The following is a 72,089-nucleotide window of genomic DNA, read 5'->3' on the forward strand; positions in this document are numbered from 1 at the left end:
TGAACCCCCCCATAGGGCCGACAGCTGAAAGTGTTCATGGTCTGAAACCCTAGAGCAAGTCCTTTTCCATGAAATGATGTCTTTGGAACCTTAAAAGCTACATTTCTGTTCAGCCCCTTGGGACTTTTCCATCAGGGGCAGAGGAGAGCCTGTGCTGACTGATTAGCAAACACCAGCAGCTGTAGATCACTATCGTGCAGTGTGAGCCACATCCCTTGAGGTTACCAAACTAGCAGAGAGAGCATAAGGATGCAGGTCTATCACCTGTCTCATCTGTCAGTGGTGACTTAATTATCTGGCACCTGGAATCCTCTTACTTGCAGGAGTAAGAGGTAGGAATGACTGATTTAAAACCTCCTCTCTCCAAGTAGATGCCAATCTTATGTTGCCAGATAGTTTTGCTGGTGCCTTCTGACCTTAAGAGAGATGGATTTAAGTTAAATATCAGGCGTTTGGATCTTGGCAAAGTTCAGATTGCCAAAATGAAGAAATACAAATAGCTAGAAAGGCGATGCTGCGCCTTCCCTGGATGGCTGAACAAGTGCCATTAGCGCTTGAGTATATTCCCAACTAGATATAAAAGGAATCGGGAGTGTTAAGGAAAAAACAGAGTAAAGTGAATGCCTCTTACAGCTGTCGCAATAGGAAATTTGCAACATTTGCTTGTAGGAAAAGATGCAGAAGCACACAGAGTACCTGTTAGTGCGAGCGGAGCCAGACTTGGGCAGGATTTCAAGTGTTACAGACACAATCCTGAAGGCTATATGCAGAGCAGCATGACTTTTCCATGATGCTGGTTAAGAAGACGTGCCATTGCAAAAATTTTTTTTTTTTTTAAGGCTGCTTAAGTTTTCTTGGGCCTTTATAGAGCAGATGTAGCTTAGGAGTGTTGAGTGTGCCGGGGGACTGAGCCGAGGGATCGGCATCCTTGGCTGTGTTATAAACACGACTTGTCCCTTGGCCCCCCTTGCTGCAGATCAGATTTCTAGCTGGAGAAACAAAGTTCTCAGAGGGAAAAAATCTGTCCTTGGTCCCTTTGTTCTGTTTTTCTGTGGCAGACTGTACAGTCCTGTAGTACTCCCTCTTTTGTCTTTAATATTAGGAGCTCTCTATGTCATACTTCCCGTGCCTACAAAACACTGGTTGTGATGGGGACATTGCACTTAAGGGGGTTTTATTCCATCAGAGATACTGGAGTTTGAGTTAAAACACTGATTCAGATAGGTTTTAGGAAGTGGAAAAACTCATGTAGAAGGATTGGCAAAGAAAATTTTTTCTGGAAAAAAATGAAAGGTTTCAGTTCTAGTTCTCACTTTATATTTTAATGAAATGGAACAGAGGTTTGATCTGCATCTCCAGGACTTCCCAGGATCTCAGGCAAGGCCCTGGTCATTCCTCTTTCTCTGGACTGCCAAAGCCCTCCAGGGAAATGAGCAGTTGCCAACACTACCTTGTCCATGACGCTGCAAGATTTACTTTAGCAAGTGATCCCTCTGTCACGAACAATTGTTTCACTGGAAAATTTCTCCTCAGCCTTAGATGGGATAATTATACAGCTTCTAAGGGTATTAACAAATAATGTTGATTCTGGCTTTGTCTTAAGAAGGTTTCTACCACAATTAATCTTTGCCTACTCTCCATCCTTTCTTGTTTCTTGGAACACAGAGACATTGCTATAGATATCTGAGAGTCTAAACGTGGATTTCTATGCACACATATAGACCCAAGTGCACAAATGGACATTTTATCGTATCATACCATGCTGTGTCATAGTATTAAATATAATATTGTCTGTCTGTAATGAGAAGACACATTTTTCTGTCCTGATTAGTCAAAGTGAAGCGTCAAAGGTTAATTTCTTTCTGTCTGAAATTTGTATGAAGCAAGTTAGATCTGACTTTACTGTGCCATGATAAACTTTGCATAGTATATCTTGTATAAAGGTAAAATACATTTTCAATGACTTAAACTTTTGTGGATCAGTGCTATGCTAAGGGCAATTTGATTTAACATCCCTGGAAGCTCCAAAGGCATTTTAAAGGACTCGCTCTTTTGTTCCAACTTTAGCACTCAGAGAGACTGAGACATTTTTGGAATAGGTTTTGATGGACTTATATGAAAATTTATATGACAAAGAATTGGATTTGTTCCTCTGGAATATTATGGATTATTTTTATGTTGGAATTACATAAGTGTGCAGAGCTGCATGCAGTTGGCTTAATGTAGCTAAAAATACATATTCTGAGTTTCATTTGGAAAGGTAGCTGGATTTTTCCAGCTTCCCCTTTCAGCGATGACTTTATGGTGTGTACAGGTTATAGATTACAGGAAAAATTGAAATGCATAGTAAAATCAAGGGGTTTAAATGGATTAATATTTGATTATATCTTTGAGAAGATGAATACTGATGTGCATCCTTCTCCACTCCTGATTTTGAACTGCGGTGAAATCCCTTACAAATGAAACTTCTATCAGAGAGACCATCTGGATGTAAACGAGGACAGGAGTGGGCAGTGAGCGAGGAAACAGAAACCTCCAGGAGCTGGGGCAAAGGCTCATCCTGCTTTCGTCCCATGGCTCATTTTCCTCTGGCGCAGGAGAAATCACAAAAATTACCCCGACAGGAGAAAACTGTTCCTTGGAACAATCACAGATGACAATCTAGGAACAATTGCTATCAGTTACATTACCCAAAGCTACCTCACCTCTTTCTGCTTCTTAATCTTTTACCTCTCTCTTTCTCTCTCTCTCTCTATATATATATGCAGTAGACCTAGTTCGACATGGTACTATCCAAAAAATGCTTCTTGGAGAAAGATTTTTCCAGCTATATTTTTGATGAAAAGTCTCATGAAGTGGAGGCTGAGCTCTCCCATTCCAAAAGAGAACAGATTAGAAAACCTGATACTTTTATTTTAAACAATTGACTGTCCCATTTAACACCAACCTTTGGTACACTTCGTTTCACTCTCTCTGTAATGTGTCTTACGTTACAACACCCCAAAGGTTTTTAGGAGGTGGAATTGTGGTTCTGTGGGCAGCTCTGCTGTTTCAGTAAAGAGTTTGTGATGACTGCATCAAGTGATACAGCACATTGACTCTCTGAGGGGATGAATGATGCAAATATACTGCAATAAAGATGAACGAAGGGTGTTGTTCTAAATTATCTGCACATCTGTGACTTACCTAGGACAAGTACAGTATAAAATTGAGGAGCTGACAGGATGCTTCCATCAGGTTTTTAAATGCCGTTAATGTGGAATGTGTCTTACAGCATAAACCCAAAATTCTACTTTTGTTTTGCTTCTTCTGTATGTTTTATAAAACAGACATGTCAGTTTGGCTGTATAGTCTTATAATATTTAGGTTTGATTTAAATCCTGTCTTTTCTCAGCTGTGCTTGCTAATGAAATCATTCATGCTTTTTATACAGTTGATCTAATAATATTTTCTTCACTGCTCTCTGGCATTATTTTTTACTTTATAGAAATCATGGCAAAACTGGCAATATAAATTGAGTCTGCATTTTAATGATATTGATGGTGATTTTCTTGTGTATTTGTATAAAGCAGGATTTTTTCCTCTCTTTGTACTGTGGTCACTTCAATATACTGTGGTATGAGCATGTGGATGACTTTGATTTGTAAGATTCTTTAATAAGGCTTTTCCAATATTACTTTGTTACTTAAACTGCTTTGCTCAGGAAGGCCATCAACCAAATATCCATGAGATAACTTCATTTTTCTCTTTTCTTTTTATAAGCAAGATTGTCAATTAACTTGAGAACTGGTTTGTTGGAAGTCCCTGTTCCATACTAGAGGAAGAGTGGCTTACCATTGGAAAGCACTGGGAGATGGTAAGTCAGTGACTTCCAGCATTTTCTGATTTGTAGATTTCTCAGATTTCAAATGAGGTTTCTTTTAGTGGCAACGTATTTTTTTCTGGATACACTCAGAAAGAGGACAAATTATGTACTGTGACAATGACCATCTCTGTTCCATTTTATATTTGCACAACCTTCATGACGACTTTAATGAGTGTGGGGGGAAGAGGCATCAGTGTGAGCCTTAGAGTGAATTTTGTCCTTATTTATACAGAGGATCCAAGATGCCAACTGCTGCCTCAGGAGAGTGAAGCCCTTTACAGAGGCAACAGATGTAGTTCAGCATTGCTCTTTCTGTTGTGCTTCAACTCTGACCACAGAAGAGTGAGCTCTTGGGACAGAAAGTGCTCTGTTTACACTCAGACCTTGGCATTTTTCCTAAGGGAACCAATTATAATGGTGTTTTTTGTGATATGGGCACACCTCCATTATGAACTGGCTTGCACCCACCAACACGTTTTGCACAGGCCACGGAACATCCATCAGATGGCAATGATTCCCATTTGTGTGCAATGTTAAGGAAATCTAGATCATTACCAGTAGAATAATGAATTCCATAGAATTGTTCCATTGTGCAATTATATGAACTATGCTAAGACAAAGTGCAGTTTCTCAATAATTCCCTCCTTTTTTTTTTTTAAGCCGCAGGAATGATAGATTATTAATCATGATTAATACTCAGTTACAGTGAATTATAGTGGAGCAGTGCCTGGAAATCCCAGTCTGCTTGGTAAACTCATTTTCTTGCATAATAGAAAACTTACCTTGCATTTAAGAGAATCCAAATAGAAGAAGATGAAAGCAATGGAATCACCCATTTCATGTAATTAAAAGAGAAATTTAATAGATACATACATTCTTAGTCCAACATTATTGAACTTTTTTTGATACTGTACAAGCATAGTAGGAGAAATACAATTGCAAACATTTTGATTGTTCTTGTACTTTGCTTTCTTCCTGAGAACCAAAGTCTTCTAGAGCTCAGCTGTAGTAGCCATCCTGAATCCCTAAGCAGCACTGGAGTTAAGGCAGAGTTGTGCATTGTCTTGACATTTGGAAGATGTTGATTGTTCTAGTTGATGATTGCTTGAGAGAGTATGGATCATTAAAATGCTTTAGGAAGCAGAGGAAAGTTAAATGAGGTAATATAATATGCTCCAGCCCTATATTTGGGGGTGTACATAAAATAATTTTTTTCAGCCCCTCATTTAGTGTGCATGAAGAGTAAGGCACCAGAACGACATTTTAGAATGGCTCACGGTCAGTCAGAGAATTTAATTTCCTTAGAGATAACTCATCTTTAATCTTTTGGAAGCACCCTGAGGCCTTTCCCACATTTAGCAAATGTCAGTTTCCCTAAAGTTTACATCCCAATCTGTGTTGTGTTCTGAGAACACAGGGAAAGGAGGTGAAAAGACATGTTCCCCTCAAGGGTGAGACTGCTGGGTCATTTCCAAGAGGAGATCCTTAGAGAGCATCCCATGGGCCCCTCCTGTAGAAGGCAGCAGTACAGCTCTTCGTTATTATCTCTGTCTCTCTCTTCCCCCAGCCAATCTGTCGGCGCATTCCTGGTGCTGAGGAGGGAGAGGCGTCGTGTCGGAGCGATGTTCCCGTTCGCAAAATGGTAACTTCTATTTGTTGTTCTGAGGAGCTGGTTTCACACACTGACATCTCCTGGGAGCACAGCTGAGTCCAACATGTTCCGAACAGCCATCCACCCAAACGCCTCCTACTCAGGCGCTCAGACCTTCCTTCCCAGTAAACAGAAAATACAGAGACAGCCTTGAATTGTTCCAAACATTTCTGTTTCACTGGAATGTCTACCCATGTTCAAATCTGATAAATGGGTATTTTTCTGCCCTAGGAATTCAGCTTAGTGTGGGAATAGGATGGCTTTTCAAAGAGGAAACCCAGTTTCTGGAATAGTTAATGGAAAAGACGGACTGACTTTCTCTGGTGTCAATATATTAAAATGTTCCTATATGTCATGAAAACACAATGTTGCAATTAACAATTCTATGACAGAAAAGAAAGTCATCATAAGCTGCTACTTCTGCTGCATTGTATGAAATAATACATTTTTCAAGGTTTCATCGTTCATACAGAAGGTCTCTAAAAATCTACTTCCTACAGCAGGAAACTGAGCAATGTGCCATTGTGCATTTTAGGCAAGGAGATATTACTGCATTATTTAAAATACCACCATTCACTACAACAGCAGCCCTCAATATATCCCACAGTGTGATTCCATTCGTGTTGTTAGGACATCCTGTCTAGCCATGGATATGGCTATGACCCCTGTAATTCTGTCTTTGACCTTACCCATGCCCTATAGTAGACATGACCTCAGTATCCCATCCTGTGGGTTAAAACATGATAAAAAAAGATCTTTTGAAGAATAATTCCTAGGAAAACAGTTGAAAAAAACTCCATATTTGCGCCAGTAGTCCTTAATTCAGCTCCACAGCAGAATGGAGACCTCAGTTGCTATGGGTGATGCCTGTGTGGTCAATGCTTATTGCCTTGCAGGTTCAAAACTGAAACAAGACATCCTGGCTTGCAAGACAAGCTCTCCATCTCTAGGTCCCACACTGATATTTTGGGGTATGCTACCCCCTGGTTTCCACTCTTGGGTTCCTTCCAGCCATTGCACATGAAATCTTCCCTTTTGGGCAGCTGCATCAAGAGCAAGGATTGACAACGGGCATCTCTATTGGTACTTCTCTAAGAAATGGTATGTGGGCCAAATTTTCCCTTTTTCTGACTCTTAAGTGCCTTGGGTCAGTGTTTTTATTCATACACACCCACATGCCACTTTGCCAAGGATAACCTGTGATAGAAAGGATAGAATGATCCAAGGCTCTGTGGCCTGATACGTTGCACTGAGAGTTTAGTTATGAGGCTCAGTATTGGAAAATTTAAGACCAAAAATCTGTGGGAGAATGGAAACTGGACCATTAAAACTCAACATTGCTCAGCCCAGGGTGGGTGTCCCAAACCAGTGCCTCCTAAATGGCAGTGGGCAGTTCTTTGGGGTTTGGATCCAGACCCAGCCAGCAGGCTGGCACTGGTGTGGCAGTGAAGGATGATCTTGTTCCTTCAGGCAGCTGCAACTCATAATGTGACGTCACAATTAAAATAAACAAAACTTTTCTACTCCCCACCAAAGTCCTGGAAGGAGCACAGAAACAAGGTGTCCTGGGCTGCTCCATGCATTGCTGAGGTTTGTTGTCCTCTGGTCACTAAGCTTTGTAAGACACCTCTACCAAGATTGTTAGTGATTCTAATTATTACTTTTTGATGGTTTGAAGACATAAATTTTCCAGAAGTGGGGGGAAGAAAAGGTGATTCACATGAATTTTTTTTTCCCATTAAATATTTGTCTATCAGGATTACTCTGATTAATAAATAAGAGGCTTCAATGATTTCAGGCATGCTCAGCATCCCAGACTCTTGTTCAGGGTCTTTCCTTTGGATTCTCCAGGCACTTCTGCACTGGGATCAGTGGGGTTTAGGGGAGAAATTTTAGTACCTGTGCAAAGCAAACACTGTTTCTGGTGTTAGTCTATAAATATCTAATATGAGCAAGCAACTCTGTGTTTTCCTCTGTGCTTAATACCTGTGTTCTGCACCCTCAGGCAGCTGAATTTTTGTGCTTTTGTTGTCATACGTGTAATGTGCAATATGTATTTCCTTTTTATTAATCAGACCTGCCATCAGAAAAGAGATAGAGGGAGTTTGAAAGCACAGCCAGGATAGATACTGTCATTTTGTAATCCTTTGTGCACAGGTGGAGATGTCTGTTTGCACTAAAATAGGTGGCAATATTCTGCTGCTTGCAGAAATCTCAAAATGAAAATAAAGCAGAGGAGTTTACTGGCTATCCACGGTGTAATTCTCCTCTGGAAGCATGCAGTCAATTCCCATTTAGGCTAATTACACTTAAGGAGCCCTTTCCTATAACTAATGAACAATAGGCATAACCTGTTATTACATAACCATAGGCACACACATTAATACACTGTCGAATGGCACTACCCTGTGAAAATGCTTCCTCCACAAAATTCACTGGAGATTTTAGCAACATTTGCTGTAATTACCACTAGCATGGTTTCTAATTCATTTAATTTTCTTTTCTATCTAAACTGAGCATATAAGCATGTTCTAAGAGATTGAATAAATAAATTTTTAATTATAAAATGATGCTATATCATAAATTATTTATAATAACCAACAATGTGTAGTAGATATTTAGGTATGAATCCATTAGGAAGATGAAGTAATATATATATCAGTCCTAAAATAATGTCCTAATTTGTCCTGTGTTTATGAATGGGGAAACGTGTGATTAAAGGAATTACAGGTTTATAAAAGCCTTGGATTGACAGTGAGTAAAGCATGTGGCACACTTGGCACTTAGGAATTCTGTAGTCATCTATGGCAAAGGAGAAGACCCTTTTTGTCCTTTATTGGTTTCAGCAGTTTGTGAAATCACACAACCAGAACGGTACAGACATACTGACCTCCAGGGAGGGAGCAGCAAGATGCTCACAGTCCTCATTGGCAAAATCTCTGGTTATTATTAATATCTTTAAAAAAAAAAAATCTCCTTTGTAATCTGTCAGTTCACTTTCAGGTAGTTTTGAGGAATTTTGTCAATTGTTTTCCTATTAGCGATAGCAGACTTCAGAAATTTCCATGGCAAGTTCCAGGCATTCCCCAGTCTCATGGCAGGACTCTAAAAGGCTGCAATCAATGTCACAGTCACAGTTGCAGTCGTTGTTGCCGTGGTCTTCGTCAGAGGTCTGGTAATATCTATTGGATGGACAACAGGTATCTGTCAGCCAATGTTCACAGGTATCAGGCAGCATTACAAGAAAGTCCCAAAATTGGCAGAACAAGCAGGCCAGGATAAGAGTTGCACATTCATCTAAGAGAGAGGAAAAGCAGGGAGACATGAGAACAAGGGCATGCTGGATTACCCAGATTTAGGCTTGTGTGGCTTCACAGAAATGAGATGCAAAAGAGCACACAGGGTGGGCTAACAATACACTGATGATAACTACTTCCACAGAGACAAATGAAAAGTTTATTTTCTATGATATTTGTGCCTGGAAAAACAACAGCTGCATGAAAATAATTTGAATGGAAACATTCTATGGCAGTGAAGTTCAGAGGAATAAGCACTTTGAACCAAATTTATGGTTGGACTTGATGATCTTAAAGGTCGTTTTTAACCTAAACGATTCCATGATTCTATACTCTTTAAGTGTTTGGGCTGTAAGCTTCAGGCATCAGGGATGCTCTGAGCGGGGTTTGCAGCCTTGCAGGAGTTTGGAAATGCTGCTGGTTGGTGACGCCGCATGTTCTGCCTGACCAACTGTCCTGGTTTCAGCTGGGATAGAGTTAATTTTAGCTGGTACAATGCTGTGTTTTGGTTTTAGGATGAGAAAAATGTTGATATAGAACACTAATTTTTTAGGTGTTGCTAAGCAGAGTTTACACCAAGTCAAGGACTTTTCAGCTTTGCATGCCCAGGCAGCAAGGAGGCTGGAGAGGCACAAGAAGCTGGGAGGGGACACAGCTGGGACAGCTGACTCCAACTGGCCAGAGGGAAGTTCCAGTCCATATGGCATCATACTCAGTATATAAATCAGGGAGAAAATGACCAGGAGTTGCTGCTCAGGAACTGACTGGACATTGGTCGGCAAGTGGTGAGCAACTGCCATGTGTATCACTTGCTTTGTATATTCTACTTCTTTTTTCATTATTATTTTTCTTCTTTTTCTGTCCCATTAAACTGTATAATAAGCTCTCTCACTTGTACCCTTCTAATTCCCCTCATTCTGCAGCAGGGCAGTGAATGAGCTGCTGTGTGGGGCTGAGTTCCAGCCTGGGACAAAACCATGACACCAGCACATGTGACACTGGAGTTTATTTTCATGTTCACAAGAATTTGCACTAAAAATGCTTAATGACTAGCCAAGGACAGGGAGGTAGAGCAGGTCTGGAGAAGAGCATTCACTGAGGGCAGCGTGATCATCAAGTCTCAGCCCAGGGTCCTTCTACCTCCCCACCAAAATGGGGTTCTCACCTTTTCATTCACAAATGTCAATTTTTCAAAGGAGGAAAAAGTTTGGAAAATAGGTCATCTAGGTTGTGTGTCTGTAGCTAGTGAATATTCCTGAAAACTTGGTCACCATGAGTAAAAGCTTTGTGTTTTGTTTGTTCCCTTCAAAAATCAATGAATTGACTCCCCACTGCTCAGCCTCCAGCATCTGGGGAGGCTGCTCGGGTGCAGCAGGTGTGAGATTCCGACTGTGTGAATCCAGTTGGAGCGCAAAGACCCAGACCTTTCCTTTTTTTTTTTTTCTTTTTTCCCCCCCCCTTCTTGTTTTTGGAAGGGAAAAATGCCTTCAACAATATGAATGTCTTTTCATTGGTTCTTTCAGGAAAGCATATGGTTATAACCACATTTCTTGCCCTAGGATGACTAACTGTGAACTCATTCAACTGCATTGGTTCTGTTGTGGCATTTTCTCTCTCACGTAACATTAAGTTCACTGCCAGGAAGTTTCCGGAATTATGCTCTTTTTTTTTTTTTTTAAAAAAAAAAAGCTTTCTTGCTGAAAAACAAAATTTAAAAAAATCCAGCTTCTTTATTTAAAAAAATAAGCAGTTAAGGTAGGTATCAAGAATAAATAGCATATGATTGAACTTCTTTCTGAGTGTCATATCATCACCAATGTTATCAATTTTAATACTTATTTAAATATGTCAAGATCTATTTATGTTCAGACAAGCACAACTAACTTCTAAGTCAGTTCTGTCGAATAAGAATGACTAGATTTCGGTGATACTTGGTAAATTCATGCTTATGTTTTTTTTCAAACTAAATGAACTGAAATAATTATAAAATTGAAACATTTAATAAGATGACACCGCTGCATTTAATTGTATGAAATTTACACTGTAGAAAATGTAATGATTTTATTCAGCAGTCTTTGGTGTAATTAAGACTATTCTTTTTAGTTCTTTATGTTTATGAAATTTCCTTCCTATACATAGATGTGAGAGACAGAATTCAAAATTATGTATTAATTAAGGATTTTTAATTTTTTTTTCCCTCTCCAAAGATCTGTTTTCTAATAACAGGTTTTTTCCCTTGAATGTGTTAGCCATAATGGTGCTTATGTAATCTGGAGAGAATAGATATGATTCTTAGGGCTTCATCCAGGAAAGAGAGCACAAAAAAAGCACGAAATTTTAATAATAAAGTAATGTTTCAGCACAGACTCTGTGATGTGCAGTAAAGATGCTTTTAAATTCCCATCAGAGCACACACCATGAACTGTGATAATGGATGTAACACATTTCGAAAAACCTGCATGTGTGAGGCTTTTTGGTCCTGTTTTAAGTGGGGTAATGTATATAAATAATAGATATTAGCAATTAAACATCCATTCCTATGCATTCATTTATATATTTGAAAATAAATTAGCCACAAACTGCATAAAAGAAGATGCAATCTCCTGTTTTCCCCTCTGTTTTCCCTGCTGTTTGCCAAACAGCGTTACTGCGTTTATCTCAGTGAATACAATGACCTCAGCTCTCATTCTCTACATTAGTAGATTAATTAGCACAAAAGAAGAATTTCTAATAATTTTTCTAGCATGCCTCATCTCTAATTTTTCCTGCTCTTGTTTGGTGGCATCTGCTTATAGAGATGATGCTCTGAACAGCCATGGTCCAACGCTCACTGAAGCCACGCTGGCCACACTTAGTGACACTAATGTGGATCTGCTCCTCCCTGAGTGCACAGAACAACATAATCATCAATTTCCTCATCTATTCCTCTGCTTTCAGGGGTTCTCCATGCACCACAAAACAGGATTTGGCCTCATGTATGTAGAATAAACAGTAAGTTGTCAGAGTAGAGTGAGCTGAGTATGCAGTGACAACCACAAATCTGGCTTCCTTTGGTTTTCTTGGCTTCCATCCAGCCCTTAACATTATTAATTGAGCACAGATTGGAGGGGTTTTTTGTTGTTAATTTCCTTCACTTTTAGCTTTCTTAAGGAGTATGAAATCTGTTATTTGCATCACATGGTACACACCTGTGTGCCAGTAATGGTTGAGATAGTCAGGAAACTCAGAAAATTGGGAGTGTCTGGACTAGAGGACAAGTCCCCTAAATAAAATAAATACTTCAGATCCTTCATTAAAATTAAGTACATTCTAATAGATGTATCAGATACATCCCTTTTATACAGGATCTTATATAAAGATGTTAATGATTCCTGGAGAGCATGGCATTTTTTTGTGCTGATCTATATTTAGACATTCTTAATTTAGGAATTGTTAAATGATATACAGGATATAACACACTAATCCATTATTGCAAAAGGCACACATAAGAAACTTCTAAAATACTTCACAGAGCCTTTTTTCACATCCACTGGAGTAATCAGAAATAGCATTTATTTGATACTGATGCTGGTATCTCTGTGCAAACACTCATTACTGAAGTACAAATGCTCTGTGGCACAATAAGCTCTACACTCCTCTCGTATGACTTTAATATCACTGACAATTTAAGATCATCTTCTAGAGAATCTCATCTACCACACAAATGTCTGCAGGGCAACTTAACATTGCTTTTGGCGATGTTCTTGAACCTCCTGTTCAACATGTAATTTCAAGTCGGATACACATAGTTCTTTTGCAATGGGCACTATTTAGAAATCAAATGTAATCTGTTTTATAAAACGTACCGTCACTGTCCCTCTGATGTACTGATGCGTCATCTTCAATGTAAGTGAATTCTCTGCATTTCTCCAGGGAAGCAATGGATGATCTGCTCGCATCTGACAATTTCTTCTCATTTTTGGTGCCCTTTGATGAAGCGTCTGTGATGCTGAATTCTGCGACAGAACTCATAACAATACCTTTCATAGGCTTTTCATCTGTGTGTTTTTCATTTGTAAGCTGGTTGTCTGGTGGGATTAGGAAAAAAAAAAATAGACTGTGATACTAAGACAGAGATCTGAAAGAATAACATATGCAGAATTTCCAAGCCTACAGTTGTTTACTTCCAAGGCCTAACCCTTCTTACCTAATGATTTCAGTCTCCTTACAGAGGTCTATTCTTAGTATAGGTATTTGTGAACTTGCCTTCTAAGGTTTTGTCTTAAACCCAGTGGACTTAGAGGCTAAGTAATAATTTACTTCCACTGGGTGGGATTGGATTTTGAGAGAGAACAGAACTATTGCCTCAGTTATCATCTATTTTGAGTATCCTATCCTAACTTCAATTTATGATATAAAAGAATGTAAAACAATTAACTTGTTATTTTTCAATAGGAAATGTAAAACAATTAACTTGTTATTTTTCAATAGGAAAGTTTCTCTTTCCCTAAATTTACAGCCAACAATGTACACGTAGGGGGTACCTTGATGCAGATGTGCCAGCTCACCATGGCTCATAATCTTGTAGCAAAGAAAGCCAGATGGTCTCTGTTTAACATCCAGATTCCTTATTTCATAACTTCATCCCCACTTGTGGTGTTGGCCTGGAAGTCAGCTAGGAGATGGGATACTTCACATGCTGTCAGCGTGCCAGAGAGGCAGCTCAAAAACCAGAGGGAGAGCTTAATTTTAAGCCCCAACTAGGGGAAAGGTTAAGAAGAGTTCTGAGTTCAATTTATTCTTGAAGAACTTCTCAGGCACAGATAAACATGGGTTGATATATAGTTTCACTCACTCTCTGAAGTGATCAAGAGGCCAAGAAACACAGTCATTCTCTCTATGGCGGGGATGATAAAACCTCATCAGTTCTTATCTACAGCTGATTAACTCCTGCACCTCACATCAAGCACAGCGTCACTTCTTATCTTACTTAAATCTTGTGATATGCTTGCTCTTGAGCTACATACAGAAAATCAATCTTTACAAACAACTCAGTTTTGCAAATACTACTTTCTGAGAGGAACAGTAAGTGCTCTAAAGTGGTTAGTTTGCACTTGACTGCAAGGACCCCGAAGAGAGACCCTGCATATCTCTTGTTTTTCAGATACCTTTGACCTCTGACATATAGTGAAGAAAAGCCAAGGAAAGGCTGGCAGAGAGTGAAACCTTGATGAGACTGCAGTTGTTCCACCAGTGTCCTTGCAGCCAAGAGGAGGAAATGTGGATGGAATGGATGAATTACAAGGTAAGTGAAAAACCACTAGGTCCTAAGGCTTGAAGTGGGGACAAGCAAGGATTTGAGGTCTAAGTGGAACCTCGAGCAAGTCCAGTGAAGGCCACTGAAGATGTGAAGAGTCTGGAAGCACTTCTGTATGAGCAGAGGCTGAGGGAGCTGGGCTTTGTTGTCCTGGAGAAGAGAAGGCAAAGAACGGTGCTGGATGCTGTGTTCTACTTCATAGCCAGAGTAATGGAGAAACCAGACCTCAGCTCCTCCCAGCAGCGCACAGAGGCAAAAGGACAAGAGGCCACTGTCACAAGCTGCAGTAAGGGCAATTAGGATTGCACAGGGAACAAAATCCTCATCATAGGAGGTGTAAAGCACCAGAGCAGTCCCCAGAAAAGATAGGGAAGTGTATAGAGCTCAGCTGGGCATGGACCCCAGTAACCTATTCTTACTGCAGTTAATACTGGTTTGTGGCACAAGCAGATGAGCTGACTTCTAGAAACCCCTTCTGAACTCGTTCTTCTGGGATTTCTATGATTCTATTTATGCATAGAATGAGTGAGCAATTCATTTAAATTTCTGCTCACTGTCTCATTGTAAATTTCATGCCATTTTAGGTCATTTTTACGTGGTGAAATAAGTAGAAAGGTAAAGGTTAGTAGAGTAAGATCTTGGGAGAGGATATGCAGAAATACTAAGCTATCATTTTAATTTTCATTTTACCTTTAAATCACTGCTTTAAAATTGTGTGTTGGCAGATGTATTGGCTTGATTTTGAACTTGTAATGATGACGTCTACTATGAAGAAAATGTGGAATTACCCTGTCCTGGAGGGCTTACAGGTTGGCCTTAGACAGGGAGAGAACGATGAGATGGAGAGAAATAGAGGAAAAGAGACAGTAAGACAGCAATGGCACAGAGAGGAGTCTCAGAAACCTATAACTGTCAGGTTTTATGAGTGTTATGATGAAGGAAAGCCACAGGCAAGACTTAGGAAGGGCAGGAGAGATGGTGGCTTCACTGGGTGTGACCCAGCAGTGCAAAGCATAGCACTTCTCCCCTGCAGGCTGTGCCCTCGGTTGTAGGAAACCAGCATGCCAGGCTGTGCATATCTGGTTTTGCCCATCTGTGGTGATTTGTTGATGGTCTTCCCACCAGAGAAAATAAATATAGCTCTCTTTTTTTCCCCTCTCTGTCTTCTTGGCCAGCCTCTTCAGTCCAAAATGTGAAAACTCATGCATTTTGGATGTACTTACATGTGCAGTAATCGCTATTTTCCAGTGTTTATAAATCAGTGACACACCACAAGTTTTCCTGCACTTTCATTCAATAACAAACCATCTCCAGGAAAAGTTGTGCTAATTGAAGCAGCAGAGCTCTAGAGGAAGCAAAGTCCTGCTTTTGCATTGGATTTATTGGATAATAATTGATTTGTGAGTCCAAAAGACACATGCCCCACCTGCTATTCAGGTGCCAATCTTACACATGGATCCTGTTTGTCCAGACTGAGAGCTGAGCCATTGAGCACTCACGGATCAGATCCAAAGGCGTAGGCAAGAATGACTATAATTTTCCACTTTCATAACTGGTCCAAAAATCCAAACTAGATATGTTTTGCTTCACAATATATCTGTTGACTTCCCCAGTTCTGCAACAACACAATGGTCCATGGAATGCATTTAAGCATTCAACAAGCGAGACAGAAAAAAAATCAGACAGAAGTAATCAGTAAATGCCAGACTAACATTTACTGTATCCACCGACTTCTACTATTCATACTTCGAGTCAATTTTTATTCTTGAAGTGCTGTTGAAGAGAAATCAAAACCAGAAATAGAAAGACATAGACATAACCTGAATTTTTCGATACAGCACCATCAAACAAAAGGATAACAAAAGCTGTCACTCAAGGACTCTTCTGTTTGTTAAAGCATACTACATCCTGGAAAATACAGTACATTTTAGTGTCAGACTCTTAGTTTGAAAAGCTCCCTTTCAGTAATGTTATACTTGTCTTGTACAGCTAGATCAAGTCTTCATGCAATCACCGTAACAAGCAACTTGCTATGACAAGTGAGATCCTTGCTTCCAGAAAACACTGCGGGAGAGGCTAAAGCACTGTACAATTATAGGTCTCCATTTCATTTGTATGCAATTACCTTCAGTTCAGCTGTGGGTCCATCTACATTATGTCTTTTATCAATTTAATGTTTGCACAAAGTGTCTGAAGAAATAAAGATTATGCTAGACCAGCATAAAAAAAAAAGGTGGTTAGCACTTTTCCCCCCCCTATTATAGTTTGTTGCTGGATAGAACAGTAGTAGATTGAGAGTTTGGAACAAATAAATGCAGCAAAAATAAACTTTAAAAATATATACAACTGATATTATTTATTATTACTGCTAATTGAGAATATAAAATATTAAATTACAATGAAAGATGGGCAGAGGGTCAAGCTTTGCTGCTTCTTTTATGAGCTTGTGTTCAGCTTCAGCTGTCTGCAAATTTCTGTGTTTTTAACATGTAGAAATCAACCACTGAAGTGAATTTAAAAGAAAAATAAATGCATCACGATGAAGAAATCTCAGACTATTCAGTGTTAGACTGTTAGGCAGAGGCAGCTAAAGGTACACCCCCACAATGTGCCATTTTTAAATAGTATCATGAAGTAGCAACTTTCTTCCTCATATGGGGAAGCTGGGACTCGCCTTGGCTCTTGCAGTAGAAGACTGGGATTGTTCACCCATGTTTGTATTAAAGATACAGCCTCAATACTCGCCAGTGTCTAAATTCATGAAAGCACAAAGTAAATCACTTATTTTCCACTGAAGCCAGTCCCAGATCCCTCTGGTTAACAGGGAGGAGCAGTGATACCAAGACTGGCATTTGCAGGAGGTCCCCTCACTTCTATTTTTCTTCATAGGCTTTGGACACAAACCAGTGTCTTGCAGTCCTGGAGAACAGAAGGCTGGGGTTTCCTAGCATGCTTTTGAAATTAGATTTTCTATAGAGACATATAAAGAGTCTGGTTTTGATAACAGACAGGGGGAATAAGGGGTGCTCTGTTCTGCTGGATAGGGACTGTAGCAATGTGTCTAATCCAAATAGCTCTTGGAGAAACTGGTTAGGGGGAGATGCCACTGAAAGAGAAGGAGAATTGATCTGTCACCATCGTGGGGCTCCTCCACATCTTACAAGAAAAGGACAAGGGAGCCTGTGGCTCTACTGGCCAGTGGGATTTGCTCCCAATCCACCTTGGCAGTGGCCCTTTGCCTCACACCCCTGTGGCAAGGAGTCCCAAGGGTTAATGCTAAACTGTGTGGAAAACTCTAGCAGTTTAGGACATGCAGCTTTTTAATTTCACCATGAGGCATCTTGGTGTATCAGTGCAGCAAAAGAACCAAAGGAATGCCTGGCTGCTCCCCCTGCCATTTGTTATCCCATGCACTGCTGTCACTACCTGTCTGTTTAATATACCACATGCTCATCACTGGAAGAGCTGTGTGCCATGTCCACTCAGTCCCGAGATGAAGCAGGCAGAGCTACGTCAGACCTGATGGATGATAACTTGTAAGTATAATGGCTTGATCTGAACTCACTGGGTTTGAAAAGACTCATAGTAAAATGAAACCCAAACCTCAGGTTTCGATGGGCACGTTTAAAAAAAGAAAAAGTAAAAAGAAAAACAAAATACTTTTTCTTGCTAGTTTAAAGGACATAATTGTCTTCCAGCAGCAATGGGAGGGAATGCCAGGGGTATCTCTGCACAATGTGACACATGCACGGGGCCAGCAGCTTACCTGGATGGTCCTCGCTGCTCGGCGTCAGCCCAGGGAGTGCCAGGAGAGGCAGGGAGCTGGTACGGCTGTCTTGGGGGGAGAAAAAACCAAGATTGCAGAGGGATAAATGTAAGTAAATGTGTTTTGGCACAGCTATCATCCTCAGCCACCTAGTGACAGTCATTGACTTTGGGAGTTGGTGCTTTGAAGTCAAACAGAAGCAAGTGTGCTTCCTTGCAGGGGGAGATTACATGGGATGGTGCATTGTTTCTGTTATCTTCTGTGTCATTTCTGGAAAGGAAGCCAAATTAAAACAAATTGCTAAGAGAGAAAGCTTCATCTGAAAAGAGGTGAAGAGGATCACCAGCAAACACAACAGTTCAGGTAGGAATAGAAAATTTGAGTGCTGGGAGGTATACGATGAAACATGGGGCATTATCCACACCCAAACACCACAGAAGCCTTACATGAGATTCCAAAATCATCAGCAAATGAGGAGAGAGGAAATTTCAGCCCATGCTCCAACCTCCATGGCTTAGCAGTCTTGGTGGACAAGATGCCCAAGGTCCCCATGGTGGCAAGCCCAGGTGCCCACATGGGTGCTGAGCTCCTCCACCTGGGCTGCCCTTGCCACACCACGCACTCCATGCCTAGGGCTTGGAGGCTTAAACCTTCTCTCCTTATCTCTCCAAGTGTCAGGGAGGCAAAATAGGAAAGGGTGTGGGACTACCCCTACAGTGAGTGCAGCAGATGGAGCAAACTCCATGGGAACTGCTCTCATCCACGTGGGAGAGGCCAGAGGGACAGCGGGCGCCACAGCCGCCCCGCAGTGAGCTGCTCCAGACCAATACATCACGGGTGCTTTCATAGTTCCGTGCCCATTACACTTTGCTGAGCTCAGGCATAAGGATGCAGGGGATTTAGAGACTGTTTATTTTTGTCATAAGGAAACAGGAAATAGTACACAAGGCTATAAATATATCTTGGGCTTCATATGACATCATGAACTCGTGCAAGTGCTTTGCTTCTGATTTACGATGATGGACTGGTAATTCACAGGAGCTTTGGGTTTACTTTATTTTGCTGTTGCAGTAACAAAGCTAATGGTGCAATCCCGGGAGGGGGTATTTTATCAATAGTGAATTTTTGACCTCATTGCATACGTTTTAACTTCATGAATTAGTGACCCAGCTAACTGTAAAGCCTTCTATAGGCTTATTATAAATCTATCACAGGACTGGCAAAAACTTTTGGCCCAGATCCTAAGCTCTGACAGGCATGTGTTGATGGACTGCATAGCAAGCACTTCCACTAATATTTCTCACTAATTATACCATATATTAAGAAAAAATGAATGAAGCCAATGTTTATATGCAGCTTTAACTGCTTTTCATATAAGAAAGCAACACAATCCCTAATAAATTTTCACCTTCAACATTTCTATTCATTATAATTTTTACCATGATGAATGAAGTTAGAACTGGAGAGGGAGGGGGTTCATCTTGAAATCTGTTCAGTGAATGACTGAATTTACTTCCCTTCCCCAACTTGTGTCGAGGAAGGAGGGAACAGATGGACACAGGAAGAAGAGGGAGGCGAGTGCAGAACGAAGGAGATGGGTGAGGAACAGATGGAGTTGGGGGAAAGTGGAGAGGAGAGTCAGCAAGGATGGTAGGAAAGTTTTCCACTTGACCTTGAGTTGAAGTGAAGATCTGCATACAGCATGGGACAGCTAGATTTTTGGGATGCATCCTTTTTTCTCTCTGTGGCACTTATGCTGCAAAGATTTTTGGGCCATCCCAGCAGCCCAGTCCATCCCAGGGGACCTGCAGAGTCAGGACTTAAATTTTTTCAAGGGGTCAGTTGCAGAAAGGCCCCTGCACTGTGTTGAAGTTCCATAACGGTAATGGCAGGGAAAAAGTGTGTGTAAAGAGGACCCAAAATGAGTTGGGATGTCATAAGTCTCCCGGGCATCCCAGATGCCAGAAATTAGAGCTTATGGCTTTGAAAAGGTATCCTACACCCAGTTTGTTAGGATCCAATGGCCAAAGTACCGAGTAATTTATGATTTTACCTGCCTAAAGTAAGGCATTCGAGATGGCCTGATTTTCAGAATATGCTGAGCATCTGCGTTTTGAGGTGTATTGAATTATATATCCCAAATCACTAGTAAGTCCTGGAAAATCTTGATTATATTCTTAATTCTATTAAATTGCCTGCATATACTCCGTTGGTTCTGGCTTTGCTAGCTGAAGAATGGAAGAGGTGAAAGTTAAATATTGGCCATGTGTGTCATTCCCTTTGAAGAAAATGGGAGCCATGTGCACTCACCTAACAGCAATGTTTGGCCCCAACTATGATTTCACAGCTGGGCCCTAACTTCAGGAATGCCAAAGCACTAAATGACTCAATTGGAGTAATCTGATCAATGCTGTATTTTTGCTGTGGATTTAAATTGCACACACAGCAAGAGCAGAGTTAGTTTTCTTCTCTCTCAAAATCACTTTTCTCTGCAGATTTGATAGCATAAATATGAAGTATTGCTCTCATCACACAACTAAGTGAAATGGCAGAAAACGTATGTCAAATAAAATGCACAACATTACGTCCTTTTTAGTTTTTGGAGGCTGTTTAAGAAAACGGCTTCATTAATTTTGACTGAATAAAAGGTTCCTTTAAGGGATTTCAATAAGTGACATGAAAAATGTTAATACGAATGATCAAGACAATGGAGGTTAAAACTGTTTTGAAAATATGTTTCTTTTATAGATCTCAGCTGTTGGAAGAGTTACAGAATAAATATACGGTAGTGCTGACATTCAGTGCTGTTTCATCTTAGCGAAAGAGTTTTTAATAAAGAAAATTCTTTCCAAGGAATGCTTTCTGCAGCCAGTCTTCAAAAAGAGGTTTTCTCCCCTCCTAGTTTAATAAAAATTAAAGTAATTTATGTCATATTGATATGTCGATATGTTTTTCAATAAACTTTTTCACAGAGATTTTTTTTTTAAATTCTCTTCACTTTAAAAATTATAATTATATGTCTTCCTCCCACTTTGAAAATGGCACAAGGTGCTCATTTGCAGAGCTCTACTGTTCAAATCTTCCCTGAGAATAGAAATGTCATGACTCAGTTAACAATGCTTTATTATTCACATTGATCTTTTTTTATAGTGTTCTTTATCTCAAAAACATTGTAAATCAGATATCTTCCTCCCACTCTTTTGTTCATTTGCAAATTTTTATTATTCTAGTTTAAAAAAGCAATGGAGTGTCAAGAGTCAGTGTATATTGTTTATGTTCTTTTTGCTTTAAAATTACTTTTAACTATAAAAAGTAAGATGTATAGCAGGGGGGAAAAAAGCTGGATTTAAGGATGCTTAAAAAAGAATTGAAGGGATCAGTGTGAATTTTATGCTGTTCGCTTACACCTTGGAGTTGTAACGACTTTGCAAGAAGGGGGACCAAGTACTTTATGGAAAGAGTTTTATGTGCTAATTCAAAAGTCCCTGTTGCATCAGACATCATCGTCCACATCGAACACTGGACATAATTCACCCCCTGAATGAACACAAGAGCAAATTCACAGCTGGTTTTGCCACATGTTCCCTGGGTGGTTTACAGGCGCCTGCCCAGACCTGCACTCCCATTGCTCCCTGTCAGAGCCTGGCGTCAGGTCCTCGGGAGCCCTTGGCTGATAAACACCAAGATGAATCATGGAATTCTCACAGGAACCTCACAGCTTTGGTATCAAGTGTTAGCTGCAGCAGAAACATAACCTCAGCTGGGCACAGGCAAGGCAGTCCCTGAAACCCATGGGCGCGGGATACAGCCGTGCATCCTCCGGGAGAGCCACTCTGGGGACCCCCGGCCTTGTTTCTAGATTGGATCTCCCAAATTCTCCTTCAGCCACTGTTTTCTTTCCCTATCATGTTTTTCTTTAGGTCTGTATTTCTGTCCTGACTGTTGTGACTGTATGAAATGGCTTCCATGAAATAAATCCATTACAGGAATTGGGGTTAGTCCAGAGAGCAGCAGGATCTGGTGGTATTTCACATGCTACTTGTTGTTAGATCATTTTTTTTTCTTTTGCCTGTTTTAAATTTTCTGATCAGAACATTCTGGCACCCCGTTGTTATTCCAGCAGCTCTTGAAAGAGATCCTACTCTCTGGGAGTCTCTAAGAGGGAGTGGTTATTCCTGAAGTTTTCTTTAAGCTCCAGGTTGGATTTTTTTTGATTTTATGGAATCACAGAGTATTTTGGGTTAGAAGGGACCTGAAAGACCATTTAGTTCCAACCACCCACCATGGGCAGGAACACCTTCCACTAGATCAGGTTGCTCCAAACCCCATCCAACCTGGCCCTTGAACATTTCCAGAGATGGGGAGGATGTTGTATGTGATGTGGTGGCTCTATCATATTAAACAGCTATAAAAAGTTTTGTAAAGGAAACTAAAGTCTGCTTTCCATATTCTTTTGTTTCTTCCTTTTGTTTCAATGCTGCACTCTGCAGATATTTTGTTAAAAGGGATAATTAAAAACCTCAGAGTAGGTGAGTCTCAAACTGAACCTGAACTGAAAACACACAGCCCTGTCCTTCCCTCTTCAAGTGGAGGCCTTGGTTTTATTAATGTCACCCCAGACACCATAGGGCCATGTCAGTCCTTGTTCCCTCCTTGGGCTGCAGAGATTTGGGATGCACAGCACCACACAGAGCCCTCAAGGCTGCAAGGACACCCTGCACTGGGTGCTGGGGCAAGTCCATCCCAGAGCTCATGGGCAAGTGTTTATTTTGCAGGGTTAACTCAAACCTCTCAAATTCTCTTTGTTTTTCACTGCAGAATGTGAAACTGGAGGTTTTGATGTATTGTCTTATCTGAATTGATCTTATTTTCAAAGTAAAGAAAAAACAAATATTATTATCATTGTTATTGTTATTATTATTGTCCTTGCCTTGACAGCACCGCTGCATTAATTCTCTCTTCCTTCCTTCCTCTCATGGTTAATGACTCACCACACAATGAGGTTAAGACTGTCTGCAAATATGATCAAGTTTCAGAAACAAAGTCCTAGCCAGAAATGGACAGGGCTTTGTTTAATACACTAGCACAGTAACTAAAGGTAAGTCTCACCCATGGACATCCTTGTGTTTGCTGTTGAGTTTGGGAAATTTATAGATAATGTAAAACAGAAAATGCTGAGTTTATTGCAAAAAAAAATTTACATGTAAATCCCTGTGTCATTACATTTGGAAAGCACTTAAAATGCTCAGTTTTATTTTTGGTAAGCACCATCTACTGAAAAGTGAAAATATCAGAGGGATCTCTAGGCAGAATTTGTGAACTTTCCAATGAAAAGATAGCACAGTGTCTTCCTTTCATGTCCCAAGGTCTTTGTCAGTTGTGCCACTTTCCGTATGACACTGAAGTTTTGTGCCAAGAGTTTATTCCCAAAGCAGATATTGCGCACGGTTATGGACACAAAGATATCCCTGCACAGCATTAATGCCAGAGGAGCTTCGAGGTTGTCAGCATTTTGATTTGGTGGGGGGATACACCATCGAAAGCATGTATATTAACACCATCAAACCAATACATACTCTTAAAATATATCCAAACACTTCAAACACCATGAAATAGAACTGCAAGTCGCAGAAGATGCAGCATTTCTCACAGATAGTCCTTAAAGCTCTACTTGTGGTAAACTGGCACATGATAACATATGACTACAAACCCCATGTCTTCTAATAAGTCATAAAGCTTTTCTTTGATTTGAATTCAATGGTGAGTGGCAATCTTTGAGGGTCTTATGTGTTCTAGAGACTCTCCTTGCAAATGCTTCCATTTGTTTCTCTCTAATCTGCATGCCATGCTGGAACACAACTGGGAGCTGGACTTGTCCAATATAACAAATATTATTAATCTTATTGCCAACTGAGAACCTTCCCAGGTGTTGCAGAACAGCCTGTGCTGGACTGCACTGGAAAACCACTTATTTATCTTCCCCACGGCTCGATCTGGTATCATCAGATGTCAATGAAAAGAATTCCAGGGAACTCAACAGATGAGGCTCCAAACCAGCCTCCAGTATGGTAGCCTTGTCCAAGTTTCTTTGCTCTTTTCCTCAGGAAAAGTCATAGAAAAAGCAAATAGTGATATCTGAAGCAGAAGATGTCTCATGCTGTGCATCTTATCACAAATCATTTTTTTCCCTGCACCGAAGATGCAGAACACCTATTCTGGGGGCAGACAGATGACATCCACTGTTACTTATGTATGTAATAAGTACTCTTAAAACAGTGTAGTCTTGCCTGCTCTGGCAAAGGCAAACATGGTAACTGTTCTGCTCACAGCATTAAACACACTTCTCTCGCTGTGCAGTGGAAGAATGTGTTTAAACTCGCAGTCTATCACTATTCCTGGATAGTGTAGGAGACTCAGGAACACTCAAGATGTCTTTTCCTGTGTGTATTAACTTGTTCAGAAGAAAATAGTGTTCTTAGAAAACATGAATCTTACAGCAGAAGAAAGTTTCCTTCATGACTGTGTTACAAAGGTTTCCGAACATTCCTTTGGGCGCATGAAATATGAGGTTCAGCCTGCTCAGAAGTGCAAACACGTAATTTCTTCTCACCGTGGCACCTTCGCTGTGGTCATTTCCACCTGGCCTTGTGATGTTGGCAAGCACAGTATTAGCACAAAGCCTTCATTGTACAAGCTTTTGGAGGAGGACTGTAGAACTCCACAGCTCCAGTGAAATGTCAGTGTCTACCCAGGGCTGGCTGTTTATCCTGTTACACCAGGAACTGTGCTCCCAAGGAGTTTTGTTAGAGTCTGATGTGAGCAGTGAACACCAGAGGTTCCAGGTGTTGGTAGATGGTAGGGCAGCACACTCCCACCAGTCTGTGAATCATGCACAAGGATCAAAGGGTTATTGGGCAACTTTCAGCAGACTGGGATTGCCAAAGCCCTAGAAGTGGCACCACTTGTCTGTCCCTCTCAGGGCTGCCTGGGCACGGGGATGAGTGAGAGCCCAACCCTCTCCTCTAAGCTCGCTCACACTAAAACCATCACTGGAGCTTTTGCACAAGACTCAGGTGTACAACCCCTTTCAAGCAAGGAGGTCACAGCCCAGGCCCTGAGAGGAAGAAGTGGATATCAATGAAATGGAAGAGATATCACTGCTTTAACACAGATTAGCAAAATCTAACCCCCATTAATCCTTCAGAGTAGGGCCGCTGGTTTGTTCTTTTTTCAATCTGTTCTGTATTCAAAGCAAGTACGCTTTTTTTCTGTCACTATACCACTATTGTTAACAACTATAAATGTATTAAAAACACAGGGGCATTTTAGTATGTGTATTGTGCATAAGAAATATTGTTACATGACAAGCTCCAATTGGCAAGTGAAAAGAGGTTTTATTGAAGGAAATAGCAGTAGCAAACAGTGAACTATGCAGAATAATGGTAATTGTTCCTTTAACATTGGCAGCGCACGTTCACTTAATATGACTGCTCCTCTGTCTCTGCCTCATCCAGACCCAGAGGACCTGTTAGACAAGCAGGCAGCCACCTCTCTCTGGGATCAAGCTGTCAATGCAAACTTGCTTTCTTTCTATTTCTCGGAGCTAAGCTGTACCCCCAGAGCTCCTGAAGCTTCTCCTGAGTGAAAGCTTTAAAAAAGCTCCGCTCTAAATTACATCACACGAGCTGTTCTCTTCAGACTGACAGAACAAAAGCAGGGGGGAGAAACGCCCGAAGTACCATCTGAATGAATTCTGAGGTGCACAGGATGATTTACCTTCTCATGCTTTATCAGAGCAGATTAATGTTGTCTTGACCTTGCCTACCAAAGCCCAGCAGTGTCCTCTAACTAGCAAGGAAAGTTTGCATCCTGTGTGTTTGCACAGTACTAATAGAATCATAGAACCATAGAAAGGTTTGGGTTGGAAGGGACCCTAAAGATCATCTTGTTCCCGATGGGACTCTCCAAATGCCATTATCAGAAATAATTGGAGTAGATGAGCATTAGCCACTTCTCCAATGGCTGGGTAGAAAGAAGATAAATTGGCATATCTCCCTTTTCTAAAGGCTTTCAGGTGGTATGAATTGGTATGAGAACCCTCATTTAGGAAAACATCCTCAGCTGGGAAGGGAGGGGGCCATGAGCCTTGTCCTTTATTTAGCAGATAAATAGAGGGAAGGGGAAGAGAAAGAGTAGTATTTTGACAGTTGTCCAGGTAAGGTGCAGATTTGGCAGCTCTGGAAAGGTGGTGGTTTGGGGCTACCTGATACCAAAGTAGTCTGCTGAGGTCTTATAAAAGGAAATAAGCAGGTCTCATTTGGCTCCTAAGCTGACCTTACTGGGTTCCTTCTCAATTTTCATAAGAAGATGGTGGTGAGGTGAGGAGTCTGTTCTCCCACTCAAAAGCTTCTAGGCTTAGCCCCCTGTACAGCACTTCTGTGCTTGTTCTGCTGCTTTGAGTAAATCTTAAAATGTTTTTTTAGAGTCATTAATACAAAAAATATTCTCATTTTAAAGATGGGCTGAAGGCTGAAACAGGTGAAGAGTAAGTATTAAGTAAAAAGTGCTGCTTACATCCCCCAAAGAAATTAGACCTATTAAGCTAATTTTTTGCATGGAATGTCCCACTTCAGTAGCTGAAATGATGTGGTGCCGTGCCCTATGTGCTGTAGGGAAAAGGAGCTGGGAAGTTGAAGGCCTTACTGGAGATTTCAAGGGGCTGCCCAGTTTGAGAAAACAAGAATGGGAAAGCAGGGCTTCACTAAGCAGGAAAACCTCCTCAACTGATGAGGTGCCTTTGTTATCCCACATACGTGTTTTGTAAACACCTCCAAACTATACTGTTAACAGAGAAAAGTCAAGCTATTGGGGCTGAAGACTTAGTCCCCTAAATGACTTCACAAGTATGGAAAAAACAGTTCTTAATAGGAATTGGAGATACTCCTTCCTTTTAAGAATCTGGTGTCCTCTGGTCTCTCACTGAGATGATCTTGGCAGTGTTTTCCAGCCTAAATCATTCTGTAATTCTGTATTTTCCACAGGGGACACAGGATGGTTTTGTACAGTCAACATGTCCCAGCCAGGGGAACAGACACTGCTCGAGGATCCTGACTCAGTGATGCAGCATTCAACCCTGAGCTTCTGAGTGAGTAAAGTTTGTTTTTTGTTCTCTTTTTGGTGGCTCAAGTCTGAATTGTCTTCATGCACCTGGCCAGTGAAATGGCTCTGCCTTGAGCTGTGAAGGGCCATCCTAATGCTCATCAAAGCTGACGGAGGTGTTTGGCTACAGGGTATACTGTATCAGGTGTTGTACCTGCTTTCTGTGGCACGATGAAAATATTAACTGGGCAAAATCTGCAGTGAAATGATCACAACTGAGGCAAACACTGGTAGTGAAACTGAATACAGAACTCATCACAGTAGGCTTCATCACATCCCCTGTCCTCCCAATGGTACCAATGAAGGTGTTGGACTTGCAGGTGTTGAAGCCAGCAGGTTAAGGTATTAAACATAATACTAGTCTAGTTCTCTGAACCATGGATTTAGAATATGTTGAAGGTTCAAGTTTAGCTCACCTACCTTTATTTTTCTGTTTCATCATAGTGATGCTTCCTACTTTTTTAGGTATGTTAGGGTTTTGCACTGGCTTTCACCACCATGGTATCTGAGTGTCTCAAAATCAATAACAATGGCAAAACAGAAAACTTGATGGTGTCTGTAGCACTGTGCATTTCTCCTCTGCTTGGAGGGGAAGACTTAGATCTTATCTATGACTGAATACTTGAGTGTTATTCTGGTCCCACTGGATGTGGGATTTTGTGCCATACAGGGGTCACTCAAAGAAATAATGTTTTGCAGTTTCTTTGGTACACCTGGATTTGAATACAAGTTGTGGAAAATACTAGTCTACCTTGAGGTTTACAAGTTGTGCTTGTAATAGTGGCAACCAGAAGCTGTCTTGCTTTAAAAAAATGAGGAAAATATGATTTGGAAATAATTTTCAGACAACAGACAGGGTACCGCGATCCTGTTCCCCGGGCTCTTGATTGAAGCATAGCTGGCGTTTCCTCAGGAGAGCAGTGAAGCTTCTTATGGCATGGGGACAAGTGTGTTTGTAGATGAAGACTTGTGAATCTCTGACACTGCACCACAAGCAAGACCTGGAGTCCCTTGGGAACTGCATGTCTGTGAAGAGATTAATTTGCCTGTGCACCATGCAGACCACACTACCCTCTGCTCCCATCCCTTGGTGATTCACATCCTGTGTTGCTCTGTCTGGGACACTACTAGCTACAGGCTTTGGGGACAGAGTGAATTCCTTGCTCTCATCTGGACTGAGATCTAGAAAGTTTACTTAGAAATCTGTAGATAACATTTCTCCCTTTAATTCTACAGGAACGTGTAAGCTGAGCTTTATGCTGTCTTTGAGCTTTACTAAAAGAGAACAGAAATGTGTGCTTTTGCTTCCCATGCATTTATTTCAAGCCATGATTCTTTTGTTTGTCTTTCCATAACAAATGACAGTGGTTCAAGCTGCATCTCTGCTAACCTTTTTCTAAGTGGTTTCAAGTAGTTTACTTAGAGGGATTATTTCATCTGCCACAGAATATGAGGCAGGTCTGAGGTAGTGTCTGATTTGCAAAGAACAAGACCATGGAACATTAAGGCAGGAAATTTAAGGTTCAGTAGACAGTAGGATCACAAGAGAATGGAGTGATGGTTTGCAAGTGTGCTGCACTTGAGGGGAGAGGCGGGGGGGAATAATTTGACTTTTCCTTTCCTGATGATATCAGAAAAACTGGGAAAGGTTTGTGACATTGAATGTGGCAACTGCTTAAATTCTGACTGTCACTTAATGAAAGCTTATACTATTTAATTCTTGTGTGGTTTAACCCTCTATAAAGTGGGAACGTGTATAGTTCCTGAGCATATATGATTGGGCGCTGAAGTTGTTGCTATAAATTAATACATAAGCTTTGTAAATGTCATTGTCAGTGTCTTGTGGTTGCCTTGTTGAGCCTCAGAAAGAGTCTTAAATTTCTATGCAGCAAACTTCTCCAGCTCTGAGAGCTTATGGTCACTAGTTAGCTACAGCAGGAGGGTCAGACTTTGGAGACTGTAGCTTCTTTCCAGCCTGCAGGTTTCCTCCCCCTTCAAGTCTGTTTTCTACTCTTGCCAGTACCCTGCCTTCTGTTTAAAAGCATTAGTAATACCAAATAAAGCTAAAGATGCTTGTTATAACAACTAAGTTGTTTCCATTTTAATCAGAGCACATGCTGATGCCAGGTTTGGCATGAAGAATCTGTGTAAGTGTCTGGTTCAGGGCACAGTAAGCTGATCATTTGTTAGAATACTAGTGCATTACATACAATTTTGGTTTCAGTTGTACAATTTACTGGGAGGATGGTACGAACATTGGTAATATAATTTTTGCTTGGTTGGAGGTGAATGAACCATAAAGAATGGGAAATAAGGCTATTGCCATGTGTGCTGAATTGTGGTTTGGTAGCAGCAGTTGTCTGTAGCTAAGTGGCCATCAAAACCTTTCTTGGGGTGGCAATAAATTATAAAAAAAACCTTCAGAAAATATATCAGTTTTCAAAGAGTAAAGAAAGATGCAGCAATTATTGTGACACAGGTCTGCAGTCTGTTTCTGATTATCCTTTTGGCTGGAGAGTTGGGGTTTCTAATTGTAAGGTTAAGGAATCCTTTTTATCTATCTCTTGCCTCCTAATCCTATGCTAGACAGTATTGATTTCTGTGCCTTTTGTCTTCTGGGGAAGGAGACAATCTCTGGCTCATGTGAACATCTTGTTAGAGTCTGCTGAGGATTAGGGGGTGTGACAGTTTTCTTGCTGAGCCTTTTTATTGGGGATTTTTATGCCTGCTTTTCTGGGAGGTCTTTGAAATGTCTTTTATGTAGCAATCATTTCACTCTTTCTTTGTTGTCTCAAATGTTGAGGCTGTATTCTTCTCATCTGTTCCTGTTTATATTCCATACTAGCTGGTCATAACAGTTTAGCTTGAAACTATCATCACACCGTGTGCTTCTGAATCACAGGAGTGTTGCTAACTGCTCTAGGAGGACTGAAAATTTGAGCTCTTTTTAGGGCATCTGAAGTTTTAGCATGGCAGTTTAGTCTGAAACACTGATAAAAAAAGTTCCAGATGAAAAACAGTCTGGGAGTTGGACTTCTGAAGTGTCCACAGCTAGGTACAGGCAAATAAAAATGCTCCTGCTATAAATGCGATAGGTCCCCCTTAAGGTGGTGGTCATGGTATCATCTGTGCCTGGCAGGTACAGTAGGTGTTCAGTCTGGCCTAAATGTCTGCAAAGATCAATGAAAGACAAGCCCATCCAGCAGGCAAGTCATCCCACCTTGATTGGACATTTCAAGCCAGGGAAAAAATTGCTTTTTGAAAGTCTGGTTTTGTCCCTGTTCTCACCCCATTCTCCTGGCAGCTGGTTACAGATAATTATGGAGACCAGAAACCCAACTCCTCAGTGACTAAAGCTAGATGATAGAAAAACTAACCTTGGACAAAGAAATTAAGGAACTTAGCTTTTCACAAGAAATTTGGTAATTTCACATCTCAGTTTCAGAAAATGTTGTGGTCAGTTGATGTACTTCAATACAGGTAAAGCACAAGGTTTTGTTGCCTGAAATTTTTATTAAATCAATGCTTCTATGTCTTGAGTAGTTATCTTAAAACATAAGGACTTTTCATATCTTTTTAAATAGAGTATTCCTGGCAATGTCTAAGTTCAGGTACCAGCTGGGGAGATTCCAGATTCAAGGTTAGGCAAGGTGCCAGGGTTATGTAGTCTTGTGATAATGAAGGTATCAGAGATAGGTTTCCGAGACATTCATATGGGAAAACTGTTTGCATCACCTTCCTCTTTGAGAAGACTGAGGTAAAAACTTTGGGTTTGGAATTCATCACCAAAACTGAGTGACTAATGTCCATAAGATGCTTTTTCAATTTTTTAATCTAACTAAACAGTGTATCATACCTTTATGGAGGAAAAAGCTACATGCATAGATGCTTATCTTTCGCTGCAATAAATACCTTCCTAAAAGCTCCCTACCAAAAACTTGCCCTGTATAACACTGCATTTCCACCTGCTTTTGCTTACTGCCTCTCCAGCCTAATTTTTAGTGTCTAAAGCCATATTTAATATCATTCAATTTCACACTTAACCACAAACCCCACTCTTCCAGATATGACCTCAGTTTATTTTATATCACACATCTTTTTCTTAAAGTATTTTATACATAGCATAATATGCAATGATACGGCACTGATGTTTATCAAAATTGTTTCACACTGTACTTATTTCTATTTCTGTCTTTTGGATCAAGTACAATACAGCTGCAGATTAATACCACCTTTTAAAATAGGCTTAATGTGTTTATTTTCTTACCACATTCACTCCATCCACTAACTTGTTATATGGATTATATTTAATGGGAATCTTGTGGGACTACCAGAGGGCATTTATTTTCTATTGAAATAACAATTAAGATAACACTCAAACTAATATAGTAATCAAATAAACCTGACAAATAACAAAAACTTTTTTAAAGCTGCAGAGGCATGCTAACAAATCTATTTGATCAATATATGGGATGTGAAAAAAGAGGAGACAAGATTGACTGATGAATAAAATGGAACTGACACAAATAGGCTGACAGCCAGTCGCAAGTCTCTTTAGGGCAAATGCAATTAACTTAGAATAATAGACTCAAATTTGATGGTTAGAAATGCATTTTTATTAACAATCACAGCCTGAATCATTATGTGCTCTTATGAATAAAATTGTAGTTATACTGGAAGTCTGTGTATACATGTATGCATGTGCCTACAAAAAAGCCTTGTTGAAGGAGACCTTTATTTTTGTGACAGAATAGCTATGTGGGATTTAAAATATAAAGCATACACAAGTAGAAATCTGAATACTCAAACCAGTGATATAAAAATCACATATGTGGTATGTTAGTGTTAATGATAAAGGCAATAAGCATCAGTCCCAGGACTGCTTGTTCTTTTGGGATGTGAAATTGCAATCAGGGATTTACAGATTTCATTCTGAGGCAGAGAAGTCATTACTAGAAACATAAGCTCATTCTCTTTACTTTAATAGCTATTTTAAATCATTCATTTAGAAAATACATTAACTATTTATTGTGTAGGCAGTACATTTCTATTGGCATTCCATTTTCATGCTTTTTTATAATCCTTTTTAACAAATTATTTTATTAAAAGAAGATTAGAATTAGCAAAGGATCCTACCAATTTTTGAAAATGCTACTCTTGAAGAAGGATATTTTCCATTATTAACAGGTATGCAGTATTAAAACTTTAAAGGGAGGGAAGATATTCAATTGCTAATGTGTCCTTTTTCTTTTGACCTTCGTTGCAGTGGCTGATTGCTATTTGTAAATTACTTTCAAAATTATTAATCTCATTTAATTTCTGAATAAATACGTAATTTTTTTTTCCAAGAAAAAAATCCTTGGGTTTAGATATGAATAGAGCTGCCTATAGGATATGTTATGGTGCAGGGGTCTTTTATTTGTGGGAAAGATTAAAAAAACTCACCATTTAATGCAGAGAAACTCTACCTGGTATTAGCAAAGTATAACGTGAATATGAAATCATGATACCTGCAGTGTTTGGTGCTTAAGTATCTTGAGAAAAAGGGGTAATGGTAGGAAGCAAAACTGCACTGGGAATGATTTAAATCCAGTGTTCTCCAGGTTAGTGTTTGTAATGAGCAACTGGCTGGAGAGGGACAGGATAGGAGCAAAACATGATGCTCTGTGATTGTCTGAAGCATGAAGAACCTGGTGAAAAACGTCACTGTGGCTCTCAGACAGTTTCTGGGGTTGCTGAGATGGATTCAAGAAGCATCCACACTTGGTTTTCTCCGCTCTGAAGGTGATTTTAATCCTCCTCAATTCTCAGAAGTGAGAAGTGCACAGACATACTGGGAAGGCAAACTGCCTCCTGTCTGGTGGGGAGAGGCTCGTGGAAACCATTGAGAACAGGGACAGTGTCTGGCTGGGGAACAGATTTTTCTGGTAAACACCTGGTGTCTGGGGAATTTGTAGGCTGCCATTTTGGTTTTCTGCCTCTAATTAGCCTTAAAGTTATTGCCATGAGGAAAAAACCTTGTTGGGAACTCCAACGATTGCTGGAGACATTCCAACCATTTCTTTCTCTCATGATCTACTCTAGATAGTCACAGCAGCCCACCACAACACTTCCTGAGCTGGCTGCTTGAATGGCTGGTATTGCCTATTCTTAGAGATAAGATGGATGGATCACATGTTGTTCTAGCACCACCAAACCTGGTGCGTGCCTAAAATCGCAATAATCCTGTCAGTTCTGGCACAGTTGTTTTACTTTGACGCAGAAATCATTGCAAAATACTCCAAGACTTGGATTGCTGAAGATTTCTCACAGATCTGCATTTGGTGCAGAGGGAGTTTGAGTAGTCAAATTTACATTATCTATTTAATGTCTCCTTACCATCCCTGTAGACATGTCACTGGAGCTTGATGGAAAAAAGTTACTTTTTTGAATGTGATGCCAGAAAAATAATGTCTTCTTTGACCACAGTTACTTCACGCTTTAAATGAGAAATAGGTCTTACTAAAACTTTCATGTAAGTTAGTTTAGGTAAACAGACTAAGGAAAAAAGACCAGATGATCTATTGATTTAAATGGGACAGAACTGTGGGGCTGTGGGCTCAGTTCTACCGTCTTGTTGGTTTTAGACTACTGAAATACCACACAATATTTCCTGATGGATGCTGATATAAGAGAAAGGAGGCTCAGGCCCTGCATGATGATAGACTAATTCTCCACTGATATAATCATCCAACCAGAACAGGAATGACTCATTCCATCCATAAATATCTCGAGGCCTTTGTCTGATCACTTAAACTCGTTCACACCAACCTCATCTCGTTTGCTCGAATGGCCTTACTCCTGAGTTAGAATGATACATGGAAGAGAAAATCCAGGCCCTTAAAAATAAAATCATAATTAGTTTCTCTTAATAGCTGCTCTATTAAAAAAAAAAATCAGATCTTTCACAATTATATTAGAAAGCAAAAGACAATGCTTCTGAGTACATCAGGTTTTTTTCCTAACTCAGCAGCCATAGGCTTGTTGATGTATCATACTTGCAATATGTTTCTATTGACATTCATGTTCCATATATTTTATATTCCCTTTTCAGAAGTTATTTTGTTAAAAGAAGATTAGAACTTACCAAATGTAACTACCAGGTCTTGGAAATACTTATCCTGAAAAGAATATTTCCCCCCAGCACCTGCTATGTTTGCTCTGCTCCCTCTTAAACCTGTTCTAGTTCAGAACTCTGATTTCACCATTTTGTGCTCCCAAAATATTAAAAGATTACATTCCCCATCGGTTTATGCTTTCCTCAGTTTTTACCTTCTGCAAATATGGCTTGGCCATAAATGTTCTTGATGAAATAAAAATACTTTTGCTTTGCTTTCTGTTCACCTCATCCTCGAGCAGGTGCCAGGCAATCTGCGGCAGCTCTTCTGCTACCTGGGAAGTGCTCATATATAGAAACACCGGGCCAGCCTCTGTTGTCACGGCATGGGAAGCCAAAAATAGATGACATGAGAACATATTTCTTCCAATGAAAACTTTTTGCAGCTACGCAGAGTCTCTCAGATAAGCAGGTTTTAGTGTTGGAAGAGAAGAATAGTGATGGAATGAAGAATCTAGACTGCACATTTATAATATAAAAATAGTCTCTATAATACATGCTTAATTAGATAAGGATAGACATATTTGAATATTCCTCCTTCCCACAGTGATGAACACTTGTGGCAACAACTGGTCCTCCATGTCAGGTGTATGATGTTTCTTCCTATTATTATGGTTGGAAAGCCACAAGAAAGTAAATATCTTACAAAAGCCGTATTTTTAACTTATTTAATTTGCACTTGACTTGTTTGCTGTGTGATTAAGGACTATCCTGAAGGCTGGGTTTCACCAGACATCATGTTGTGTTAGAGCCCCTGGTATGGGGGAAGATGGTATATTTTAAAGCCAAGGAATGGTGCCAAAAAGAATTAGAGGTTATTTGTCTGCAAAGGACCTCCTAGTTCAGCAGTCCCAGTCTGCATGACATAAAAATCTCTGTGGGCTAAACCCTTAGGTGTTTTCCCTTTCATTTCTTCTTAAACATCATCAAGTGACAGTGCCTGAAACACTTCCTGAGGCAGAGCATTGCCTAATCATCCTTGCTTGGAAAATATTTCCCTACCATTAAAGCTACATTTTATTCCTCCCACAAATCAGCATAAGGGCAGGTGTCCCATTGTGAAAGTGGAAAGTTTTATAACGGGGTAAGTAATTCCAAGTAGAGTAAAGCAGTCAGCACTGCAGGTTCTTCAAAACTTGGTATTTCTGCAATAATCTATTTCCTCCTGGTCGTGGTGGAGCAGCTTATTTATGCTTTTCTTCACAGTAAAGGGTCACATTTTGTTCTCTTGTGTGGTTTTCTTTTAAATCAAATTACTCTTAAGGACACCCAAGGCAATTGCCATTTCAGTTAGGATCTAAATATGCTAAGGCTCAATGGAAATTTTATTTATACTGGGCAGTGTCAGGGACACTAGAACAAGGGGTTGATTCTGCTTTAGCTTTTATGACAGTGCTAATAAAGTTCTCTGGTTCCCAGATAACATGTAACAGGCCCACTACTGCAGTGCAAAATTATGGTTAAGACTCAGCTGGTGGTTATTGTCCAGTAAATGTTCAACATATTTCAGTAGTGCATTAGTACATAGTTACTGTAGTGACTGGTGATTTCTGCCTTGGCCAGGAATCTGTCAAACTAAATGCTCAGTGCAGATAGAGGTGAAGTGTTTCTGTCCCTGAAAACTTGAGATGATAAGCTGCAGTGTGGACACAGATTTATTTTTTTCTGAAGAACACAATAAGCAACCTAGAGAACTGTCAGGTACAAAACTATGCTCACTTGAGTGCTAAATGGATAATGAAAAGCATATTTTTCTCCAGTTTTAAGTAGTCTTAGTTATAACCTTTATTCTTTATGTTTCTTAAAAATTCTTGTTTCATTTTCTGCTGTCATCACGGAGAGGGCCACGTTGATTCACCTTCTAGGTGGCTTTCCAGATGTTTATGGTGTATATTTTTAATTCCTTTAGGTTCAGTTTGAATTGTTCATAGAACACTTACGTAATTTCAGTGAAAGTTCTAATGTTCTCCCAAGAGAAGGTGAATTTGTGAGGGTTGTCATTATGCTTCTTTTCAAACAATCTCTCCCAAAAACTTAAGAAAGGAAAACCACAAAATTGCACTAAAATGGCAAAAAAACCCATCTATAGAAAAATGTTGCTTTCTTGTGAAAATAAGCAAAAGAACTGTAACTACCCTGGAATTCAGAGTAATCTGTACAGTTTTGTGGTTATGGGGAGCAGACTAGCCCAGTACAATTATCCTCTCTGACTGGGGCTCATAGAACCATCCTCAGTAACTTCTCTTTCAGAGGGATTTATGCTTTGTTGCATTAATGAACACAGTCACACCCCAGCACATATCACCAGAGACCCCTGTGTCTAAATCTAGGTGCTGCTCCCTAAAAGCCAAAGGGAGTTTTGCCATTGACTTTGAAATAGGAACAAGCCCTTTATTTGTAACTTAAAGCAAGTAGGTTGGAATTATGAAGAATGAGTATTTAAAATAGCAATGATGTAATATCAGTGTCAATTCCATTATTTTAACAGATGTAAATTTGCTCTGCTCTTGAACTCTGGTGAATTTTAATGGCAATATTAAAGAGATACTATTAAGACTACTTAAAAGAACTATTTGTAAAAAGTGTCTCCAGTTGGGGGGGGGGAGAAAGTTTAAATTGCTTTTTTATTCAGTCTGCACAATTATTTATTGAATGGTTTTGTATATTACAAATTAATATGCATTAGAAGCTGAAAAGATCACATAATAATTCCAGTAGTCATTGAATATGGGAGAGCTTGCACTGTTTAGACAAAGCAAATAGACTCTTTACCCAGCTGTAGTTTGGGTAGTCTTCACCACAGAGAAAATAAGGATTTTGTGATGTACAATATGGACAATGTAGATAAAGAAAAGAGTTGAAAATCACTGCCTGAGTAACTTTAGGGTAACTTTACATACATTTCAAGGCATAATCCTTGTCAGCTCCAGTGTTGTACCTGGATAATGAATGACTAGTCTATCTTTCTAATTTTACCCAAAACCTGCATTCCAGTGGAACAGTAATGGAAAAAGGAGGTCACAGTGACCATCCCTGGAGAGAGACCTCTTAAAACTTACGTACAAGGCTGGTAGCCTGTGCTGTCTCAAAAATATTTATATTCTGGAGGGAAAGCTTAGTTTTAAAACCAATTCTATGGCTCCAATTCAGAGCTCATAAAATCAACTGAAAGATTTTGGACAGGCTGGTATTGCACAAATACAGGCCAGAAAAGTAGGTGTTGGCACAAATATTAGAATATGAAGCTGAGAATCAGGGAATGCCAATTCCCTGATTCTAACAATTTCTAACAATTCAGTACTGGTGTTTTTATTAAGGGCTCCTTTCTCTCAGTAAAAGCAATGTCAGTCCTTTGTGGTTTTTACATCATCTACAGCTATTAATTTTGGGTGCTAAAGTTATTTCTGTTTATTTCTTGGAAATATGCAGAGCTCATCTTTATTAAGAAGTGCTGGGCACTGGCAATTGCAGTCAAGGGTCTCAGCTACACATAAAGTCAGATATTTAGTATATCTAAGAATTACATATACCTAAAGTAATCACACTTCTAAGTAATTGCTTCACCTCCACTCCTATTAATCATCTTCATGGAGCAAATAGTGTTAGTGCTTAATGGCTGAAAAGGATTTGAGACCTCAAAAGAAAAGTAAAAATTTGTCAGTTGTTTTTTTACCAGATAAGGGAAAATACAGTGCCTGAGCAGAGCTGGATGTTGTGAATCATTTGACCTCACAACTGTTTTTCCTGAGTACAGTCTGGGAATGCATTCTTGGAAGAATTCAGCTTTGATCCAAGAAGAAATGTCTCTTGCCATTAGTTTTTATTTCCTCTTCTTGCTGCAGACAAACCTGAATATTACAAAGGGCAAACCCATGAAACTTTCTCCAACTTTCCCTCGGGGGGGTAAAACAGGCTTTTTCATCTTCAAGTGACAGTCTTTCAGTTGTGCAAAAAATGCCTTTCATTTCAGTAAAAGCCGCCACATGGGAAGCTCTAGGCTGACCTACTGTGGCAGAAGAGAAGGTGAGGATGTATTTGACTGTATCTTACTGAGGTAAACTCACATACAGACAGATTTAGACATCACTGAATATAAATACAATCTCTATGAGCAGAAAGAGCTGTTTTTCTGTTGATGGAAGCACACTATGACTAACACTTTTTTTTTTTGCCATTCTCTCTGGATCTAACAAGGTTTTCTATATTATGCAACAAACCATAATGGTCAACTGCTCAAAATGCATCTCCTTGGCCACCAGGTCACTGTGTTTTTGACACAGCAGAGCACTTGTGCAGTTTTTGTAGCACAGTTGACCCAAGCAGCTACAGCTCAGCATAAAGTTTTAGAGCAGAGCCAAATGCAGCCTAACAGGCAGGTTTGGAAGAGATCTCCTGCCAGAACTCAAGCCTTGTGCTGCCAGTTTGCTTGTAACTTACTCCTATGGTCCACACAGTGCTCTTGAGATTAATAAATATATAATCCCGTATCCCATTACCACACAGTGTTTGAAACATTTCCCATTAACAAAATACAGAACATGCAGGTGAAAATATCAATGCATCTCATTAGAGGAGGAAAAATGGAAAATATGTATTATATTAAAGCCAAGTTTTGGACTCTTGGGAAAAGTTTGGGGGGGAGGAATGTATTTCTCCAGGTGGTCTCAAGTGGAAGGAAGGATCCAGTTTCTTGGCTACACCAGCAATTAGAAACAGGGCAACACTATAGCCAAGATGTGGTCTCTAATTCTTCATCTTCCTATTCTGTCAGAAGCAGGTTCAGCAACAGGCCCAAGAATAAGCCTAAGAACTTCAGGCAATCCTGATGACTTTGCTCTTGAAATCCTGGTCTAAAGAATCATATCTGATGTTTGCTTTAGGCCAGCATTTGCATAGGTTGGTTCAGGTTGCACAGCAACCTGTAGAGTCCTGTGCTCTGATTTTCTTCAGCAATAAAAAACCCCCTTGAGTGTAACAGAGATGAAGGTGGAGCTAAAGTATAGGGGGATTGAACACTTGGGGAAAAATAATACAGGAAAACTGTATGTGATGAAATCATACATTGCAGACCCGTGACCTGAAAATCAAACAGACCAAACCACTCAAATCTTTGAGTGACAAAACCTTTTCCTACCACTTTATAGGAAAGCTGGGGACTGAAGTCAGCACTGCAAAATACTGTTAGGGGGAACGGAAGAGGAACATTTATATTATTAATTTCAGTGAGCAGCTTATGTTCTCTAGGTCTTGATGGCTGGACCAGCTGTTGAACAAGCTATGCCTGGCCAGATGTTCAATTTGTGTCCTGGGTCTGGGAGGGACCTTTGTAGTTGTTGAACTCTGCCTGAAAGAGGAGATTCAAAGGGACCGAAGTCCTTTTATTCTTGTAAGTTGGATGGAGAAACCTGGTGTAATGAAAGGTGTCCCTGCCCATGGCAGGGAGTTGGAACAAGATGATCTTTTTAAGGTCCCTTCCATCCCAAAGTAATCTGTGATTCTAAGTAGATAAACAGCTCTCACCTACTCATTCCTTCCTGAGGTTGAAATAATCAAACCCATAATTCAGTGGGAGTATTTTAAGGGAAGCAGCTCTACTTGGTGTAGGCTTAGAGAACTGACTGCCCCATTTCTTGGATAAACACAAGCACGTAGTAAATCCTAACAGGTTTCCTACCATGCTTTAGGCAAAAGCTGGTGCATCAGTTTTTACCTGGGGTCTTCCTACCTTGCTGTTAATGTAGTGTTTCTTTAGGGGGAGAAAGAAAGGCAGCCAAAGAAATCACAAGCTTGGAGCAGGAGGTCTGTTGGTTTTCTGCTCACATAAATTGCCTGCTAAACACACATGGCCCTTAAAGGGCTGTGTTGGGGGGGATAATTCCCCTGGCAGTGCAGACCACATGTTCCTGCTGGTCCATGCACTCCGTGCAGCTGTACAACATATCACATAACGCGGTCAACTGCAGGCACGCTGCCCTGCCATTCCAGGGGGGGGACCAAAACTGTAAATAGAACGGGCAAAGAAACTGCTGGGGACATAGCACTAGCTGGGGGAGCAGGAATGCTTGAGCCAACTGCCCAAGGCTTATAGTCAAGGTCACTTGTCAGGGGACCAGGCCTTGCCCAGGGTGCTCAACTTGTCCCAGGCTCTTGCCATGGTTGCATGTCCTGGTCTTGCTGACATTGCACTGAAAAACCTCTTTATGGGCAGAAGGGGCACACAGTGTTGTGCAGCTAAGATTTTGTTGTCAATCTAGTTAATGTTTTATCGGTCCAAATTCTCTAATTGAGAAAAGCCTTTACTACATAGTCAAATTGTTGTACCAACCTTTTCAGTACCTGCACTCTTACGTGGTGTTGTGCTCAGCCTTTCCACGTCTGACATCCCATCCCACGTGGTGTCCTGAAGCTCCTGCTGTGTTTCCACCTTGACCATCTTCTTACCTTGTCTCCAGCTAGCCCAGGGGCTAATGTCTACCCAAGGGGCTCCAAAACAACCAAGGGCACTAAGGAGCCAGCAGGGATACCTGGCTGTGGGAGATGTGACCTTGACTAACACACCTGCAAGATTCTTCAGGCTATGGAGCAGGAGGGAAGGGAGAAGCCATGTCTGGTAGGCAGGATGGGAGCCAAGGGAAGGGTAGGTTAGATGTGGCCCAAAGGGCACTACTAGACATGTGCACTGTATATTTTCCCAAAGCTGATGAGGATACATCATTACAGTTCAATCATCCATTGCTCAGTTATCTGATAAGTTTTCTTGTTTTTTGAAAATGTTCAGAGATTTAAAAAAAAAAAAAAAAAAAACCAGAACAAAAAAACACCAACTTGGGAAAACTATGGCATTTTACGTATAAATCTGTTTTATTTTGTGTGAAATTTAACTGAAATGATCTTAATGATTTATGTAAAGTGAAATACTGGGTTTTCCTTTTTCTTTCTCTTCTAGGCCTGGTCTCACACAGGCATATTAATGATTATTTGTCAAAGTCACACTGTTTGCTTACAAGGTACGAAGGCTTTTTAGACACTATAATGACAGCTTTTGATTCACTTGATAATATTTAGAATAAGCCATAAAAGCCAATCTCTGAACGAACAGACCGCTTTTATTGGCTTTTAGTGCTATTACTGCTATCATAAGTGGTAAATTGGCCTAATGCAAGTAATACTGCTGTGTCATACTGTAAAAACCACTGCTTAGTTTTATATTTTACTTATTTTTTTATGAAAAAAATTTAAGGCACGGGGACTACTATCCTTCTACAACTCTTGGTGATTCCCTCCAAATCAGAGCTGGTGAAGCTTCCACTGCTGTTTGGAATTTCTTTGCTCAGTGATTACCACCTCTAATGGAACAGGACTGATCATAAAGTGAGGAACCAAGAGTGTGAGTGAAGTGATTACCTTGCTGAAGCTCGTAGGCTGTTTATTTATTTAAATCATAAATTAACTAGAAAAAAAAAAGATCATTGCTTAGCTGGAAGCTGAATTGGATATATTTCAAATCCTTTATGCTACCTTTTTATATGGCTTATTTTATAATAGCAGTAGTATTTTTTTAAATAGTAAGCACTTAAAATATCTGCTGACAATAAATTTGGTCACTACGTCATCCAGCCAGAATGACTACCAGGTGCCATAATTGCTTTTTCCTATGATTCTTTTGGCTTTCTTCCCCTGCTTCTCACCATGTCTTCTATTGTTTTGCCTCCTCTTGGAATAGAAGCATGCATTTCAGAGACTTAAAATTCCAATAACATACAATTTTTTCTTTTAATCAGGAAAAAAGGAGTTTATAATAGAATTCCATGTTTTTTCTTAGTGTTTATAAATAAGGGAAATAGTTGAGAAAATGACACTGAAGATATTTGAGTTGACTTTTGAGTTTCTGTTCTTTTATCTTCCTCTTTCTTTCCCTTTGCCCATGTACTATCAAAGTAGACACTTTTCAGCAGTTCTTGTTTGGAAAGGAAAAGTGTAGTGTGTTTTAAACTTAGTTAATACTTGAATACTCTAAAGTCAAATATAACTTTATCATTATATACTCTGTGACCATTAAAAAATTAGTCTAATCATAGAGAAAAGTCTATCCTAGTAATAATCACTAATTTAACTTGAACACATGCTTGAAATAATTATTCACATTCAATGTGCTGTTGGAACAGCACATTCCAACTTTAATTTTGGCATCTAAGTATTTGTGGATACACGATAATATTTTTGCACATGTGTTGGTTGCCCTGGGTGAGTAACAAAACAACTTGATGTTAGAAGTGCTTAACTTCTTTTTAAGATAACTATCCTGACAAGGATCACACAGGAAAAAAAAATCTTCCCTAATTGTGATATCTGAGTTTTCTTCAGTTGAAAGAATCTGATTTGACCTGTATTTTACTCTGAAGAACTCAAGTGGTCTTATTGACCCAAAATCTACACTCTTTTTAAATTACAGGTGTCATGACATAAGCCAAATAATGTTCCCATCTGCATCTCTGCTGCAGTAGCATCTTCTTTCTTTTGAAACTGTTTGTAGACATATTTCAGTAATGAGAACATAATCTGTCAGTAATCAGTTCTTTGATGCCTCGACACTATTGTGGCAATGTTTGTTTTTCTGTAGAGCACAGCAGTGAGAGGTGCATCTATTCTTCTATCTCTGGAGTCTGCTGACGTATTCAGGCACAAGTTTTTCTTCCTGTGCATGTTTCTGTGCTGTGTATATTCATTTATGTGTGAGAGAAGAAAACATTATCATGTTTAACTGCTGCAATCATAAGCACATTAAGTAGACAGATAATAAACAATCCATCTGAATTTATGATTAAGTTAATCGTGTCTGTGTTTTTCTAATGTGTTTATTCAGATTAAAGACTGAAATTAGAATGAGACTATGTAATCAAGAGACCCTAAGAGACTGTTTGACTCCTACAAAATAAAAATTAATTTAGTTTAGGGGGATAAGAAAGATCACTGTAGCACTTAAATATCACTTAGGTGGTAAAGAGGCCTTGTGCAATTCTCTTTGAAGAGATGAATCTCAGTAGTAGTAAGAGTTATTAAGGAACTCAGCTGACACTGAGGGCTTCACAACCTAATTTTTGTATATGCCCTTCTGCCCAGCAGGCACCAGACTCACAGATTCAATTTCTGTACAGCACATGCAGAGGATCAGGTAACTGGGAGCACCAAGCTGATGGGAGAGGCGAGGAAACAAGGAATTAAAGTAGGAAAAACACTGGAAGGAATGGAGAGAAGGACCAGCCAAATTTACTTAGGGCTGCTCCACCTGCATTGGGCTCCTTCATCAGTCACTGCTCCTGAGCCTGTGCAGGAGGAGATGCTCTAGTCCCTTCCCACCTACCTGAGGGTGAGATCCCTGCTGGTGGACTGGGCACGAACAAGTCTCAAATCCCTCGCTGCCTGTGCTTAGCAGTGTGTTACAATCATAGAATGCATTGGAACGGACCTTAAAGATCAGTCAGTTCCAACCCCCTGTCATAGGTAGGGACATCTTTCACTAGGCCAGGCTCAGAGCCCCATCCAACCTGGCCTTGAACACTTCAAGGGATGGGATGCCAACTTCCTGGGATGGAGTATTGAGACCACCTCTCAAAGATTTTCAACTTTTTACTGGGTAGCTGAATAAGCTCCCTGACAGGAACTAGAGCCCTTCATGCAGGTGTCCTGCTGGCTGGGTTCTGTCATCCTTCCCTTTCTCTCTGGAACAATGAGCTTTAAGTGGCCCATCCATACGTAGCCACATCTCCAAGCCATGATCTTACATAGATAACTGAGGATGAGAGTTTTCCTCTTGAAGGTGTGAATTTGAATACTTTCAGGCATTCATGTGCTTTCAGCCAAGATCTGAAGTCACAGAACTAATCACTAAGCTGTTCTGAGAAGGGCTTTATGTCCAGTATTTTATTATTGGTCATTTAGAGAGGTCACCCTTAGTGTCTAAGTATCTTTCCATTTGGATGTAGTTCTAAATACTTATTTAAAAAATAGATGGAAGAATAATTCTGTTGAATCTCAGCTAACAATAAATATTTAAACTAATTTCACTTTTTGTCTTTCTCCTAACTTTTCCTGTAATATTTTCATAAGCAAGAGACCACCAGCTTGACCAGGATTTACCCCATCCACTGCTTTTATTTTTTTTTTTGAGCACTGGAAGGCAGTTATATCTCAGAGAATGATTGCAAATCTTCAGTGAGATGAGGGGAGGTCTATTTTTTTTTTATATTCTAATTTATCTAAATATTTCATTGAACCCCTCCAATAATAAGGATTTTGCTACACCTCTATGCAATTGTCGGTCTGGCTCTAAATACCACTGTGTAATCCTGCAGGCCTATAAAACACCTTTTGGAAACTGGCTGTGAACTGCTCACATCCACAGTTATCCTGCCTTCAAGCTCAGGGTAAAAGTAAATCAGGTCTGAATAGTTGTTGTTTTTATGCGACTTCTATCAAGGAATTAAGCTCTATAAACTAATTAAATGCTCATTAATGGATCTGAAATATCTGCTTTTCATGGCATTTAGACATCTAATACCCACTTATATTGAAATGTCTTACTGTCTCCCTCCAGGGGAAAATGGTAATAACACCAAGTTCATTTGTGTTACTACTCCAGATGAGAAGGAATACAAATAATAATTAATTTTTGAGCTTTCAGAAAAAAAGTTGACCAAAGAAAGCAACACTGGGCTTCACTTTTACCTTGAAGAGAAACAACCCACTCTTGTGAGCGTGGTACATGTATTGAATCTAAGGCCAACAACAATCCTGACAGAGAGCAGTCACACAAACAGATGCTATAAATTATGAAGCTTCTAAAATACTTAGTGCTTTTATTAGTTCTGTATTTTCTTTATCAGGTTACTAAATTATGTTTAGTACAGGCATCTTTCTGGCTTGTAGTGCCTTAGATCTAGGAGACCAGTTTGGCATTTGACCCTTCCCTCTGACTTGAAGTGGTAAAATGAGACATGGTTTCATTCCTCCTGCTGCAATGATGCTCTAAGATGATTAGAGGGATCTGTCTTAAACATACTGGGACAGATCAAATCTTTTGCAAGTCAGTGCAGCTCTGTTGCTTTACTGGAATTACTCATCGCTTTGACACTGACCCTTAGGCTAAGATTTTCCATGCACCAATTTGCCATCTTAAATAGGAAGTGCTATTGAGCCCCTTGGATATGTGGATTCTGCTTTAACATCTATATTGCTGAGAAACTCAACAACTAGGGAGTGTCTGTATGGTTATTTTATGTTTTGCTCTACTTATACCACTGAGAGCAAAATTCTGAATATTTTGCCCAAGTACAGCAAAGAATAGAATTGGTCTGGAAAACTTCCAGGAGTGAATGAAACAATATCTTAAGGTCTTCCCCAGAATTGGCAGTTGAATGAAATAGAATTTTCCTTTGTTGAACAAATTTACTTAAGGCAATCAAACCTAAATAAACCTTCACTTATATTTTTGCGATCAATATCCAGCATAGGAGTGTGACTTTAAACTTAACCCTATGACCCAGAGAAGTATCTCTATCTTTACTGTACATCCAAAGTCTTACATCTCCAAGGATCTGCCAGCTCAAAGATCAAGGACCCCTCAGTTTATAACACTGTAATTAGAAGTGGTGATTTGGGACCATTGCGGATTTCATATACTCCCTTGCCATTGGAAGAGTCTTTAAATCTGCTGGTTTACAACTTAAAGCAAGAGTTGTCTTCATTAATTCATTTGGTCATAGTCCTGAAGCTGACAAGGCATCTTCCAGGAATTTGAGCCCCCTGGGATCCTTGTCATCAGTTTTTAAATGTGCTTTTTCTTGTGTATGTGTGTGGTGTTCTTATCTGGAAACAGTCTGCTTGGATTACAGCATTCATCTTAGAAACATTTGGCATTTTCTGTTACATGAAACTGAGAAGTCTTTCTTTGCTATCAGTCTCCTGTAAAGCTTTTCAATGCAATGACTTAATTCAGGCTGAAAGAAGAGAGTGAAAAAAGCTTCTGGACCCAAGTCAGCAAGATTCAGGAAACAAGTGTCCAAGCGTGTATGTAAAATTGCATTCACTGACTTCTGAGACTTTAAAAAGAAATTCTAAAAATGTCATTTAGCTCCCTAAACACAGGGATGAAAGTCAGATCAAAACACTCTACTGCAAATAGTCTCAGCAAAGGTTCAAGCCTTGTACTTTTATTCCAGCCCCCACAAACCAGGTACAAAACTGGAAGGTGGTGAAAGAATTGGGAAAATCCCTGAGTGTCTCCAGGACAACTTTCCTTCTGCAAAACCAGTCTCATGGTGTTATTCATCCTTCCTGCTTTATCACTGCTTGTAAAAGTCTCTCAAAGCCCCTGGGTAACAAAGAGAGGTGTGTTCCAGGGAAAAGGCATTTTTGAGTGCTGCCATGTAGAAAGCTTTTGCTCTTACCCCCAGGAATACACCCCCCAGGGCCAGGCTGTGGGATGTTTAGGTGTGGTACAGTCAGGAATAGTCTGCTGGGATGTACCACTCTTAGAAATGTGGCCCAATCTCACCCAATGGGATTAATATTGGAATAAAGTGTTATTTGAATAATGTCACTACAGCCGGGTCTATGATATGAGTAAATCTCCCTTTTCATATGAAATGTAGTCCTTTTAAGGGGTGAAATATAATCCTGAACAGAGACTCTATTTACCACTTAAGCCCTATTTTATGGTTTAAGTGTCGACCTTGCACTGACCCTCAGCACAGGGCTGAATTTCACCCTACAGCAAAAATCTGCTGGCTAGAGCAGTGGATTAGAGAAATTGGGGCTAGACATTTTACTATTTGCAAGACAATGAAAACAGGCTTATTTTAGACAAAAATGTTTCTGATTTATGAGAATTTTAGTGCAGAAAGGGGCTATTTTGGAGAAAGTCTTGAGATTAGAATTTCAGTTATATTTTTGGCAGGAGAGCAAGGAAGCCATTTCATTAACTTTTCACTGGAAGTTATATATGGAGGGCATTTGTGTACACAGCTGGGCAGCATAAAACAGGAGGGCTTTGTGTGAAAATATCCTGAAATGAAATTTCATTTCTGTATGAGTTGGATCTGCGTTCCTGGGCTGCCGTGGCCAGTTTTGGATGAAACCATGGGAGGGCAGTGTGAGGCCCTCACACATTTTCCCTTGCGTTTGCAATGGACGTAGAAATAGTGAACAGACCACTGCGGTCTCTGTGCAAAATCAGTGTCACCTTTTATAGCTTTATGTCAGTAGATAAGCTCCTGCCTGCTCCCACGTATCCATATGGCTGTAATCAAGTGATACCAAGAGATTTGTTTGTGAAGAACTCCAAAAGCCACATGCTGAGGCTGGTGTGAATTTAGCTCTGCTTTGACCTCCCTCCTTTTCCACCAGATGGCTGCTAATCTGGCACTAAATCACTGCCATGGTGGAAAGAGCCCCTGGTCCACGTGGAAGAGGCTGTGGCTGTGCTGGGCAAAGTGGGACCATCCCTGAGTCAGCCCTTGGGAGTATTGCTCGTTCTTGACCCCACTGAAGGGCATATCTTGTGTAGCTTCCAGATTTTACAGGGCCCTCTAGTAACTGTGCTTGATTAGGAGCCCATGCTCTTGCTTGGGGTGTGATGATCTGCTTGTTGATCATCTTATCACAGAATCATAGAGTGGTTTGAGTTGAAAGGGTCCTTTAAGGTCGTCATGTTCCAACTCCCTGCCCATGGGCAGGGACACCTTCCACTATCCCAGGCTGCTCCAAGCCCCGTCCAACCTGGCCTTGGACGCTCCCAGGGATGGGGCAGTCACAGCTTCTCTAGCTAACTTGTTCCAGGGCCTCGCCATCCTCATAGGGAAGAATTTCTTTCTAGTATCTCATCTAAATTGCTCCTCTTTTAGTTTAAAACTCTTCCCACTTTTCCTGTGACCATCTGCCTGTGTGGTCTTGTAGGGACGTGAAGCATGGAAGACAGAAGCCCCTGCAGAGGACACTTCTCTAATATTACCTCCAAGTTACATTGGTCCTTCTTATCCATGCGTATTCATATTCTATACACTGTCATTTATGTTATTTTGTGCTTTTCAGAGTAAAATGCAAATAAGTAGGAATAACACATGCACTGAGGATTCCTGCTCTAGTTTCTCGTGGCAGATAATTTTGCAACTGCTTCTTTGCAAATGAACTTGCGTTCCCTTCTGCCCAGAGGTTTTACAGGTACTGGCATGGGAAACTCAATATCTCTGTCCAAAACTGTCTCCCATCTCCAGCAATAAGCTCTCCCTCATGGGAGGAAGCAAGAAGACATAACTGCCTCCACTCCTACACAAAATAGGAGTCGTTGTCTGCTTTTGCTCCTGTGTCCCAGGCTTTCCTTGGGTTGGTTCTCATCAGTCAGTGCTAAGGTCAGACAAGCAGAACTGCCTTTTCTCAGTGCTCATTCATACTGATTCTGGTGGATTCGCATGTGATGGTCTGATGCATAACCTCCAAATGCAGGGTTTCTCATCTTTAGAAATAAGTCTGAAGAATATTCCATACTATCAGAAAACACTGCTGGTGTATATATATATTCTTTACCCTGAGACATCTTGGTATAGAACTGTGATCATTTCACTGTCCTTGTTCTCACTTTCAAGCCAGGGAGTCTCTCATGTTATCTACATGTAGACTTCAGTGCTAAGTGCCTCAAGAGGTACAGGGATGTTTTAGGACTTCCTTAAACTCTAAGCAAACATAGAGCACGCTTTTACCAGTCTGCTCCCCCATGTACATTTTGATTATTATTTGATTCTGTGATCTGCTAGGTCCTGTAGACTATCCTTCACCAAAAAAAAAAAGCTTGTAGGACAAGCAAGAAACAATAGGAGAAGGCAAATATGATATTATCCTCTTAAAAAAAATACAAACTGGGGCCATGATTATGTACACGATTCTCTCCAAGACTGTGTAGACTTGTGCAACATTATTTTTTTCCCTATATCATCTTTAATTCTCATCCATACAATCCTATATTGCCAAACAACTGTTTTTCTGTACTTTTCACAAGACTGGTTTGGTTTCTCTTTTCCTTTGGGGAAGAACTTTTCCCTCAGAATGAGGTTTTGATTTCTGCTTTTAGATGCTTCAAGACAGAAGCGAACTATCTTCATCCAAGAAAAAGGAGATGATAAATAACTGGCAGCCAGATTAAAACCCCACCCCACCTTGATTAAGCAGTTTATGATGTTGAAAAACAACCAAAAAAAGTGATAAGTACCTTATTCTGGTGTTGACCCACTGTACTACCAGTCCATAAGCTTTTACTTTGCAAAGCATTAGGAAAAAATGAAGTCTAGGAAAGACACTAAAGCCACAGCCTAGTCTATATCTTTTTGTTTATTTCTGATACTATGTGGTTCATGATTGTTTCTTTTAGAAGGAACAAATAATCAATACAAAGCCATGAATAAAAATAACTTTTCTTTAACACTGGATGCTAAAAGAACATATAGTCTTCTTACTGTGCCTGATGGAAACAGTACAAGTCTGTTCTCCACAATTCGTTGTTTATTGGAATGCCTGAAATCTATACATGAGGTATTTTTAAAACATTTAAACATAGAAGTTAAGCTTCTGCTCCAGAAAATTTGTTTCACCATATTCTAAAAACCCGATGCATACCACAGAAGTGCTTAAAGCAAAGAAACAACAACAAAATTTTTTAAAAGTAAACTTCAATATTAGATAAAATAATCTCCATATTCTCAAGGAAAATTTGCTTTCCTCATGAGACAAGTTCTGTTATTTGCTGACTCAGCTGCTGTACAAGACCCTCAAGGCTCCAATTCTCCCTGTGGCACTATGGAAAGATGTGCCAATAGTCAACACTTGGCTCTTTCTGAAAGATTATAGCTCTTCCAAGTACAGAACAATCAAAGGTTAGTAATGATCTAGAAACTCTGGATGGTGTCTCTCCTTAGGAAATGGAGAAATAAACCATTGTGAATTAGTGTCACTCAGTGAAATGAACTCAGGAATGTGCAGGGATGGCACCTGACTCCTGGAGCAGAGGATAAATAACAATATGGGACTGTGAGAGCCCCTGCTCATAGATGTGGACCAGTCACGGTCCTCTGTACCTTTTTTCCCCTTTGTAAAGCTGCAAATATCTTGTGTTCTAATCTCCTGTGATGGAATAAATACTCAATTCAGTTACATGTTTGCTGTTTGCAGGGTAAAGTCCAGTGCTATCTTGTAGGCTTAGACCCCGACCTCACTCAGCTGTATCTCTCTCTCTGATGCTCAAACTCCAAAGCTTCTGCTTGCAGAGTTTTTATTGAAGTTATCTGACCCCTTGCAAGCAGAGGATTTTGAGTGTCCAGCCAAGCAAAACTTCATCTTGGTCAATCAGGTCTGCTTCATTTCTGCAGAAATGCTGCATAAACAAGGAAAGCTGCAAGGCAGGGACATTATTTCAGGCCTGCTGTATTGCAAACTCCCTTGCAGCTAAAATATCTAATGTACAATTAACTGCATGAGCTTAAAATAGTGATGCACGTTTCACAGATGACATAACAGTGGCTAAAAATCAGCCTTTTCCCCAATATCACCACAGTTAATGTTTCAAAATATGAGGTCACTTGTTGAGTCTTTCCAAAATACTTTTGTTAGGATTAGAATATAACTAATTAAAAACCATAATTTGCACCACACTATGAATATTTAATTCCTATCTTGGGCATCTTGAGAGTGTCTGCTTTGAAATTCTATTTAATTAGAATGCTACTTGTCTGTATGACATACAATCAAGTGATTCTTCTATGACCAACAAACATACATAAACACATAATAAGCCATATCCTAACTTGGAAAATCTATTTTTTCAGCAAGAAAATACCCTAAGAAACTTCCCTCTTTATGTGTACAGGAATATGCAATATGAAAATCTTCACAATTTCATGACTTTTCCATCTAAAGTAGTTTAACAAACAAAATGTAGCACTTGAAATACTGGTATTTGTTGCAAATGAGTTACTCAACTCCTGTTATTTTTCAACCTTTAAAACTGGAAAGGTCCCCATACTTGTCTTTCATGACTTCTCCACTTTTGAGACTCTATATTTCTATACATACAAACCACTGACAACTGATGCTACTTTATTCTCAGATAACACACTGCCAAATCCAAAGATTCAGACTTAACCTTAACTTGTATTTGAAAAAATCAAATTAGTATTAATCTAATTCAGTAACAATTTAAGTGACTAAAAACTTTTCATCAGAATTAAGATGACGATCCATACTTCTTACTGGCTTACAGTTCAGGTCAAATAAAATTTTCCCAGGAATGTGAGGATATTAGTAAAATGAGCTTTCAGGTTACTTTAAAATTTGGTAATTTAGGCCTTTCTGCAGCGTAAAAAATTGTATGTGCACGTTGCGTAGAAGTCAAGTGATGGAATTTGTATGGTAGAAATTTCTGGTCATATTTAAGCCTATAAGGTATTCTTTTGCATTTTTCTTTCAGAAAATAAATTAATAAATGCAAAATATCTCTGAACACAAACCAGTAACTAATAACTCAATGAAACTTACCTTTCTTCAGCCAAGAAATATTTTGCTTCTCATGTTCAAAACTTTCTGCTGGTTTGATTTTTACCTTGTCTGTCTTGTCTTCTGACATCTGTGAGGGAGAAAAGAATTTTGGGGTGTCAAGTTCTCTTAACAAAAGTTTGACAGAGAAAGATGTTCTCTGTTTATGTTCCTGCCATAATAAATTGTGCTTGCTCGCACAGACACTTTTTTTCCTGCAGATTATCAATACTTCATAATATCTGAACCATTAAATTTATGTTCTGTTCCTAAATGCTTTATCAATATTACATAGTTGCTGTTTGTAGAGTGATGCTTTTGTAATGTAACTATAAATTACATTGTGAAATAAATTATAAGCTCATAGCATGGTGGTAATAGATAAACATGTAACACAGAGTAGATACATTCTGACTAAAAAGGAGGCACCCAGGCTGCCTGTTCGTTCTGGTTCAAAGTTGCTGTAAAGCCTGCTGTCAGAGAGGTATAATTATACAAATAATAATAATAAATATTTATAAAGGCAACTTGAACAAAGTGTACCCAAAAAAAAAAAAAATCTTCACTGCACTTGTAACAATTTATTTGCTGTAACGCGAACGATCACAAACAGTCACGGTACCTGAGGGCATTGTGTGCACAGGAGCTCTCAGCCCAGACACTGTGGTTTACTTCCACTGCCCGCTAGGAATAAGATTAGGCTGCCCAGGCTTCTCCTGATTGCTTTATATTTTCACTGAATTCAGTTAGGTAAAGCATTTCTCTATTTTTACCTGTATCTTCCTCGCGGGGGGAGCAGCAGGGCTCAGTCACAGGAGCAGCGCTTGCGGCCGAATCCCTCCTTGTGTGTGGATGTCCAGCATTCCCACACACCGACAAACCGAAAGGATGAGCAGTGCAACTCCCTGCCTGCCTGCTGTGTGGTGCCAGATTTGTCTTGCTGCCAGAATCAGTCAACTTATTCCTGAGGGTTTGTTTCTGTTTGTTTGGTTTTTTTTCCCCCCCTTGATTTTTGTTTGCATGCACTTATAGAGCTGGGTAGGGTAGGGAAGGAGGGGGCTAATCAGCACCCCAGCACTAGTGGAGTGATAATAAAATATCAAAAGCTTTTCAAAAAGGAAAAATTGGTTTGGAAATGTTATTACTGCAGTTCATAACCCAGTGAATGTGCAAGAGGAGGAGGAAAATAGAAAGGGAACCAGGAAATTAATAGCGACAAATCAGATAAACGTGTCAGTTTTTTGGCTAAATATAAGTTAAGATACCGAAGGATGTAGAAATCAGACACTAAAAGTCTATTTACAGCTGTCACTTTGGCAAAGAAATGGTCTAAGCTGATGGGGAGCTGGGTGCTGTGACCCTCCCCAGCTCAGGAGGGTGAAATCCATCCTTATGCCAGTGGGAAGGTCAGCCCTCGCATCCACTGCCACAGGGCTGAGTAGCCCCTCTGGGAACAGCACAAGGGCTGGGTGGGCTCGACAGCAACACAGGGCAGGGAACAACCTAGACTGCCCCATACCTTGAAGGCACTACAAAGTTAAGGTTCTTAGTTGGCTTTAAAAATTCTCTTGACTTAATTACCAGCAATATTGCTCCAATGTCAGTAGGAGCAGGGTGAAACCTAAAGAGAACAACAAGATTTTAGGGTGTTCAGATGTTTAATCTTTTCTATAGGACAAAAAAACCAAGCCACTCTGCTTCTCACAACTGAATTTTGAAAGTGTTGGTTTTGGAGTAGATGCAGAATTACTCAGTTATCTTACTTTTTAAGCAATATTTACAAAATTTCTAGCAGCATTTGTCACCAGATACTATAATCCAGGATCTCAGTGCTTAAGTGTGGCCAATAAATAATAACATATTCCCTTTGTTATGACAATTATCTTCCTCTACTCTCCCATCACATGTCATTCTTGCAAGAAAAAAAATGTTTTCTTTCTTTTTTTTTTTTTTTTTAAATCTCCTGTGCCAACATGACTGAGATTCTTCTACCATCTTTAGCTAATTGTGAATTGCATGGTAAGTGCCTACTTACCTCTCCAAATTGAAATGATTAGTCTTGCATGGTTTGAAAACCTATTTTAAGCAGGGTACTTTGGAAATAATTGCAACCACAGGGGGGAAACATCTAGGGGTAATATTTTAAGATCTTTGTTCCATTCCCTTTGGAAGCAGCTTTGAGAATTATGTATTTTCAATTGCAGTTTCTCTCTCTCCCAGAAACACTTGCCTATTTTTCCATGTTGTTGCATCTGCGATGCTTTAATTTTATCAGTGGTGCTGGTTCTTCAGCTGGATTTGTCAGGGCAGTCTATGGAGCTCCTGGTGGGTCCTGATAAAATCAGCTGGGCTCCACACAGAGCAGTCTAGACCTCTCTGATTGCAACTTGGACCTGATGCTACTGTGCATTTCAGAAGCGCTGTTTAAAATGATGATATGGGTTGTTTCCAAAACAAACTAGAGAGAAAATTCCCTAGTTCATCTGAAAAGCGTGTGGTGTTTCAGACTGGTTGGTTAGATTATTTGAACAGGACTCACTGCTTTTCTAGAGGTTTTGTCAAAATCCCAATGCCTCCCAAAGAAAGCAAAACAGATGAGAAAAAGCCCCTCTAAAACCACAGCACTGAAAGCTGCTGTCGCTTGATATAACAGACCCTGAAATCTTGTCCTTAAGGGTTTTTCTCTCTTAAGCTCTCCTTGAAACTAGCAGGAGCTAGAACTGAGCCCAGGTTCAGCCTCCTGGCGTGCAAGAAGCCAGGGTGCTTCACTGCTCAAAGGCAGCCCATTGCTAAATGTACCCTCCACAGCATGACAGTACCAGTTTGACAAAACTGAGCAAACACAAACCTGACTTTAAATCAGATTTTACATCTTAATATCTGACCTTATACCTGACTTTGAGCTTCAGCAAAGATAATGCAGATTACTGCTCTGAGATGTTCTCTTCACCTGCTGTCCTCAGCTGAGGTGCCCTATAGGACCCCTGGGTGTTGATGGCATGCAAACCTACAGAGGTTAGTGAACCCAAACCTCAGGAAATATCCCACCAGTGAGTTAAGAAAACATTAAATAACTGTCCTGTTCTGAGTATTGTCCCTTACTGACATTTGATTAATGGTCCTAATGTTTTCAATCCAGGAGTATTAAATGCAACCTTTCTTAATCTTGGTCAACTCCAGTTTTCTACTGAGACATGTTCCCGTGTGCTATTTTTGGCTTTATTTAATTAAGTTATTCTGGATAAATGCATCAATATTTCTGTTTCCTAATCAATCTTAAAGTAGTTAGAGGAAAGGCAAGCTTGCCATGCATCCTCAGTAATGCCAGGTTTTACAAAGGAAGAAAAAAACATTATGAGAGAAGGTTATTAAAATATTGAGTAAACTTGTTTCTGTTAAAGCTGTAATTGAATTTTTAAAGCCTTGGCCCATTTTAAACACTGAACTTTAGTTTATGGTTTGATAATTCATTTCACTTTCATTTTATAGGCTTTATTTTATAGCTACTAAATATCTATGGGCCATCCCTTGTTCCTTTTCCTTTCAGATTGTGAAATAGGGCATTCAAATGGAGGATTAAAAATAAAAATCATAATGCCAAAATAGATGTGATATCAATCGGTTCCCAGATAAATGTACTGTATCAAGTGCTTGTTGAGATTTAGGAGTATATTTTTCTGGTCTGCTCAACTGGGAGTGCAATCAAGTCTTTGCAGAGTCGGAGAATAGGAAACTTTAATAGGTCGTAATAACTATCAAATAACTATCAATAACTATCAAAGCAGGAAAAAAACTCATTGTTGGTCCTAGCAAGAATAAAAACTCTTAATTTCCTTAATGTTAGGTCAAGAGTCTGGTGCTGGATCCTGTCCTGAGTCTGACGCGGGATGTGTAGCCATAGTCGGGAGAGTTTTTGGTTACATCCATGGGTGCAGCATTTACAATATTTAATTTCACTACCTTTGACTTTTTACTGGAGGCTATGAACTGTGTGCCTAAAAGCTGCTTTTTCCATGTGAATTTTACACAGCCTAGCATGAAATTAAGCAGTTACTTTTTTCTTGCACAATCCATGTAAAACATAGTCACTTGTCCATGGGCAAGTGGCGCTCTGTAGCTTTGGAATACCCCACACTGCAGTAAATGTGGCTTATTAAAAAAAAAAAAGTGTGCTGATACTATGTCTTTGCTCCCTTTTGCACCCTGAGGTGATCATTTCCAATAATAAAGTGAGAATAATGTGATGTGCCCTGTCAAAATTAAGGAATCTCTTCTTGATCATGCATCTGTAGGTAGAATATTAAGTTGTGGAAACACAAAATACAGCCAAATTATCCTGGTGATTACATGTAAAATGCACAGGTTTTTAGCTAAACCATCATGTCCTGTGAGTACTTCAAATGCAAAACAGGCTGTTTATAGAGACTACCTCAAACTGGCACTGACAAATGATCTATATGCTGCAGAGGCTCAGAGCAGTTCAAAGACAGGATTTTACTCCCCATCACTCTGCCTTGTAGACACTCCAGATAATTTTTCAATAATTCTGTGTCCTACAAGAGGAGACACAAGGTTTTATTTCACTTTTTCACTCAGTGCCACTGTGGGTCAGTGAAAGTCTGGGAATATGTTTAGACTGGAGGATGGAATAAAAGCTTGAAAAGAGTTGCAAAGGCAGGTTAGCATAGAGGTCACTAACATGGAGAAAACCCAGACCCATGAGATTGAGAATGCTTTACTGAACAGTAAAGAAAAGAGAGAGACTGCATGTCTTTCATTGTCCAAGAGGGCAGGAGGGAGGTTACTTGGTGTTCATGTGAGAAAGTGATGATGGGGACACTGCTGGGAGAAGAGGATGAAGGTCAAATGTGAAACAAAGTTGAGAGGATGATATTGTGGAACTGGGATGGGGAAGGCAGAGAGACCCTGGAGCTGTGAAAGGCCCATCCAAGTTGGGAAAGGGTCTGTGAATGCAGCAGTGAAACACCTTGGCCGTTTTCTCCCCTATCAGAGGCCCCAGTGAAATTAAAGCCCAGAGTTTATAACATACAAGCTATGTGTGCCTTTGTATATCCTGTCCTTAAGCAGAAAATCCTCCAGTGCTGGGTCATGTTTTGTCCATCACAGACCACGTTCTCCAAGACCTCTATATGTGCTGTTCTGCATTGCCCTGTCATTTGAGTAAAAAGCATCTTAAACCCAACGGATTTTCAAAACATCGATACATAGTGTTTTATGGGGTTATTTGACCTTTTAAAGGCTCAGTCTGGTGCATTTGGAGAGGCAGGTTAAACAGCTCCCTAGCGTCCCTTGGCCTGGAAGGATCCATCCCTGCTACAGGAGACTTTTCCAGACAAATATTTAAAAGTCTCTTGGCCATTACAGCAAAAATTGAGAAAGATTTGTTATGATGAAATGGAAAAAAGCTGAATACTTGCTGCTATATCACAATGTATGCTGTTATAAGGGAGACAGGAATATGACCATCTCATGGAGGCATTGTATCCTTTGGCAGACAGGTGTAACCAACAGAAGGTAGGAGGCTTTCATGTCAGGTGTAACAGGTGCAAAAAATGAAGGTTATATTTTCATTGCAGCAGTTCATTACTACTGTCTAGGAAATGGCTATCTTGGATTACTGCAAGGCCCCTGGCTGAATGTTTTTACAGGATTTTTAAAGGCAATGATCTCCTTCTTTAGCTCAGTGCAGGATTGATTTGTGTCTCCTTGCCAATGCTTAGATAACCTGTTCTTGAAGTCCCATGAAGACACACAGGTACATGCCCTTTCCAGGCAGTCCAGCACTTTTGTTTCCTGATAACAAATACACAAACTTATCATGATGTCTAACCTAACTCTTCCTTCACTGTAGATTCAACCCCTTAACTTTCATCATTTCTGTTATGCTTGTGCAAAGCTGAGTTCCCCTTCCCTTTGCAACAATCCTTAGAGCAAATAAAGGGACACTATCACATGTTCCCTCAGCTGTTTTCGACACTTACATTTAGATAACGTTCTTTAGCCTATGATCAGTGTCATGATCTTTGTTCCAGTGTCACCTTTCTGGTAATGAGGTGTCTAACAGTGGTCACATTTCTCCTAAGGCTTTGCCCACGCGGGATAGAGCAGTGAGGTTACTGGCGTGTTTTACAAGATTTCCTGCTGTTTACACATCCCAGTGTGATATTTGTCTCTTTCATGACAGCATGAAATTACTGACTTATGTTTGGGTTTATCCTGTTCCCCAGCCTCCCTTCTGCAGCATAGCAACATAACCAGTTGTTTTCCTTTTTAGTGCAGCTGTTTACTCCTACCTAAGCATAGACCTGTGCAGCAGTGCTTCCTGAATTTAACCCTAATCTTTTCCATACTGTTTTATTGGTATGTGAGGATCATTTTGAACTCTCATCCTGTCCTTTAAAGTGCTTGTTAGCCTTGACCTGTTGTGGTCCACCATCAGGCTGGTGAATGCTTGCAGAATTCCTGTGGAAATCACTTGCCTCTGCAATATATGTTCTTGGAGTAGGTCAGAAATGAAGCTTTATGTTTCCCAAAGAGCAGTTTAATGGATGGCTCCTGTGCCCCCACAGTTTATTCCCTTACAGAAATCCATGAATATCTCTTATTCTCTGGCTCTTCATAGTTTGATAAACTACAGAGGCAGCTTCTTGAGTACTGGTATGACACATGTGAGGCCACAGAGGAACATCCCTCATGTTTTCAGCAAGTGCATACTGGGATCCTGACAGGCAGATCACGCAGTCTTGAACACTATTTGTGAGCCAGGTAGGAAAAACAGTGACTTGTTACATGTTGCATCATATGTAACAAGCCAGTGGCAAGTATTTTCTAATGAAGAGGAATCTGAGCACTTACGGACTCCTTTGCTGACTGGCAAAGCTTGACAGCACCTCCCTAAATAGCACTACCCCAGACGAGATGTCAGTGAAATCACTGTGCTTTTTAAACAGAGAGAAAACCGACTTAAGTGTTTTCCCCTCATGCTTTTAAATAAGCTGATTCCCAACAGTGGTTGAAATGTGGTCGCTTCTCGGAGGTGCTGAGTAGAGCTGAGAAGGAGGATTTTTTTTCTAAATTACTCTTACAAGAAAAAGACAAAATTAGATCTCTACCTTATTTCAGGAAGCTGTCAAAGGAACTTGCAGCCGTCTTGAAGTCAGCACTGTTATTTCTCAGCTAACCACTACTGAAATGAGTTTCTTGGCTTTTTTCTAAGTTTGTTTTGTTTGAATTCTGATCAGGACAAATAGAAGTCAGCAGCAATGAGAAATCAGCAACCTGGTGAACTCTTAGGTTCAGGTTTATGCTCTGGGGTATAAGAAACCTCACGTCAAGCTCCCTTTGCATGATTGTTTTCTTCCAGCTGGATCAAAACAGGTTTGACAGGAGAGACTAAAAACTTGTCCTAAAGGAACCAATAGGTTGCTGGTCATGGGGGTTATCTGGGATCTTTCCTGCTAATGCTTCTATGAGATACTTTGTGAAAATCTGTGATTTGGACTGTTGAAATGTCGGTCTGGAAGTGTTCAAGGCCTGGTTGAACAGGGTTCTGAACAACCTAGTGGGAGATGTCCCTGGTTGTGGAAGAGGAGTTGGAACCAGATGGTCTTTAAGGTTCCTTCTGACCCAAATCACTCTATGATTGTATGAAATGAGAAAAATTGTGAAGTCTCAAAATTCTGTGTAAGAGGGAACGTGTTTCCTGCCCGAGCACATGCAACTGCAACTGAAGAAAACGTGAGATCTGGGAGTTCAGTGCCCTGAAAATAAGGCCTGATGTCTAACTGAAATTGAACTTCAAAAAGAAAAGTAGTTTTCTGGCCCTTTTGGAGCCAAAACAAAGAAGTATTTATTCTATTTGATCAGCTATTCACAAATGATGCCTTTATATCTTTAAAATAACTACAAACCAAATTTAAAACTGGAAGCTCTCATCTTTGATGTTATCTGCAGATAAGATAGAGCTTTGAAGCACTAACAGAGGCTAATTGGAACAGAATACCAATACAACTGAAAATTAATGGAAAATACAAGAACTGTTTGGAGCACTGTCACTCTAAACTGGGACTGTTTCTTTTCAAATCCTATAGAATTTCAGGGAAAAAGTGCAGTTTTCTGGACTGTAGATGAAAGAGGAGAATTGTCCTATTCAATGCACAATGATACTTCAAAACTAATTGTAGACTTTAGTTACTTGTATGTATTCATTGTATTTTTAAGTATCAAAATCTTTTCCATTATGTAAGAGGCTGTAGGTTGCGGGGAAAGGTGTGCCACAGGTGAAATAGTATCAAGTGCATGTTTTCATTTGGAGCAGGTCTTTTTTTTCCTGTTTTGTTTTGAGCACGGCATTTCTTTCCATCCTGAGCTTGAAAAGAATTTGTTAAAGTTGCTGGAAGGAAAAAAAAAATAAAATTAATGCTATATATAGGAAAGTATGCAGATGAGAATAGAGCAAAATTATACCTGCAATCAACCCTAGACCTGATAATAAATTGCCATCAGTCCTAACAGTGGCACAAAGGAGACTAAAATTTACCCCGGAGTTTCAACTTATCTCTCTTAGGCCAAGGCTGATTCTCTCTGAGATTCAGTCAGCTCCTGGTGAGAGAAACCAGGGAAGGGCAGAGCACAATGGAAAGGGGACTTGGGACTGTTTTGGGGAAAAACTGGCCCTGGTGTGTGTTCAGGCAACACCTTGGATGTGCTGCTTTGCCCTGTGGACAACCTCAGACCCCAGTTGGGATGATCCTTTCAATGTCTGCCAGCAGTAGTAGTAAGATGTGTATGTTTGAATCCTTACTCCTGCAGCTTAAGTAGACAATGTGCTCTCTAGATTTGTCCAAGAAACCCACTCAGTAGTAAAAGAAAATTATTCCTGTTGCTTAGCCAAATACTCTGATATTAAGCAATGCCAGAACTGAGGTTGCTCAGGCAACCTTATTTCTACTCCCTCATTCATTAACATATTAAGTGATCACATGATTGAAGCTACTAATTTTTATTTCAGGCCATATCTTGAGTTCAGACAAAGTTTTGTGCAAGGCAACTTGTCCTGCCACTGAAAGTCTTAGGATGGGGTCTCAGAGTTTTTCAAGTACTTCACGTGCTTTGCTGAAAATGTGAGGAGCAGGAGGTATGTGGCCATTCTGAAAAAAAAAATAAATCTGTCAAACGTGAGTGAAATCTCCTTTGAGGAAAACTGCTTGTCTGTGAGGTCCCAGCATGGAGACCTTCTGCCTTCTTGGGACACACCCCTTCACCCTCTGCTTTCCTGCCCTCTCAAGGGTCACCCAGGCAGAAAAGCCTCTGTACCCACAGCCCCATGTGCCCATTTCTTTTAGCTGTGATTCTCACATTAGGCAGCATCTTTCTGACCAGATAGGTATCCACTGACTTCTGGGGAGCAGTCAGCTCTTTGTCTTGGGTCTGTTGTAAAGCACCATCTATCCTTGCCAAAACCGCAATTGAAAATACTGTTGATGTCATTGCCTGCAGTGTTTCAAACCACTCACCATGGCTGTTCTATTTCCACAACTGGTTTGCTACCTCAATAGTCATTAGTTGTTAGCTAATCCAACAGTGACTCTATTTTCAAATATTACCTAGGTGGTAAAACTTAGGATTTATGTATTTTTTGCAAAGGTTTCCTTCTGTTGTGCAGTTTGGATGACAAAGCACTCTAAAACTATGCTTAGTTTTCTTCTTGAAAGCAGAAGATATCTTTTATCTGTAACAGTGAAAAGTTGTACAGTATCAGCAGCTTTTGTTTTAATGCCTATTGCTTTTCCTTCTTGAGAACTTGGAATTTTGCAATCCTGTTAAGTGCCTGTATTCTCCGATAAATATTCTGCACTGTTGCTATACTTCAGTTGTTAGGTTTCTCAGGGGAAAAAGGCAGTTAAGAAAGAAAATGAATAAATAAACAGCTCAAGGCCTTGAGTGTCCAAAAATATTGCAGTATCTTGATTTGAATAATCGAAAATTGCGACACTTTATTTGGGTACATTTCAGCACATTGGAAGCTTTGCATGCAAATCCAAACTCTGCCATTCCCTCCAATTCCTTTGAATATTTTCATTGCTCATCTTTTCCTAATTAGTCTGTTCCAACAAAAATGACAAGCCTATTTGTTATTTTCAAATAAAGTTAACAACTCTTGTATTAAATGAAAAAATTGCCCACCAAATAGAATGGGGGGGTTATCTTCCCATAAGTTCACAATTACTAAAAATCCCTTGATTTTCTTCTTTTATTTAACTGCAGGAGTATAAGAGATACCTACACAGGATGCAGATCTATTTCAGAATATTTTAAGCTGTACTTTTCTTAGTCTTAGCTAGAAATACCGGAAATCTAAGTAAAAACAGCAACAAGACCCCTGCTCCGAACACTTTGTTTGGAAGTTGGACTTAGAGAGGACGTAATGCTGTCATCCCAAGTGAGAGCGCTTTAATGGAATTTTGTTTCTACTTAAAATCCAAAACAAAGCCATATATCAGCAAAGTCTGACTTCTCTCAACATCTGAGAATGCCAGGAGGGTTCATTCAAGCTACGTCTTTGGTCCAGATCTGTTCCTTTCCATGTCTTATCACAAAACCAAGGAAAACGTCACAGGCAAACTTGAAGAATGGGGGGAAGGGTCTCCTTCCTGCCTCTAGCCAGACCTTGGTTCTTCAGACAAGCTATCCCCATAGGCTCACTGTGCCTAATCCTTTATTTCACACCTCCATCTCCTTTAGTCGAAAACTCTGCTGACTCAGAGTACAGGAGAACCCAAGACCACTTCTGGACATCTTCAGATACACCTGTTTTATCAGGTCTGTCCCAAATACAGGGAAAAGAGACCCAAACCCATTGTTTGGATGGGGCAGTGACATGCACAGCCAGGATCTGACCAGGTCCAGGGCTGTGCTGAGCCTGACCCAGCCCTCAGAGGTGGTGGTGGCTGATGTGAGGACATTGCCATGGGGAGGCTCCAAAGGCTCTCATTGCCTGGCCCAGCCTCTTTGACAGTACTTAATTTTTAACATGTGGAAATTTCTGAAATATGAATCTTGAAATATCTGCTTAGCTTGCCTAGAAAGCTTTAATAATTAATGGAAATTCAGACTTGAGGTATAGTAATGATTTATATGGGGAACTGTCTTTACACAATCTGCTCTCAAAGCTTTCTCCCATATTACTCTTAGTGTCTAATTAACTTCCGAAGAGTGATTCTGCTACTTTCACTACGCTGATTGATCAAGGGCTTAACTGCAAGTCATATTTTCCAAGTGATTCCCCAGTGTTTTCTCAGCTCTTAGGAGTTCTTACTGAGGAATAGACCTGTCTTGGACATCAGGAACTACTTTCAAGTTTTCAGATGCTACATCTTACTCATCAGGGTGTTCCTATTGCTGCTTTGCCCATATAGGCATTGCACAGAAATTTCCAGTCTTTAGATACAGTTTTGAATTGTGTGGTCTAAACATCTTTCTCTTCCCCTGTAGCAGTTCTTCTTTGTACATCTTTTGGAGCATGTTTCTTTCACTCTTTGAGACTCATGATGATAAAGATACACTAATATACTCAAATACACTAAAAATTCAAGTAACCAATAATGATTTAGGGCTAAGATGTGGCATTGAAAGTACTAGCTAAGGAGGTTGAAAATAGAGGTTCACTCCCTTGTTTTGTCATTTGCATAGTGAGGGATCTGTGTAAATCATCTATAGAGACCCCGGAACTATCATAATTAGTACCATGTCTGTTTTCATGCTGTTGAGTATTTAATTTGTTCAAATCATAGCTGTGTGAGAGTGAGAAGAAAAACTGACGGCAGTGAACAGCAGAGAAGGTCTCATGCACCTCAGTGTTTGTTCTTCTGTCACTAAATTTGGCTGTCCTGAGTAATGCAAAGCCATAAAGCCATGGGCATGGGAAACACAAATTGCAGCACAGTTCTTTCTTTTTTGTTCTTTTTTGAACAGTCCCTTCCCAAAATCATTTTTAGGATCACCAGAGGATGTTGGGGGTAAAAAAACCACATTTGCTCAGTAGCTAATTATCTGTTTAAGGCCTGTTTTTCCCACCCTTTCCTGTTCCTTGCTTGTGATATTAATGGATCTCCTAGCCGTTCGCAGAAGTTGCCTCATTATAGGTAAACAACATGTTTTATAAATATTTTCTCACCCATAGCTACAGTTACGTTTGATACTGGCAGCTCATGGTCAGCTGATGCAGAGATCTCAAGGAGGGGCAGTTCTTGGGCCACAGACAGAGTCTCCTGACCCTGGGAGATCATGCTACCACTGGTACCTTTCTTCAAATATATCACCACCTACAATCTACTACTTTCTTAAACACTTTCCTCATTATTTGTGGTGATAAAAGTCTTCTCCAGTGTAGGCGCTTTTACAGCAGTCCTGGATGTGCCATGTATTCCCAGGATAATTTTCTTCATGTATTTTATCCTTTTCTAAATCCTTTTCACAAAGACTGTGCCTTCACCTAGCACTGAGGGCTTTGCAGTGATCCACCAGCTTCAGAGACCATGTGTTCAGGCTCATCTGTAACTGACAGCCACGAGCTTGAGAGCATCTACTTTCTTGGGATCCAAATATTCCTCTGATGGGATTAATGGCTCCACCTTTTAAGAAATTAGCTATACCTCCATTTCCTCCTTCCATCCAAACAGCATTTCTGATACTTATAACACCAGCCAGAGCAAAAGAGGAGATAAAAGCACTGGTGGCAGAGTTCCATGTGTGAAGGAAGGTGTCATAAAGTCTTGGAGGGCTCATCCAGAGTTTGTACCAAAATTAATGACTGGCTTTGTCATTTAAATCAGCCTGGAATCCTAATATATTTATTCTGAAACTTCATCAAAAAAAACTGAGTCTGAGAGTCCTGCATTGGAATTTCTCAGAGTATTTAATTTCTCTGGAGCTAAAATCAAGATACTTAGTGTATCTTCACAAGTTACAAGCAGAAGCTGATAACTGAATTCAGGAATTTTGTGGGTTTTTTTCATTCTTTCTTATATGGAATTGTGTTGTTCAATTTTCAGCTCATTCTGTTCAGGTATGAGTAAGTTTGGGAGCTGCTTTGACAAATGCCTTATGCTGGAATTCCCCAAGGAGAGCTACATAAGGACAGATACACATGTTGATCCAGCATTTCTTCCAAACTGAAGCATTAAGACTTCATGCTTAGGGATCCTATGGATCATGCTTAGGGATCCTATGGATCATATTAGGGATCCTATGGACATGCTTCTACTAAATTCTGATCTACTTTACCAATAGGAGAGAATACATGGAAAGCATCTAAAGAAGAAATAAGGATCTTCCACAACAATTTGTCCTATCAAAAAAAATGGAAAGTATATAATTTTGACATCTGAGTATCAATGTTTTGTGCTCCCATTTGTATCATTACTTTCAGAAAGAAGCATTTTGCCATGATAAAAGATGTGCTTGGTATAGGTGGAACATAAATATAAAGCACTGTAGATGATAATGCTTTGTCCAACTAGGAAAGTGTAACACTGGAATTGTCCAGTGTTTTGTATTAGCATAGTCCTGATCCCAAGGAAGGATAAAACTAGGGTTAAGTTTTCTGTTGGTTTGTAAAGCTAATCTCTTGTGAAAATCTCACTGAAAATCAGTTGCAGAATTAGTGCCATGTACTCAAAGAATTGTAGGTATATTTCTTATATGTCATCTCTTAGCAGTACTGGTAGAAAACCTTTCAATGTCTGTATCCTAAACCAAAAGTTTCCAAAATATGTTATGCCAGCAATGCCAAGTAGGCAAAAAGTTTGGTATGTCCCACTTGCTGGTTCTGGTGCTGCTTCCATCTTCTGAGTGACTACTGAGGAAAAAAAACTGTGATCCCCTGTGCAAAAATAAGCATTTTCTGGATAAGAGTAAATATTAGGCCATGTAAGAAAGTGATGTCTCGATACAAATACCTGTACCTCCTACCACAGATGTCTTGTTTATCAGCCTGCCTCCCTCCTTGTGGTACAGCAGAGGCTTAGAAACAAAAAAGGTGGGAGGAAAACCCTTACAGTTCCAGGCATAGAGTTGTCTTAGTGCACCTATGAATCACTTTGAAATGCTCACATTCCTATTACAGTAATTTTAATAACAAAATACATTGCCCAGACAGCCTGATGTTAAATGTGTGCAGCTCTTTAGAGGAGAAGGGCTGCAAACAGCAACATTTAAATTGAGGGGCTTCTTCAGGGTGAAGCTACACAAGAGCTGATCAGTTAAGCAAGAAATCAGTGCTTTAGTGTGTGCAAGGGAAAGAGGTAATAGGGATGCTGCTACCTGAGAAAAAGGGCAAGTCCTCTCACAGATAAGGGAAGACAGATCTGTAAGGGGGGGAAAACTATGTAAGGAAAGATTAGAATTTTTTAAAATGGGGAAAATTGTTTAACATTGAAGTCGTATCTCAAACCAGTCCTGTCTATCCCAAGACCACGGCACGTTTGTAACCTCAACTTTGCAGACCACACTGTTTCTCCCAGATAACAGGGATATGCAGATAGTAAGAGGCACAAAAATAAATTAGAAAAGGATTTCTTTAATGCTTCTAATAATGTATTTGGCCATGATTATCATAATGAATCTTGTAAAAGGAATTCACTGTTTCCCCTTTTGTATGATGTATTTCTGACCTTCACCCACTTGATATGCGATTCCTATTCAGCAAAGGTGCCCATAATAGAGGGGCAAGAAGCATGATCAGAGTTCAAACAATAGGGTAAGAAATGCAGAGTAGTGGGAAAAAGCTTCCATTTTCCCATAAGCTGGGGCACACAAGATACTGCAGCCTCAGCTCTACAGTATCTTATGAACAAACAAATTATGCATGAGTTTGCTCAGGGGACTACTCAGCTACTCAACAATAATGGGTAATTGCCCTCACAAACTTATCCTCATATCACTCATACACACCAACACTTATACTGAAAAGAAAAGACGCGAAGAACAAATTTCAATATAAAACACATTATTATTATGAAAATGACACATTTCCATTTAACCCTTTTCTAACAAAAAGAACTCACTGCGTTTCAAAGAAAATGGGGCTAGGGAATTTTAAACGTTAGTCTCAGTATTTTCCCTTGGAAGGCACACTCAAGATTGTTTTACTTGGCACATTCTGTACTCTTCATTGTAGCAAAGGCTTGCGGGTATCTAATGACACAATCACAGAATGCCATAGAAATTTGGAACAAAATCCCCATCTTCGATACAATTCAGCAGATTCACGCCATATGGAAATCCTGCTGTTTAATGTAACACCATTAAAAGCCACATATTGCTAAATTCATCTCTCAAAGATTTTTGCAAAAGTTGCAGGAACAATATTATTTCTGAGTTTTTAACCTTTATTCAGCCTCCAGCATTCTTAGGAGTCAAACGCATGTTTCATAACTGGAAATCCAACTACTTCATATGCTGGTGATATTTTGATTTCTCAAACATACGTAGTAATATAATGGTCTTGTCTCCTTCATAAAGAACTACTAAGTTACAACTCGATCAATAACTGGGAAAGAGATGAACCATAGCTAGAGCTTGGGGTCCTGAAATATGGTAGATTAATTTAAATTTATTCTATACATCTTCACCCTGAGCATCTTACTCATTCCTTTTCTTTACTATATACTCTCAGTTCTATGTGGCAAGTTCCCTGGGTCTGAGATTGTATGATAATATTTTGATTTGCAAAGCTCTTTGGTATTTCTGGACTGTAAATGAAATCATTGAAAAATCTGTTTGTTGCACAGCCACTCATGCATTTTCAGTCCATCCCTTTTGGAAAACCTCCTGAAGGCAGTGGTAAGGACATGGAATATGAGTAGACAGAAGGTAGTTCTGGCTGCTGTGTAGATGCTTTACCCAACATTTTCAACCAACCTGCATAGATCTCAGCTCTCCTTACTGGACTGCTCATAGGTGCAAGGATTTCCCAGCTTCATCTGCTTGCAGGAATTGCATCAGAAAGGACACAGAAAGTGGTAAAGAATCCAGCCCCTTGTTACAGTGTGTTTTCCCAAATTCCTGCTGAAACCTGAAGCAATGTTTCTACCCAAAGTGATAATGTGACTAGAGAGACATCGTGAAAATGGAGTATCTTTTAACTCAGAAGTATCTTGTGTAAGACCTCTGTACCAGGGAGCTTACAGGCACCTGAGAGGAGTCCTACACCAGCTGTGAGCTGACTTTTCAATCCAAACCTATTTCAGATTTATCAGTTTTCTTTTCGATGTCTAAAACTGGGGTAGGGATTATCACAAGAGTCGAGGCCAGCATCTCCAGGTGGGGCAGTTGCAGCCAGACTCCCAAAGAGCCAACCTTTCCGGATGCTGAGCCCTCCTGAACACATGGTGACCACAGGTGTCTAGAAAAGGGTCAACATCTTTCATAAAATATAATTTGGGAAGGATCCAAAATCTCTTCCAAGTCAGCAAGAATAATGGCAGGTGACTTGAAGCTTGAGAGGTTTTGCAGAATCTTCTGTTATTTATATGACTGTGTCAGGGATGAGCAAGATGAGTTGGGTCTAACACCTCCAGGAGATGACAGAGGGGTTTGGAGAGGAGTGAATGGATCTGAACTAGGAAGGGAGAGAAAACATGGATGGCTTTTGTTTGTAAATACATGGTTTGTGAGAATAATGCCCTTGATCCCAGGGGCCAAACTTCTGGTAAATTTTCAGAAATTGTTGGCAGTCTTGTAAATCCAAGATTTCCACTCCAGAGTTGCAACAAGACAGTTGCTCTCACTTTGTCAATATGATGCTATCAGTTTCTACATCTCTTTAGGGAAAACTAGCACAGCAGCAAACAGTTGTAAAGGGAAGAATAGCCCTTTTAATAAGATCAAAACACACTGAGTAAGAAATTAGCTGGATAAGAGAGGAGCACCAGTCCTAGGAACCTTCCCAGATTCTGGTTGGTGCACTTCTAGCAAGTAACAATGTGTCTCTGTAGCAGGAACTGGTGAAGCTGCATTTGAGGGCTGTGATGACATTTGTATGCCCCTAATATATTTATAACTTAGGACAGAGTACCTGTATGTATGCCTCACATTTTTTTCCTGGTAGATATGCAGAGATTTAAGCAGGTGAAAATGTGTCCACAAAGGACCATAAAGAAGAAAAGGAGTTATAAGGTAATGCAGCAAGAGCGCTGATGCATGGTTATTGAAAGTAAAAATGGTTAACATGTGGAAAGAGGTATATAAGTGACTGCAAGCCACTTTTTCAAATGTCTTTCCCTGTTGCTCTCAGCAATATCACTGAATATGATCAAATCGTTTTTCCACTCCTTTGGCAAAGTACCTTTCCCGAGTTAACAGCCACCTTAAAAAAGAGGGCACGGGGTCCACCACAGATAATACATGTTCTGTTGTGTGATTCCCAAATGCTGTTGGGGTCTTCATGGGGGAGATTAAAGCCACTTACCACTGGTTTGCCCTTGCTCCCACTGGTGTCGGTGTGAGGATCCTCACACCTCAAGTCTGGGGGCTGTGCACAGGCTCCCAGCCCTGATGATGTGGAGGCTGCAGGATGAGGCCCTTGGCTGCAGGTTTAGCAGCACCCAGTGTGCGTCAGTTCCCCATGTGCAAGCACTGGTATAGTTTTAATTTATTTTTAAGAACACAAAGATACATGATTTAAATATTGTGAAATCCTGTATATATTTTGGCTCAGTCAGTCATATGCCTGTTTACTCACAGATTCCCCAAAATCTGCATTTCCTCAGGCATTCATGTCTTTCAGATTCTTTATGCTGTTTTTCTGCCTCAGTTATTTCTTAACACCGTGCTGCCTGCTTTTCCCTAAATCCAGTGGAATATGGCCTTTTTGGTTAGGCTTGGTTTTACCACACACGGTCAAGTGACCGCTGCTTGATTCCCTCAATGCAGAGCCAACATACTTATAGTCAAAGTGGGAAACACCTTTCTGCCCTCTGTCTGCCTCCATCCCTCTCTGTGCAAAAAAATAAATTAACGAAATCTAATTGTGAGCAGCATCATAACCACAAGACAAAGAATGACAAAGGAGCCCTGCTTGGTAACTGGCTGCAGCTGAGTGATGCAGGCTGCGTTCTCCCAAGCCGGGAGCAGGCCCAGAGCTTTCTCACATCCTGGACAGGTACTGTTTAACTAAAATATGTGGTTAAATTTAAAATGGCATCGGGAAATGCCTCCCTCCTTGGGTCTTTGTGTACGGCAGGTTTAGGATGCTGGATTTTGGACTGTGTTTTGCTTAGAAGTACCAGACCAGGAGCACAGATACATTGCTGAAGTATTGGGTTTCCCTTCTACAGGACAAGCACCCACCTCCCAGCCTTGGTCTCAGTCTCTCTGTGCTTCTCTTTCCTCACTGCAATTTGGAAAAGTCTCTCCCTGTCCTTTCTCTTTCTGTGGATGGGACCCTGTGCCTGTGCTGCACTTCATGTAATGGGCTTCTGCTTTGGGTTGGAACATCTTGATGTTAATAAATTAAGAAGGTTGAATGCTTTTGTTTCCCTGGGCAAAGTGGACTGTAGGAACAAGCACACATGAAAACTTCAGTAAAAGTGGTCTTTCCTGTCATTTAGAAATCTGTCATTGAATTCCCCTTTCCCTCTCTTACCAGAAGGAGTTTTATTTTTATTTTAATAAGAGTTTAGGGTACTTGCACCATCAAAGAGTTTGCAATCCTGATTAGGAAATCTATTTAACCTGGTGTCAATTGGCCTCCTTGATGTGAAAATACACCTGAATCCTGGGAGAGAGGGCAGGCAGTGCCCTAGTCAAGCTTTCTATAGGAATAACTTGTTTTAGGAAGAAGCAGAGAAAAGCAAAGCCATGCCCAACAGTCAAAAAGTGAGTGGAATGTCACAGTGAAGCATTGAAGGGAGTAGATGCTCATACTGGTGATGAGATTTTGTCTTAATCATAGTGATGAACCTTTTAATTTTGGTGCACAGTAACAGCGGCTTTAAAAATGAAATAAAGGGGTTGTAACTAGAGTCCTTGGTGTTGCTTCCAGAGCATTGCTTGGGCTGTTATTAAAGCCCTGCCAATGGTTTCAAGTGGAACAGCTAATGTTTCAGGTGTTCATAAATAATTGTTTAATGTTCCAAGCACTTTAGGAGCAGGTTTTCAAAACTAGCCTTGCACTGATTATTTCCACCACTGTAAAAACATTCTTTTGACAGTACCTTTTTCTGCTGCTTAGAGCTTTCTGTGAAAAAAAGAAAACAACCGTCATCCTCTCTGAGTTGATAGGGGATGCACCTAGTGATGGACCTGTACAATAACCTAAAACTGAAAGATATTATCTCCAAAATTGACCAAAATTTGGAATAACTTTGTGGTGCTGCAAGACCAGGGTCACATCCACGGCTGATACTTGAGGGGCCATAATGGCCCATCTCTGTTTCGGGGGATGCAAGAGGGGTGTGTGTGGGTCCCCCCTTGTGGCCACTGTGTCCAGGGAGGTTGTGGATTGTCTTAATTTACCCATTTCTATAGGCGACACTTTAAAGCAGGGTTAGAGGGGAGATTTTGTTCCCAAAAAGCCCTTAGTGCCTTTAAAGACAGCCAAAGTAGAGCCAAAGACTGGGCCTGGTTGTCTAAAGAAAAAAAATTACGTGATAAAACCCCAGGGCCAGAAGCCTGGGGAGCAGAAATCTTGGAAAGAGATGGAGGTTGTTTGCTGAGGCTGTACTCAAACCAAGGCAGCTCATCATGGAACACATCCTGGCTCTCCTTCCCTGGATGGGGGTGGTGAGGAAAAGGAACAGGAGAACAGGAGGTCCAGCAGCATCCCTGTTGTCACTCCTATGCTCTCAAGGTTTATAATCAGGAGGAAATTGGGGTGGGGAAAAGAGTAAAACGTCCAGCTTTAAGTGATCTTTTCAGTCAAGGTTTGCACTTCTAATTAATGGGTTTGGTTGCTCAAACTAAGACTTTTTTCTTTTTTTTACTTCTTTTATTTTGAAGCTGGAGAAGAGAGTAAGAAACTTTCATAAGCAATCATCCCATTCAAGTAAAATAGCTTGGAAGACACACTGACTTCTTCTAACTATGCTGAAAATTTCCAGTAGTTTAGAAAGAGCCTTTCAGCTTGTTCCCTGTAACTTCCTGGGAGTTTTCTGAATGCTTTCCCCTAAGATAGGTGATGTTTCAGTGTTGTTTTGCTGTTGTGTATATCACGTTAATTTCTAAATGGCTGAAATCCTCTTTCAAATATGATTTTTCCTCAAAAAGGGAAAAAAATTCCTTAAAAGGATCTATATCACTATAC

At 40.1% G+C, this 72,089-nt stretch overlaps 1 protein-coding gene across 1 annotated transcript; it reads right to left on the bottom strand.

Moving 5' to 3' along the window:
• Positions 1 to 8,251: 8,251 nt before the first annotated feature.
• Positions 8,252 to 52,640, bottom strand: LOC108507290 (myoD family inhibitor domain-containing protein). The gene is made up of 5 exons (XM_017835140.1): positions 52,537 to 52,640; positions 51,767 to 51,854; positions 17,875 to 17,943; positions 12,658 to 12,879; positions 8,252 to 8,813 (listed from the first exon to the last, which is right to left on the bottom strand). The coding sequence occupies exons 2-5, from the start codon at positions 51,852 to 51,854 to the stop codon at positions 8,554 to 8,556; spliced, it is 639 nt and encodes a 212-aa protein (XP_017690629.1). The 5' UTR covers positions 52,537 to 52,640; the 3' UTR covers positions 8,252 to 8,553.
• Positions 52,641 to 72,089: the final 19,449 nt, after the last annotated feature.

The sequence above is a fragment of the Lepidothrix coronata genome, unplaced genomic scaffold (genome assembly GCF_001604755.1).
Source record: "Lepidothrix coronata isolate B3197 unplaced genomic scaffold, Lepidothrix_coronata-1.0 Scaffold249, whole genome shotgun sequence".
Taxonomy (NCBI): domain Eukaryota; kingdom Metazoa; phylum Chordata; class Aves; order Passeriformes; family Pipridae; genus Lepidothrix; species Lepidothrix coronata.

Excerpts from the sequence above, each read along its gene's own strand:
- LOC108507290 (XM_017835140.1), bottom strand. The coding sequence starts at position 51,854 with ATGTCAGAAGACAAGACAGACAAGGTAAAAATCAAACCAGCAGAAAGT. Across the intron at positions 12,880-17,874 it reads GAGCAGCGAGGACCATCCAG|ACAACCAGCTTACAAATGAA; the intron begins GTAAGCTGCTGG and ends TAATCCCACCAG. Across the intron at positions 8,814-12,657 it reads ACATCAGAGGGACAGTGACG|ATGAATGTGCAACTCTTATC; the intron begins GTACGTTTTATA and ends CCTCTCTCTTAG.